The 70,779-nt window shown below is 49.7% G+C and overlaps 4 protein-coding genes across 4 annotated transcripts; 2 read left to right on the forward strand and 2 right to left on the reverse strand.

Moving 5' to 3' along the window:
- Positions 1-4,347: 4,347 nt before the first annotated feature.
- Positions 4,348-12,864, forward strand: LOC311216293 (olfactory receptor 14C36-like; the record flags this gene model as incomplete). The annotated part of the gene is made up of 3 exons (XM_084297839.1): positions 4,348-5,157; positions 6,084-6,167; positions 12,736-12,864. The coding sequence occupies 3 exons, from the start codon at positions 4,348-4,350 to the stop codon at positions 12,862-12,864; spliced, it is 1,023 nt and encodes a 340-aa protein (XP_084153965.1).
- Positions 12,865-16,807: 3,943 nt separating this feature from the next.
- On the reverse strand, positions 16,808-17,743 carry LOC311216294 (olfactory receptor 14A16-like; the record flags this gene model as incomplete). Its single annotated transcript, XM_084297840.1, has 1 exon — positions 16,808-17,743. The coding sequence occupies one exon, from the start codon at positions 17,741-17,743 to the stop codon at positions 16,808-16,810; it is 936 nt and encodes a 311-aa protein (XP_084153966.1).
- A 2,194-nt stretch (positions 17,744-19,937) lies between these two features.
- Positions 19,938-47,259, reverse strand: LOC311216295 (uncharacterized protein; the record flags this gene model as incomplete). The annotated part of the gene is given in 4 exon segments (XM_084297841.1): positions 19,938-19,988; positions 30,056-30,630; positions 30,633-30,948; positions 46,342-47,259. Coding segments are annotated over 4 exon segments (1,860 nt in total).
- Positions 47,260-58,226: 10,967 nt separating this feature from the next.
- On the forward strand, positions 58,227-68,217 carry LOC311216296 (olfactory receptor 14J1-like; the record flags this gene model as incomplete). Its single annotated transcript, XM_084297842.1, has 2 exons — positions 58,227-59,120; positions 68,191-68,217. The coding sequence occupies 2 exons, from the start codon at positions 58,227-58,229 to the stop codon at positions 68,215-68,217; spliced, it is 921 nt and encodes a 306-aa protein (XP_084153968.1).
- Positions 68,218-70,779: the final 2,562 nt, after the last annotated feature.

Below are 70,779 nucleotides of genomic sequence, written 5' to 3' on the forward strand. Positions count from 1 at the left end.
CCTACAAGACCATTTAGTCCAACCTTCCTATCACGAATACTACCCACTAAGCTACTAAGCCATATCTCCTAGCACCTTGTCCTGGTGCTCCTTGGACACTGTGATGGTCAGTGAGTCCACCACGTCCCTGAGCAGACCATTCTAGTTCCCGACTACTCTTTGAGAGAAAAAGTTTTTTGTGATATCTAATCTAAACATCCCCAGGCACAACTTGTGGCCATTTCCTCGAGTCCTATCATTAGTTATCTGAGAGAAGAGGCTGACCCCCACATCATCACAACCTCTCTTCAGGAAATTGTAGAGTGCAATGAGGTCTCCCCTGAGCCTCCTCTTCGCTAAAGTAAATAGTCTCAGTTCCCTTAGCCTCTTCTCATAAGACCTGTGCTCTAGCCCCCTCAACAGTTTGGTTTCCCTTCTCTGGATATGTTCCAGGACCTCGATGTCCTTCTTGTAATGAGTGGCCCAAAACTGAACACAGTGCTCGAGGTGTAGCCTCACCAGAGCCGAGTACAGGATGATGATCACCTCCCTGCTCCTGCTGGCTGCACTATTTCTAATACAGGCCAGAATACCCTTGGTCTTCTTGGCCACCTAGGCACACGGCTGGCTCATGTTCAGCTGAGCATCCTTCAACATTCCCAGGTCCTTTTCCTCTTCACATTTTTCTAGCCACTCTGCCCCAAGCCTATAGCGTTGCATGGAGTTATTGTGGCCAAAGTGCAGGACCCTGCACTTGGCCTTGTTGAACCTCATCCCATTCACCTCAACCCAGCAATCCAGCCTATCCAGGTCCCTCTGAAGGGCCACCTACAGATCCTCAGACAGATCAACACTACCTCCCAACTGAGTGTCATCTGCAGACTTACTGAGGGTACACTCAATCCCCTCATCTAGGTCATCAATAATGATATTAAACAAGACAGGTCGCAGTACCAACCCCTGGGAGACACCACTTGTAAGAGGATGCCAGCTGGACTAACCAAAAATCTTGGTTAAAATCTCTGAGGAGAGACATTATGGGCTTCACAAGGACAATGGTAGCAGTGTCACAGGTAATCATAGAAACATGGGATCATAGAGTCATAGAATGGTTTGGGTTGGAAGGGACCTTAAAGATCCTCTTATTCCAACCATCCTCCTACTAGACCTGGTTGCTCAAAACTCATTTCAATCTGTTCTTGAACACTTCCAGGGATGGGACATTCACAGCTTTTCCAGGAAACCTGTTCCAATGCCTCACCATCCTCAGAGGAAAGAATTTCTTCCATATATCTAATTTAAACCTGCCCTCTTTTAGTTTAAAGTCATTACTCCTTGTCCCATCACTACACCCCCAGACAAAGACTGTCTCCCCAGCTTTCCTGTAGGTCCTCTCTAAGCACGGGTAGGTTACTCTAAGGTTTCTCGGGTGCTGAGTAGTACCAGTTCTCTCAGCACGCCTTCATAGCAGAAGTGCTCTAGCCCCTTGATCACCTTTGTGACCCTCCTCTGGACCTCTTCAAATAATTCCATGTACTCGAACTGCCGCGTTAAACCACAGAAGTCTTTTTGGCACACGGTGTGGGGCACAAAGGGTTGAGTTAAGTACAGATCTTACCACAAAGTGCTAAAGTTAAATTGTTATAAGCATTAGACTATTTTAATAGTTGCTGATCACAAGGTCGACATTTTGGATCTCAGGTCTGTTGGGCTTTCATTCAGAAATGCGTTGTATAGCACATTACTTACTGCACGTGTTCCCATTGTGCTGTTTATCATTTTTGGGGCTGGTTTAAAGATATTTTGCTATGTTGTGTAACACTACCTTATGAGTCTATAAAATTATTGGTCATGTGACAAATCTGTTCTTTGTACTGAGCATTGCCATCACCTCCATACCTCAGGAACCATCACTCAGAAACTATTAAGAATTACACTCTTGACCATTTTGCTTCAGGGAGCCAATCTAGGGGAGGAAAAGGGATGTACACTTCTCCACTTCTACACCTCCCCCTTCTCCTCTAGGGTAATTACACTACCTCTACAAAGCTTTGGATATCCATGGGATGGTCCTACTGTGATGTCTCCTGAATGTGTTTCAACTTTTGTTTAAGGATAAACAACTCTTGAAGAATGCCCTCCAGAGACCTGCCCCAAGGCAGGAGACTTAGGATTGGCAGGGAGCATGGGAGGATCTGGGCAGGCACCTAGAGCAGTGGGCACCTCCAGTGCTTTGGAACTTCCCCCCTGAGCACGTGCAGAATCCTTAAAAACTGCAGAAGTACTTGAAAAGGAGGGGTTATCACCTTGGCAATTCCAAAGGGAATTCCAAAGGGAGCCTCAGTCAGTGTCACTCCAACCCCTGGTACAGGCCCTGCAGCTATTCCAACACCTCTGACATGTCCCACAGCCACTCCAGCCACTGTGACAGGCCCCAGACTAGACCAGACCCCTCAGGTCTGCTCTTGCTAGGCCAGAGCACCAACCTGTGCCAGGATCTCTTGCCTCTACATGCAGGAGAAAACAGAGGGTGTGAAAATCAGGCTCCTGAGAATGGAAGAGAACTACTGCCCGGAAAAGAAAGGAGGGAGAGGAATGTTGATCTATGAAACCTTGACATAGACTTCCCCACGAGAAGGTACTTCCAAGATCCAAAAGGGTACAGCTGGAGTTTCGGGATAGCTGCCTTCAAGAGAGAGGATGTTAAAGAGCTGTCTACCTTGCCCAGTCCCTGGGAGGACACTTCCATTTGTGGACTTGTTGAAGGTCAAAGAAGGTGTAGATGGTTACCAGAATGTTCTACCAGCTGGGGACAGGCTGGACATCAGTCAGTAATGATCAATTGCACTGTGCATAGCTTGCTGTGTACATAACAATAATAGTACTAAAAATAATTGCTATTATAATTCTTTCTCTACCATTTCAGTCCTTTCAACTGCCCTGACCTCAACCGATAAGCATGTGGGGGGGGTTGGTGTGAGCTAACAGCTGTGTGGTGCTGAGCTGCCCGCCAGGTTAAAGCACATCATGTTTGACAACCACAGTCCAACAGTGCAAATCACACTTCTAAAAATCTTGTGTTCAGAGAGGAGCAGTAGATGATCAGTTCAGTCTGCCTCAATGAGCAAACCCCAGCAGAGACCCTGCTGCCTTGGGGAGGTGTCAGCCCTGAGGGACAGCTCGAGGGAGCCCAAGGGCACAGAGCAAGCGATGCCATGGTCGGGTGCTGTGCTGCTGAGCTGGGCTGGGCTCCTGGGCACAAGCGGAGATCCTGGCAAGTGCTGCAGAGAGACAGCTGTGCCCAGGAGCAGCTCCTCTGCACAGCACAGCAGGGCTGGGGGCTCTGACCGCAGCTGGCACGGGAGAGGAGAGAAGGAGAGGGCTTGGAAGCACTGAGGAGTGCAACAACAGAGGGCAGCGTGTGGCAGGACACATCTGCAGGCTCTTGACACCGTGAGGCTCTGGCAGCAGGGCCATGCAGGTGGGGTTGCCAGAGGGGTCTTCTAGAACTGGCACATCTGATGGCTGATAGCATCTGTGAGGATGGCTTTTACTCTACATTTAATGTGGAATAGAATGTGCTATACACAATGGCATTTAAAAAAGGGCATTTCCAGAGGAAATCTGAGGCTTGGTTAATCTGAAGAGGAAGGCTTTTATAGTTTCTGTGCTTTCCGAATCTTGCAGTGCAGTGGAAGCATGGATGGGGTCTGTGAGCATGGACAGGGAGGAGATGTGGGGACATAGAACCATCTCCCAGCAGGGAGGCAGCAGGGACTTGGGCAGGCGGTGAGAGGGAGCTGCTGCCACAAATGCTGTGCGAGGGAGGGCTCAGGCACCTCCCCACAACCCCCTGCACAGCAGGCGCCTTCCCTGGGACACCCCCTGTTCTACTCTCCTACCAGCACAGCCTCTGCCCTCAAGCCCCCGCTGTCCCCAGCAGGAGCTGCCTTATCTGCAGGCAGAGCTGCAGCACAGGAGGGTCTGCTGAGTGTCCATCTGTCCCTCCCTGGCCTTGCCTACCCTGGCAGCAGCACGCTGGCATTCAATGTGCTTGGGGAAAGGGGGGTATGGGGCCAGGGTGAGGGGTGTGCAGATGGGCACTTTGAGCCTGGATTCCTCTGCTCTCAGCAGTGTCCAGGTTCTTCTCAGGAGAACCTCCTTAGTGCAATTACCCTGCAGCTCAAGGACACACCAGCAGAGAACAACTGAAACCAATGAAGGAAAAGGATCTGCCAACTGTCTACATGCAGTTTGGCAAATGCTTTGAGAGGTATAATTATAAAATGGAAATGTTTTTTCTCAGATAATCCTGATATATTATCACTCTATTTCTGTTCCTTTAGCAGGACAACATATACAAAACAAATGCCCAACAGCAGCTCTGTGAGTGAGTTCCTCCTGCTGGCATTCGCAGACACGCGTGAGCTGCAGCTCCTGCACTTCGCGCTCTTCCTGAGCATCTACCTGGCTGCCCTCCTGGGCAACGGCCTCATCCTCAGTGCCGTAGCCTGCCACCACCGCCTCCACACCCCCATGTACTTCTTCCTCCTCAACCTCGCCCTCCTCGACTTGGGCTGCATCTCCACCACTCTGCCCAAAGCCATGGCCAATGCCCTCTGGGACAACAGGGCCATCTCCTATCAAGGCTGTGCTGCACAGGTCTTTTTCTTTCTGTTCTTTATATCAGCAGAATATTTTCTTCTCACTGCCATGGCCTACGACCGCTACATTGCCATCTGCAAGCCCCTGCACTACGGGAGCCTCGTGGGCAGCAGAGCTTGTGCCCAGATGGCAGCAGCTGCCTGGGGCAGTGGCTTTCTGTATAGTATCCTGCACACGGCCACTACATTTTCCCTGCCCCTCTGTCTAGGCAATGCTGTGGACCAGTTCTTCTGTGAGATTCCCCAGATCCTCAAGCTCTCCTGCTCAGATGCCTACCTCAGGGAAGTTGGGGCACTTTTGTTTAGTTTTTCTTTAGTATTTGGTTGTTTTGTTTTCATTGTTTTCTCCTATGTGGAGATCTTCAGGGCAGTGCTGAGGATGCCCTCTGAGCAGGGCCGGCACAAAGCCTTTTCCACGTGCCTCCCTCACCTTGCCGTGGTCTCCCTGTTTGTCAGTACTGGCATATTTGCCTACCTGAAGCCCCCCTCCATCTCTTCCCCATCCCTGGACCTGGTGATGGCTGTTCTATACTCACTGTTGCCTCCAGCAGTGAATCCCCTCATTTACAGCATGAGGAACCAGGAGCTCAAACATGCAGTGAGGAAACTATTTTATACCTCTTCCTTCAGTATTAATAATGTGCATAAAATACTAATAGGATTTCTGCAAACAAACACTCTTAATGCAAATTCTTGAAAGTAATTTTCTTTATTATTATTTCCTATAATTTGTGGCTTTGATTTATTGTTATTCTAAGCCTCCTAATTATTATTTTATTATTATTATTATGAAGTCAATAATTTCAAATACCTTTACAGTCAATATTCTTGTTTAAATAAATCAATAATGAAACGGGGACAATTTCATTAGTCTCTACTGCAGTCTGTTCCCATCGCCAGTGCCTCCAGCAGTGAACCCACTCATCTAAAACGTGAGGAACCTGGAACTAACGGTTGCAGTGAGGACACTGATTGAATACATATTCTTCAGCTTCTTTAAGATACTTTTTTTTCTTTTTATTTGTCTGTGTTGTTATTTCCATTAGCTATTGTTTCAGATATAAATAATATTAATCTTAACCTCCTACTTCTTAAAGATTTACCTATAGAACCAGGCTTCCTGTGTAGATAAACACAATAAGAACCCAGAAGAAATTCATTGGTCTGAGCTGCCATCTCTTCCTATCACCTCTGGAGCTGGGGGAGCACTTGTTGGGGCACTTGTGTTTTAGTGTTTCTTTAGCCTTTAGTTCTTTTGTTTTCATTGTGCTGTCCTATGTGCAAATCTTCAGGGCAGTGCTAAGGATACCCTCTGAACAGGGCTGGCACAAAGCCTTTTCCACATGCCTCCCACACCTGGCCATGGTCTTCCTCTTTCTCAGCACTTCCATGTTTGCCTACCTAAAGCCTGCTTCCATCTCTTCCCCATCTCTGGACTTGGTGGTGGCACTTTTGTACTCAGTGGTACCTCCAGCAGTAAACCCCCTCATCTACAGCATGAGGAACCAGGAGCTCAAGGTTGCAGTGAGGAAACTGTTTCTATACGTGCTTCTTAAGCATCAGTGTTGTTAACATTATTGTGATTTGTATCATATCATTTTTTGTACTTAGTATTATTATCATATTGTACTACTAATAATAATCCTCTAAATGCTACCATTCTACTTGAGAAACTGACATGAGACATTTTCATTTCATTTTTCATTTTTATTGTTTTCATAACTTTTGATATTGGCTTAATTTTTTAAGTAATTTATTTACTTTGACTACGTCTTCTAATCCACCTATTGAACTAGCCACTATCCATCATTTATCAGCAGTCTTGGTGACTGGGGGAGGTCCCAGTTGACTGGCAGCTAGCAAACGTGACGCCCATCTACAAGAAGGGCCAGAGGGCAGACCCGGGAAACTACAGGCCTGTCAGTTTGACCTCAGTGCCAGGGAAGCTCATGGAGCAGATCCTCCTGAGAGTCATCACGCAGCACTTGCAGGGCAAGCAGGCGATCAGGCCCAGTCAGCATGGGTTTATGAAAGGCAGATCCTGTTTGACGAACTTGATCTCCTTCTATGACAAAGTGACGCGCTGGGTGGGTGAGGGAAAGGCTGTGGATGTGGTCTACCTTGACTTCAGCAAGGCTTTTGACACCGTCTCCCACAGCATTCTCCTCAAGAAACTGGCTGCTCTTGGCTTGGACTGGCGCACGCTTCGTTGGGTTAGAAACTGGCTGGATAGCCGGGCCCAAAGAGTCGTGGTGAATGGAGTCAAGTCCAGTTGGAGGCCAGTCACTAGTGGCGTCCCCCAGGGCTCGGTGCTGGGGCCGGTCCTCTTTAATATCTTCATTGATGATCTGGACGAGGGCATCGAGTGCACCCTCAGTAAGTTCGCAGATGACACCAAGTTAGGTGCATGTGTCGATCTGCTTGAGGGTAGGAAAGCTCTGCAGGAGGATCTGGATAGGCTGCACCGATGGGCTGAGGTCAACTGCATGAAGTTCAAGGCCAAGTGCCGGGTCCTCCACCTGGGGCTCAATAACCCCAAGCAGAGCTACAGGCTGGGAGAGGAATGGTTGGAGAGCTGCCAGGCAGAGAAGGACCTGGGAGTGATGGTGGATAGTTGGCTGAATATGAGCCAGCAGAGTGCTCAGGTGGCCAAGAAGGCCAATGGCATCCTGGCTTGTATCAGAAACAGTGTGACCAGCAGGGCTAGGGAGGTGATCGTCCCCCTGTACTCAGCTCTGGTGAGGCCGCACCTCGAGTACTGTGTTCAGTTTTGGGCCCCTCGCTACAAGAAGGACATCGAGGTGCTTGAGCGAGTCCAGAGAAGGGCAACAAAGCTGGTGAGGGGCCTGGAGAACAAGTCCTACGAGGAGCGGCTGAGGGAGCTGGGCTTGTTCAGCCTGGAGAAGAGGAGGCTCAGGGGCGACCTTATCGCTCTTTTTAGGTACCTCAAGGGAGGCTGTAGCGAGGTGGGGGTTGGCCTGTTCTCCCACGTGCCTGGTGACAGGACGAGGGGGAATGGGCTTAAGTTGAGCCAGGGGAGTTTTAGGTTAGATGTTAGGAAGAACTTCTTTACCGAAAGGGTTGTGAGGCATTGGAACAGGCTGCCCAGGGAAGTGGTGGAGTCACCATCCCTGGAAGTCTTCAAAAGACGTTTAGATGTAGAGCTTAGGGATATGGTTTAGTGGGGACTGTTAGTGTTCGGTCAGAGTTTGGACTCGATGATCTTGAGGTCTCTTCCAACCTAGAAATAGAAATAGAAATTCTGTAATTAAACTAGACTTCCTCTGTAAGTATAGACAATAAAGAAGACAGCATAAATCCATTGGACTCAGTATCCCTCTCTTCCCATCTCCTCTGATTCTGAGGGAGCAGCCCCAGCACGCAGGAGAGGCTCAGGGCAAAGAGACTCACTGCCTGCTGGACTCTGCCTCTCTGCTGCCTTCGGGTTGGGGCTGCTGCTTCCCTGGAGCCATGGCCATGGCCAGTAGCAGGACTTGGCCTTGTCACTGCTGCTCCCTTTGGCTTCCTCATTGTTCTCTTGTGCTTTCACATTCAACTAAGTCTTGAGATCTCATGTATCTTGCTGACAATCTTGTTGTCTGTTCAGTGGTATCTCTTTCATTGCACAGCTCTTCCAAAGCTGGTGGAAGGAATATACCCAAGGAACTACTGCATGAACAGGCCTCTTGCTTTTCGGGGCTTCACTGTAGATCAGAATCTCAGAGTGCTCAGTGTAGTGCTGGACTGGGAGCTCCCTTCTTGGCTGCACATGGCTCAGCAAACAATAACTGCCTTTGACTGGCCTGGAACTATCCCGGTTGTGCTTAGTCTGATGGCAAATGGCATCCTGGAGAGGAATGTGGAGCTGCTCTGTGGCTGGGCCAGGCCTCTTGTGCTAGCCGGGGGAGCGGGGCTGGCCCTGCGGGGCACAGGCACTGTGTGCTGGGGATCTGCCAGGCAAGAGAGCAGGGCTCCTGCAGCTTCACGGACCTCCATCTCCTGAGCCGTGCCTGGCCCCAGTGCAGGGGCTGCTGGGGAGGCCCAGAGCCGCCTTTGTGCCAGCAGCTGCGGTGCCTTTGAGGGGCTGCGGCTGTGGTGGCCATGCCCAGAGCCCTGCAGCAGCCTGCAGTGGGCGCTGCCCTGGGGCCAGCTCAGCCTGGGCTGCTGTGCTGGTGTGGGGTTTAGCTGCTCAGCACGGTAAAACCACCACAGCTGGGGAGAGGGCAGGGAGGTGGGGAGAGGTGGGCAGGGGCTGGGCTGGGCTGGGCAGTGCCCGACAGAGGGCAACAGCAGCGTCAGGGAGCAGTGGCAGCATGCCGGGGAGGGCTCCCAGCAGGGCTTGGTGCTGCAGAGCCAGGGCTGCGTGAAGGGAGCCCAGAGCTGCAGGGGCAGGGGAGAGGAGGCCGCTCTGGGCCCTTGCTGGCCTGGGCAGAGCAGGAAGGGGGCCCAGGGCATTCGTCCCTTCCACGCAGCCTGCCAGGACCTACAAGGTGCTCATGGAGAATCCAGGGACAGGATCTGCCCCTTGGTGAGCAGGGAGAGGGCAAAGCTTCTCTGAAAAAGAGGCTGAAACTGAAAAATGTCCCTCCCCTGTCCCATGGTGTGACAGAGCCAGTGTGGAACAGGTTTCCTTTATTTGATATAGTTCTTGTATAACTTGCATTGATGGTGGCACAGAAAGAGCGTTCTTTCACCAGTGATGCACATCCTTCCTCATGTTAGGACAAAACTCAACATCCTTCACTCTGCTTATTCTTGTGAGGAATGTTTTAACAATTCGTGTCCATAAAGAACAATTCTGTTTGAATCCTGTCTGCCTCTGGGCCCTGCACTGGCAATTTAATTCTTGAACCACAGATGCAGTGTGTCCCAATCTCCCCCTCATTCTAGTCAATTTATCAAATCTTCAGAAAATACTCCTTAAATTTATGAACCTGTTTGCTTTTGTTATTCCGGACTTCTATTTCTAACAGTTACAGCCTTTTTTCCTGTCTTCTTCGAGATTAACTTAACACTGCTATAGATGTGTCTGTGAATGGCTGGGGAAGAATGTTTTAATTACTCGTGAAGTGTCAATAAGAAAGCTGTTTGTGTTTGATGTCTGGGGGTTTCAGAACAACTGATAACAACTAGTGACTGTTATGGGATACTATGCAGACCTTTGGTATCTGGTTAGGGGGGCCGAGAGATTAAGAGGAAGGAAAAAGAAGCTGAAGGACGGCTGGGAGACAAGACCTGCAGGGAATGTTCTATAAACTTGGTATGGTGCCAAGTGAGTACAAAGGGGAGAGGAAGACTACGAGCCTTCAGCATGAAAGACCCCTAGAGACCCCCAGAGGAGACCCCCAGAGGAGACTGCGCATGCTCCAGTAGGAGGGACTGCACCCCGGAAGCTAATTATAATAATCTATTTTTTTAGAAGTAGTAATGAATATGTATTAGTCTAGGAGCATAAAAATCAGCTGCTTGATGTAACTGGTGTGCGTCCTGGTGGAGCGGAGACTCCCGGTGCACCCAGCGCTGTTTGCTTACCTCTATTCCTTTATATTCTTTCAATAAATCCTATTTTTTTAATCCTAATTTGAATCCTGAGCCATTTATAACAGTTTCATGATTATCTATTTGCTTGTCCAGTGAATCCGTCAATCTGTCTATAAACTGCATATAAGGTTCATTGACTCCTTGTCGTATGCTAGTAAAAGAAGGCTGGCTCCTTCCTGTTTCTGGCAGTTTCAGCAGGGCTTGTAATGCTAGTTGGGCTGACTGTCGCAAGATGGCATTGTTGAGCCAAGTTGTAATCGTGGGTCCATTAACGGCTCAGTTCCCATAAGCTGAGGAAGCCCCGCACCCATAAGAGGGTCGCCTAATGTTCTTTCTAAATTCTGCAGTGCCACTATCTCACACAGTTCTCTCCATTTCTGTTCCCATAACAATTTTTGAGTCGGGGTGAGGATCATAGCAGCTATTTGGCGACAATCATACGGAACCAGCAACTGACCTGTCATCACATTTTCTAATAATGATTGTGTAAAAGGTGCATGCAATGCGTAGGTCGTGACTGTTTTTCTCAGTTCCTTTATCAAGTCCCGCTGAAAAACATTATACTCATTTGGCCCATTATTCCGTACTGTTACTGGAAAAGCCATGCCTATCAGGTCTCCATCTCTCAATGCCTCTCGGAGTATACCGTCCCAACGCTTGCAAGGGTCAAAATCTTTACTTGATCGAGGGGCCTCGCTTTGGGAAGAGATGGGGGCCATAGAAACATCCCTTGTCAGGGGCACCGATGGTGACAAAGGTGGAGGAAATGGGCTAGGGTTTGTTTCAGCCTCCTTTTCAAAATCAATCAGGTTGATCTTTTCTGTCAGTGCACAAGCACCTTCTTGTGCTTCGCTTGCTTGTGACACTGCAGTTTGTACCTTTTTTTTTTTCTGCCCACCAAGCTCTTAACATTTCAGTTACTAAACGCCAAGTTGTCATTACATACACTACTATGGTATTTCCCCGAGAAGCAGCATCCCAAATAGTCCCTGCATGTTCCCAAGTAGCTAAATCAAACATCGCTGATACAGTTGACGGGGCAAGTTTTTTTGCAAAAACTTTTAACAGTAGTTTCAGTTTATATGGATCAACTTTATCCCTCTTTTCTCTAAGAGTTTGCTCAACAATTTCACTATTGTCTCCTCCTTGGCCGATAGGTTCACCCCCATACTTCTGCCCGCTGCTCACCTGGGGTTAGGTGTGGTCCCGGGGTGGAAGCTGCAGTCCTGCTGTCAGCTCAATTCATTCAGCGGGGTTCCCTTTGGTCCCAATGCCTACGTTGCTCGTCCCAAATCTCCCATCACATTGAGGTCATTTGCAGGGAATTGATCACACAACTCAAGGCTGGTGTGCAACTGAAGCATTTATCGTTCACGCGACTACCACGCTCTTACTCTGCTCGTTGATTTGTTGCCATGCTGATCGCTCGTGCTGGTTGTTTTCTCAACTCCTCAATTGTTACTTCTTCTTCGACTTTATGCAACTTGTCTTGTACCTTATCTTGCATTTTTTTTACTAGCTACTTTGTTTCTGTGTCTAGCAGATTCCACAGGCTTCCAAACTGAGCTCCCATAGGGGGTATCCAGTACCTGAGGGAATTATTTGGAGGTGATTAGTTGCCTAGAAACTTAGGCAACTAACAGCTTTCTGAAGATCCAGGTGAAGTCAAGTGCACGTGACCCATGGGGCAGAGCTTTGTACGGAGTGCACCGTCATTATATGCCAAATCATTGAAAGTAATGACCAGGAAAGACTAAGAGGAACTCATGGTGGATGAATTGGCTAGCCAGCTATGGAATTACAAAGAAACTCTCTATTCTTCCCTACGAACCTGTGTCTTGTCTATGGAGAAACTGTCCGAGTAGGTCCAACAGCTACAAGAGAATACATTTTCCTCCCCACCTCCACGAACCAATACCTCAGCTGTCAGGCGTAAGTGTCCCTCTACTCAAGAAAGGTGATATAGTGGGTACATACCACATGCAGCTCTGTGGTTTTAACTGTGTGACAACAGAGAAGCCATGAGAAAATGGGATGGAAAATCTACCTCCATCCTAGAGGCATGGATACATGAAGCACAAGGAAAAGCATTCACAAAAAGTGGTTCTTCTGAGAAAATTGCTGCTCCTGTTTCTAGTGGGCAGTCCTCCAAACAGAGTAATGAATACTATGAGCGGGACTAGAGAGGTTCTACCTCCAACCGGGGGGAGGAATGGGGCAACTGGGTGTATTGGACTTTGAGGATTACTTGCTTAACACAGACCCACAGGAGGTGTTAGGTTTTAAAGGACACCAATGCACAGTGTACTGTAATGCCATCAAGCTAAAAGGGCCAGAACCCAATTGTATTTCTGGAATGATGGGAGAATCCCAGTAGTCAACTGTATTGGAGGCTGATGTGAGTCTAATGGGAAAGAGTGGCAAAAGCAACCCCTTGAGACTGGCCCAGAAGCTCTGTGAACCCTTAGTATAGACTCCTTCAGGAAAGGGTAGTTCAAAGATCCAAAGGCTTATCTTTAAACAGTTGTCTACCTTGCCCGCTCTCTCACAGGGCCCTTCTGCTCTGGAGGTGCTGATGGCCAATGAGCAGCAGGTGCCAATCGCTACCACAACAGTGCACCTGAGGCAGTATTGCACTGACAGAGACTCCCTGACTCCCCTGCATGAGCTGGTTCATTGACTGGAGAGCCAAGGAGTGATCAGCAAGGCTCTCTCACCCTTTAATAGTCCCATATGGACAGTGCAAAATTCTACGGGGGAGTGGAAGATAATGGTGGATGTCTGTGGCCTGAATGAAGTCCCACCACTGCTGATTTTGACATAAAACAAAGGAAGGTCAAAGGACCTACACAGGAGATCCTGAGGCAGGCTGGCCAGGTTCAGGGGGACCCCTGCTTGAGGACGGGCTGGGTATCGGTCAGTGTGTGGTGAGCAATTGCACTGTGCATCGCTTGATTTACTAAACTACATTATCATCATCAGCAGCAGCAGCAGCAGCAACATCTCTTCCTTTCCTTTGCTATCAAACCATCTTTATCTCAACACATGAGCATTTCAGGGATGAGGATGAGCTACATGGTGCTGAGTTGTCTGCCAGGATAAAGCACAACATGCTTGACAACCAGAGTCCAAAGCACAAATCACACTTTAAAAAATCAGTCTCTGACATCTACAGAGAGAAGCCTTCCTCTGAGACCAGTGCTGGTTCTGCAGGAGCAGTGCCCATGTGCAGGAGTGTAGAGGAAAAGAGTCCCATCCCAGCAGCACGGCCAGGGAACACCAGCGTTTGGGGCATGCAGAGCTGCTCTCTTGCCACTGCTGCCCTCTCCTGCTGAGCCCTGATGGTGGGGTCAGGCTCAGCTGCTCCTATCACTTGGTGCCAGTGCTGCTGTGGGGCTGTGCTGGGACTGCAGGCAGGGACAGGCAGTGGGCACGACAGTGGCACAGCTGGCCTCCACTGCAGCACTTCCCTCCTAAGGGGGGATCTCCTCCAAGGTGGACTGAGCAGACCTCAAATGCTCAATCTGGTGTGAGCAAGCAGAGGAGGGCTCAGCAGCCCCAGGGCACACAGCAGCCCCAGCAAAGGAGCCTGGCCAGTGATTCCTTGCAGCCCTGGGGCAATGGCAGTGACCCCATGAGCTGGGTCTGCCTCCCAGCCTGCCCAGCACAGCCCTGCAGAGTGCCCCCATGCTCTGGGCACCACAGCCCCCTCGCTCTGCAGAGCAGCACCACCGGCTGGGGCTGGGGCTGCAAGGATGCTTCCCCTGAGTGTCTTGTAGGCTGGCTTCAGGCACACAACTTCTGGATGTGAGCATGATCTTCACTGTGCACTAAGAGCTGAGAGACCGCCAACAGGCACGGGGCTGGAACATTGCCTGCAAGGTCCCTCCTGCCCTAGCACCTCACAGGACTGGCACAGAACTGGATCCTGAGTGTCAGAGAGGCTGGGAGCCCAGCAGGTGTGCCATGGGCTTGGAGGACCACAATGAGATCACTTCTACCTGGGCAGCTCCTGGCCCAAAAAGGGGGTGTTTTCTAGGTGTGGTATTATAAGCTCAGTGGTGCGTCAGAAACACTAAGTCCAGCAGGAAGCAAATGGCTGTTAAATGGCCTGTGAGTTGAGCTCTTTTTGAAGTAGCTGACAGGTCACCCTTGACTCCTGGCTGGGATCTGTGCCTTTAGGCTCACATCTGCCAGTGTCCATGGTAGGGCAGCAGAAGGCACTTGCTGTGCATGTAGTTTCTGAGATCGGCTCCTTCTAAGTACCTGGTAGGCCCCATAGTGGAAGAGGTCTGGAGTAGGGGTTGTCATGTCAGAGGTGTCAGCTTTTGCCTGAAGTCATCCTTTAGGACTGCTTTCAGTTTTCGACACAGAGGGGGCCACTGCCTCCAAGACGCTTGGGGCAAACTGAACCATGCATGAGGGTTTGGAAAAAGATAGCCTGGGAGCACAGAAGCCATTCCGTATCCAGAAGTTGGAGGCAGGAAACAAAATTTTGAGGTGGTACAAGAGCTGCTGGGCACATTGTGCAGGGTTCACCTACAGCCTGTGTGTTCTTTTCCATCCTGACTTAGGTGCCACGTCAATCTCAAGAAAGGAGTAGCCAACAGAAATGAGACAGGTACTCTGAGATCATGAAAGCCATCAGAAAGCAGCCCCTGAGAAAATGACTGATATGGGGAAGTCAGGAGAAGCCTGGTCAGGAGAGATGTGAGATTTGGGGGAGGAAAGAGGAGTTTGGCTAGCAGAAATTAATGATTTCTGTGAGGTTCGAACATTCAGGCAATGTTGATTCTGCTGTAACACTGACTTCAAACAGTCATGTAAAGCCTTTCCCTTATTTTAATGAGTGATATTAATCCCCAAACCTAAATACTACTCTACACCCTGACAGGAATCCACTATTCTTATGCCTGACTTCAAAGTATCCCTTGAAGCCAAAACTCAGCCCATAGCCCCTTTCCCTTACCTTTACTCTCTTGCTTACCCTGATCTGATCAGCTTGTGGGCCAAAAGAAGGAGAAGGGTGGGAATGCTCTGAGGAGCTCAGGTCTGCCTCAGCATCTCCTGCCCCAGGAGGAGGATCATAACTGTGGCAGGGACTGTGAGGTCACTTCTGTCTCTGTACTTGATAGGGCAGCAGCAGGAACGTGTCACAGAAAGGGACTGTGAGGTCACTTGTGTCTGGAGGTGGCAGGTCAGCCTTGCCTTCTCCCTGGGATCTGCACTTTTGAGCTGACATCTGGCAGTCGCCCTGCTAGGCCAGCAGAAGGCACCTGCTTGGCATGCTGACTGTTGGCATTGCTTCCTTGCAACACTGTGCAGGGCTGCGGAGGTGTCAAAATGAAGTTCTTCTAGTAGCATCACAGTACCCACCACATCCCACAGACCCCAAGACTAGCCCTGAGCCAGACATGGGTGTGCAGGGTCTCCTCTCCCAGTGGCTGTGGTCAGGCCTTGGCCCTTCAGCTTCATTAAAACCAACCAAGATTTTTCTCAGCACAGTGCTTTGCCTGTCTGTAACCATGGCCTCCAATTTTCTGCCCTAACAAGGCCCTGGGGAGGCTTTGTTAGTAACAGCCCTCAGTGGGGCCCATTAATACTCCAAGTCACTTCAAGTTTTCTTTCTGACTTTAGCTTCTCAAGTGGTTACATCACTCTCCTCTCAGTACCTGAGCTGAGTACAGGGGGACAATCACTTTCTTAGCCCTGCTGGTCACACTGCTTCTTATACAAGCCAGGATGCTGTTGGCCTTCTTGGCCACCTGAGCACACGGCTGGCCCATATTCAGTCAACTATCAACCATCACTCCCAAGTCCTTCTCTGCCAGGCAGCTCTCCAACCACTCATCTCCCAGCCTGTAGCTCTGCTTGAGGTTGTTGAGCCCCAGGTGAAGAACCCGGCACTAGAACCCCAGAAAACCGAAGAGCAGGGAGCAACCTCTTGGCTATGTTCCTGGCAGCAGCTTTGGAGAGGCGTCCAGGCTTCTGGGTTTGCCCAGAGCAAGACCCTCCTGTTACTGTTGTGCTTTCAGAGAGGCAGCTGTGACCCAGGGTTGCACAGTGCCTGCTGCTGCCTGCAGTCACAGGGATGCCACTGCAGAGAGAACAGGACTGTCACCAAGGCATATGAGATATGATGGTTTATCCGAATAAAAGAGCACAAGAGAACACACTGAAAGCCAAAAGAGAGAAGCAGTGAAAAGGCCACGTCCTGCTGCTGGCCATGGCCATGGCTCCAGAGAAGCAGCAGCCCCTACCCAAAATCCATGTAGCAGCTGGGCTCTTGGCCCAGAGACCCTCCTGTGTGCTGGGGCTGATCCCCCAGCTCCAGAGGGGATGGGAAGAGATTGCAGCAGATAACAATGTAGTTCTGTTTTTGTTTTGTTTTTGTTTTGTTTTTGTTTTTTTATTTATTATGTTTCTCTACATAACCTGCTTCTTTCAATAATTAGATGACTGGGTCACTATAAATGAAAAAATAGAAATAAGAAAATCAGGTAGCAGGTTAAGGATAACATAATTTAAATCAAAAGAAAAAAATTGTAGAAAATATTTATAGAGAAATATAGTAACAAAAATTTTCCTCACAGTTCCTGAAATAATCAGGGAACTCACAAACATTATTGATTGCAAAGAAGCATGTATCCAAAGAGTTTCCTTACTGCATCCTTGAACTCCTGGTTCCTCATGCTGTAGATGAGAGGGTTCACTGATGAAGGAACAACTGAGTAGAGAACTGACACAATAAGATCCATGGATGGGGAAGAGATGGAGGGGGGTTTCAGGTAGGCAAACATGCCAGTACTGATAAAGAGGGAGACGACGGCCAGGTGAGGGAGGCACATGGAAAAGGCTTTGTGTCGGCCCTGCTCGGAGGGAATCCTCAGCACTACCCTGAAGATCTGCACGTAGGATAACATGATGAAAACAAAGCAAAGAAAGGCTAAAGAAACACTAAACACAAGTGCCCAAACTTCCCTGAGAGAGGCATCTGAACAGGAGAGCTTGAGGATCTGTGGGATTTCACAGAAGAACTGGTCCACAGCATTGCCTTGGCAGAGGGGCAGGGAAAATGTGTTGGCCGTGTGCAGGACAGCATTGAGAAAGCCACTGCCCCAGGCAGCTGCTGCCATCTGGGCACAAGCTCTGCTGCCCAGGAGGCTCCCGTAGTGCAGGGGCTTGCAGATGGCAACATAGCGGTCGTAGGCCATGACGGTGAGAAGGTAATATTCTGCTACAACCAAGAAAGCAAAGAGAAAGAGTTGGGCAGCACAGCCTTGGTAAGAGATGGCCCTGGTGTCCCAGAGGGCATTGGCCATGGCTTTGGGCAGAGTGGTGGAGATGCAGCCCAGGTCGAGGAGGGCGAGGTTGAGGAGGAAGAAGTACATGGGGGTGTGGAGGCGGTGGTCGCAGGCTACGGCGCTGAGGATGAGGCCGTTGCCCAGGAGGGCAGCCAGGTAGATGCCCAGGAAGAGTGTGAAGTGCAGGAGCTGCAGCTCGCGCGTGTCTGCAAATGCCAGCAGGAGGAACTCACTCACTGAGCTGACGTTGGGCATTTTCTGACATTGAAGAATTGTCTGTAGAGAAGGAGAAGGCAGAAAAAGTTTAGAAGACAATTCTCTGAGGAAAACCTACTACAAGCCTTAGAGCACTCTCATCTGAAGCCTCTCTTTGCAAAAGGAGCTTTCTGCAGCTCCATCGCTTGAGTCCCAGCTGATGCTGGGTGAGACTGGCACTGCAAGCATGGATTGCTGGGGCCTTTAGAGGTGTCCTTCCTTCTGTGAAGCAGTCAGAAAGCAGGAACAAGGGGGAAACTCAAGTTCAGTCCACTTATGGGATCCATGAACTTTGCAGGGTTGTTGCAAAAAACACCTCCAACCACACTGTAGAGCGAGTCAGATTTTATTATGCTTAGTAGAACAATCACACTCTTGCGTTTCCAAAGAAGTGGAGACAGCTTAAAGCAAAGAAGCTCCAACCCCAGTGCAGATGGACAGAATCCTCACCTTATCCCCAAGTGCATGAGCAGGATCTCAGCTTTTCCCTCTTCGCAAAGGCTGCAGAGGCCTCACTCCAGCTGCCCACAGACAGCCATCCAGCAGCACAGACATGTTAGTACGGAGGTGTCTTTTCTTTGAAGTATCTGGATAACACAAGGATGCCAGGAGAGAGCTGCATCCTGCGGGAGAGAAGAGTGTAGCCCAGGATGATGCCCCACGGACAGAGCTGGATACTCGCAATCTGGGGTGTCCCAATACCCAATCTGCATCCCCTGCAGTGTCTGGAGGAGACTTGGACACCCAACTCTTGGCTAAAAAGAGCAGCTGGGTTATGACACTCCAAGGGGCTTCTGCCAGACTTTCTCACCTTGCACTGCAGCCCAGCAGGACTCTCAAAGCCTACTGCATTGCCCACTGCCCTCCCAGAAACAAGACCCAGCACGAGACCCTTCCAGGACCTGCAGCTGCATGGCCCTGCAGCCAGACACTTACCTTGTCAAGGGCTGTGCAGGTTTCTCCTGCAGGCAGCTCTCAGCATCCTCCCACTGCCAACTGCCTCCAAGCCCTCTCTCCTCTCCTCTCTGTGTGCCAGCTGCGGACAGAGCCCCCAGCCCTACTGCACTGTGCAGAGGAGCTGCTCCTAGGCACAGCTGTCTCTCTGCAACAGGATCACTTTTGAAATGAGTTTTCTCTATCCCACGAGCCCGGCCCAGCTCAGCAGCACAGCACCAGCCCAAGGCACTGCAATCACCCCTCTGGGGGCTTTGCTGATGAGCCCACACACGAACCTCAGGCACTTAGAGACAATTGAAGACATCTCTCCAGAAGTCCAAGTCAGAGGCAAGTTTCCTGCAGTGTCCCCCTGAGGGCCAGCACTGACACAGCCTCCCTTGGAGCTCGTTAGAGCAGAACCCTGGAGGCAGTGAGGACAAGGAGACAAAGGCAATGTGAAGGTGACACTGATGTGTAGGAAACCTGGATGTGTGTCACCAAGCACAAGGGCTGGGCCTTGACCCCAAGTGCTTGGGAAGTGAGATCCTTTCCCTTCACACCTTTCACAGGGCTCTTCATGGAGCAGTAGGAGATGGGGATGTGCATGGCCAAGTGCAGGAGAATGGTACGACCCCTGCTTTGTTCATTGTTGGGGTTGAGGAGGCAATGAGGCCCTGGTGCTTTAACGATCACCTGTCTCCTCATAGGCCTCAATGACAGTGACAACAGCCATAGTCATGGACACAAAGACCTGGGTCCTGCTGGGACTTTGAGCCTTGCCATAGCCCTTTATCCTCTCCATACCAGCCTGTCCTAGGGTCCCCTAGACCTGTACCTCTTTTCCTGAGGGCTGCAAACACTCTTCCCTGTGGTGCCACACTGGATCTGAGCTGATTCGGATAACTCAGACTTTCTTGGTGGCCATGCTCCTCGTAAGGCAACTCTGTAGAAAGCTGGCCTGGTTCCTCGTGAGCAGGCACCACTGCTCCTATGGCATCCCTCGTGGTGCCCAGGCCCTCCTCCTCCTGGGCGCTGCTCACTCAGCAGGGTCCCAGTCTGCCCTGATGTGTGGGGTTCCTATTGTTATGGCGAAGGACGAGGCTCGTCTCCTTGTAAATGACAAGAGATTTCTATAGGCAAAATCCTGCATTTTCTCAGGGTTCCTCGACACTGATGCTCCATTCTGTCAGCCATTCATGGCTGCAGGCAGACAGTTCAACCTTCATGTGATTGTGCTATCTCTGACAGGATAGTAGCATCAGGACTTCAGGAAAGTTTGGATAATACAGGAGTAATCACTTGAATGGAACTGCAACACAGAGTCACAGAAAAACAGTGGGTGGAAGGCTGCCAGATTCTACTTTTTCTGTTCTTCCTTCTCATGCATGCTGTCAGTTTGTCTGGAGCTGGGTCCTGAATGTTATGGGGCTGTGCAGGTCAAAGTTCAAAGGGCCAAAGCCCAGCTGGAGCTCCATCTGTCTATTACTGTCAAAGACAATAAACACTGCTTATAGAAATACTTTAAGTAGAGGAGGATTGAGGAGAATCATCATCCTTCATTGGACATGGGGGAAATCTGTTAATGATCTAGAGATAAGGTAAAGGCTGAGACACTTAACGCCTTCTTTGCCTTAGACTCTAGCAGCAAGACCAGTTGTTCCCCTGGATATTTCTACTTCCTTGTAGCCAGTGCCAACCTTCCATGGTGCACTTTGTGGCAGTTTTTCCTCTCCTGCTGTTTCCTACTACCACAAAAAGCTCCATCAGGGTGGAAACCACTCCTGAAGTAGGCAGCCCAACCCAGCAGGCTCCTTGCGGCCTCTCAGCCAACCAGACACAAATCATCTCAGCAGCATCTTCCAAGCCAGGGGCCTGCTGCTGGCCTTGCAGCTTCTTGGCTACACACAGCCAAGCCTCGTGCCTGCTACTGCCCACTCATGGACTCAAGCAGAAGGGACAGGACAACCCATCTGGGGGCCTTCTTTCTGTCTGGGTCCTCCTGGCTCTGGAGGCAGAGGGGATCCCCCAGTCAGCATGCCAAGCAGGTGCCTTCTGCTGGCCTAGCAGGGCCACTGGCAGCTGTCAGCCCAAAAGTGCAGATCCCAGGGAGAAGTCAAGGCTGACCTGCCACCTCCAGACACAAGTGACCTCACAGTCCCTTTCTGTGACACCTTCCTGCAGCTGCCCTATCAAATGCACAGGCAGAAGTAGCCTCACAGTCCCTGCCACTGGGTCATAGTTTAACCAGGCCGGCAGCTAAACACCACACAGCCATTCGCTCAACCTCCCCACTCCCTCTCTGGGACGGGAGAGAGAAATGGAAAGTGAAGCCCGTGAGTTGAGATGAAGACAGTTTAATAAGACAGGAGAATAATAATAACAATAATAATAATAACAATTATAATAATAATACAATGATTATAATAGTACTACTAATAATAATATGTACAAACAAGTGATGCACAATGCAATTGCTCACCACCCGCGAACCGATGCCTAGCCTAACCCCAAGCAGTCCGGCCCCCCTCCCCTGGCTAGCCACCCCTATGTATTGTCTAGCATGACGTCAGATGGTATGGAATACCCCTTTGGCTAGTTTGGGTCACCTGTCCTGGGTCTGTCCCCTCCCAGCTCTTACTGCACCCCCAGCCTGCCTGTTGGCAGGACAGAGCAAAAGGCTGAGATGTCCTTGGCTTGGTATAAGCACTGCTCTGCAACAATTAAAACATCGGGGTGTTATCAGCACTCTTCTCATTCTAAGCCAAAACACAGCATTCTACCAGCTACTAGGAAGAAAATTAACTCTGTTCTAACTGAAACCAGGACATCTATCCACCCCTTATTCCATACCATTTATGTCATACTCAGGTTACACTCTTTTCCATACATTCTAATTAGTCACCATTTTCCTGTAGGGTATATAGTAGTCATAGTAGTGGTAACATACAGTATTATATAGTAATTAACATGGTACAATTCAGTTCATGGGCTATTCTCACCCAGTATTAAATCCCCTTGAGGTACACACCGGACCTCTCCGTTCTTTTGCATCACCCACCAAGTGTATCCAGGTCCCTGAGCGAAAACAATTCCACCAATAGGTTTGCCTTTTCCTGAGGCAGGAGTAGCCCAGACTGTTTTACCCAGCATATTTCTTACATGCACTACAGGAACTTTATCCCCATCTACAGTACGTAACAGGTTTGATTGGTCAGGTCCAGCTTGGTTGGCAGATCCCCTAGTATTGACTAACCAGGTGGCCTTTGCCAAATGCGTGTCCCAATTCTTGAATGTCCCAGCGCCCATTGCTTTCAATGTAGTCTTTAACAGTCCATTGTATCGTTCAACTTTCCCGGGGGCTGGTGCATGATAGGGGATGTGATACACCCACTCAATACCATGCTCTTTGGCCCAAGTGTCTATAAGGTTGTTTCGGAAATGAGTCCCATTATCTGACTATTCTTTCTGGGGTGCCATGTCGCCATAGGACTTGCTTTTCAAGGCCCAGGATAGTGTTCCGGGCGGTGGCATGAGGCACAGGATATGTTTCCAGCCATCCGGTGGTTGCTTCCACCATTGTAAGTACGTGGCGCGTGCCATTGCGAGTTTGAGGGAGTGTGATGTAATCAATCTGCCAGGCCTCTCCATATTTATATTTCAGCCATCGTCCTCCATACCAAAGAGGCTTTGACCGTTTGGCTTGCTTGATTGCAGCACATGTTTCACAGTCATGAATAACCTGTGCTATAGCATCCATGGTCAGGTCCACCCCTCGATCACGAGCCCATCTGTATGTTGCATCTCTACCTTGATGGCCTGAGGTGTCATGCGCCCATCGGGCTGTAAATAATTCACCTTTATGCTGCCAATCCAGGTCCACCTGAGCTACTTCAATCTTAGCAGCCTGATCCACCTGCTGGTTGTTTTGATGTTCTTCAGTAGCCCGATTCTTGGGCACATGAGCATCTACATGGCGTACCTTTACAGCCAGGTTCTCTACCCGAGCAGCAATATCTTGCACAATGCAGCAGCCCAGATGGGTTTGCCCCTGTGAGGAATGTTTTAACAATTCGTGTCCATAAAGAACAATTCTGTTTGAATCCTGTCTGCCTCTGGGCCCTGCACTGGCAATTTAATTCTTGAACCACAGATGCAGTGTGTCCCAGTCTCCCCCTCATTCTAGTCAATTTATCACTTCTTAAATTTATGAACCTGTTTGCTTTTGTTATTCCGGACTTCTATTTCTAACACGGCTATAGATGTGTCTGTGAATGGCTGGGGAAGAATGTTTTAATTACTCGTGTGTCTGGAAGTTTCAGAACAACTGATAACAACTAGTGACTGTTATGGGATACTATGCGGATCTTTGGTATCTGGTTAGGGGGGGCCGAGAGATAAAGAGGAAGGAGAAAGAAGCTGAAGGACAGCTGGGAGACAAGACTTGAAGAGAATGTTCTATAAACTTGGTATGGTGCCAAGTAAGTACAAAGGGGGAGAGGAAGACTACGAGCCTTCAGCATGAAAGACCCCCAGAGACCCCCAGAGGAGACCCCCAGAGGAGACTGCACATGCTCCAGTAGGAGGGACTGCACCCCGGAAGCTAATTTTAATAATCTATTTTTTTAGAAGTAGTAATGAATATGTATTAGTCTAGGAGCATAAAAATCAGCTGCTTGATGTAACTGGTGTGTGTCCTGGTGGAGCGGAGACTCCCGGTGCACCCAGCGCTGTTTGCTTACCTCTATTCCTTTATATTCTTTCAATAAATCCTATTTTTTTATTTAATCCTAACTTGAATCCTGAGCCATTTATAACAGTTTGGGGGCTCGTCCGGGATGGCTATAGTTCCTGAATTCTGACTTAATCTAGGAGAGGCGCCCCACCATTTGGTGGCTCCTGTTTGAGTCAGATCAGGACTAATGCCATCCTGAACCTGAATAGAGGTAAGCAAAGAATTTGATTTTTTTTGAGCTCCCTTGCCGGCTGTTTTTTTGCCCGTAATTCTGTGCGCGAAGATCTGGATGAAGACGACAGGGTCGTTTGGATACTGTTCAGTTGGATTCCGGTGTCCGGGATCGAACCGGATGAAGACGACAGTCGTTTGTGGATACCGTCTGGTTCGATCCCAGACGAAGACAGCAGAGATGCTTGTGGATACCGTCCAGTTGGATTCTGGATGAAGATGACTGATTCGTAAGATACCGTCCGGTTGGGTAAAGGTGCGTTTGCTAGTGTTTGTGTGTGAGAGTGTAACTGAGTCTTCTAAAGTCAGCGTGGAGGTCTTTTTGTTTTCTCACCAGTTCTAATCTCCTGTCGGAGGGGGCTGGGCTGGTGAATGGAGTGATACGTGGGTGGGTGATAGGTCCTAAACCCCCTGCAAGACACTCTCACTGGGGGCAACCAAGGGCTGTGGGAATTGCCACTAGTAAAATTCCCGGATGGGTCAGATAAAATCGAAGACCAAAGACCAGAAAGGGAGCAAATTACCAGATATATGACCAAAAAGTCCATTATGAATAATGATTAGAAATTGGAACAATAGGGGCCCCAGAAAATTAAAGAGTAAATTGAAAATGATCCAGTATTATATGATAGAATGACCAAAAGAACCCTTAAGACCCCATGTATTTTGATCCACGGAGGACGGGGTCTGTCAGGCTTTAAACATTAATAGTAGAATACCTGTGGATCCGGAAAAGAGCAAGCTGAAACAATGGAATTAGAAATTAGAGAGCAATTGATTAAGAATGAATATGTGCTGCATTTGTGCCTGCACTTATACCACCAGATAACAGGAGCCTCTCGGACCCCGAGAACCAGATCAAAAACAACCTCATGGTTCAGATTTTAATCAAGGGGTCTGAGATAAGGAGGACTGTTCACAAAGGGACAGGTTAGGAATATGTATATGTATAGGAATGTTTATGTATATGTAACTCTTTACTAAAGCAATTTGCCATGTTAGGCGTGTACGACTTTGGTGGGACTACCCGCCCCGTGCTGCATGGAACTGAGTAAACATACCTACTTTACAATCTTACGGATTGTGGAGTCAGCTTTCTGTGAGTCATTTTGGTGAGCCAGGCAGGAGACACTCTGCTCGGCTGTGGGATCGGCTGCAGCGTGGACACCCCTAGGTGCACCCTGAGCGTTTTGCTCGGAGGGGACTCCACTCTCAGCTGCTCACCGCAGGAGCAAAGATCTCCCGAAACTGCAGACAAACGGTATGTTTTCAGCTGCTGGAGGGATACTAACTGGAGTGTTAATAATTGTATGTGTTTTTATGTATGTATTTTGTGTTGAAAGTATTTGTGTAAGTGTAAGGGTTTGAAACAAAGTGTTACAAGTCACTTCACGAAGAACACAGTCAGAGACAATACTTGTTTGGTTGGTTTGGTTGGTTATCATTCTAAATTATATTCCTGTAGTATGAATGAGATGTGCTGGAGGCCTCCGTGTGCGATTGTGCTGTGTGAGTGAGACGCAGCGTTGCTGCAAAGCGAGTGCAGAGTTCCGATCCGTGGTTCTGTACTCTCCGCAAGGGGAGTGGGCAGAGATGAACAAAGTGCTTGACAGACTGAAAAGAAGTGCTGTTTTATCCAAGTTTGAGTGGTGGTGCCTAATATATGGGCCCGGTGTATCTTGTGTATCTCGTGTATCCTATTTTTGCTCTTAAATGTTTTGACTGTGACAAGAACAAGGCAGGAGCATGATCTGACTCTACTGGTGCTTTCGGCTGTGCTTCCTGCAACATATGAGGCCCGCACAGGCCGAGACCTGGACTCGCTGAGACCTGAACAGGCCGAGAGACTGGAGCGGCGCCGAGAGACTGGAGCGGCGCTGGGAGACCAGAGAAACTACGGAGGGACTACCGCTGGACGGAGAGAGCCCTGGGACGCTGCAGAGCCACGGACGGCTCTGAGAGACAAAGAATAGACCTGACAGAAGCTGCAAAACGCGGGGAAATTGAAGTAATTGCAGAACATCCGAGATCGAGTTGCTACGGGAGATCAGAGGCGTCAGTGGACACCGGCAGTCGACTCTCACCGTGAGGCGAGTCAGCGCAGAGCAGAGGGGCGGACATTAGGACCCTGCAGCCTGTCTGACGTAACCATGGAGGCAGATTAATTTGAATCCTGAGCCATTTATAACAGGCACCAATTGCCACGTCTCCCACAACACCCTCCCTGTTCTCCAGCAACAGACCAAGGAGAACACCTTTCCTAGTTGGCTCCCTTAGCACCTGCACCAAGAAGAGATCATCTAGGTGCTTTATGAACTTTCTGGACTTGCTCGTGACAGCTGTGTGGTGATCCCAGTTGACGTCGGGCAAGTTGAAATCTCCCATAAGGACAAGAGGAGTTGATCTCGAGGCATCTCTTAGTTCTGCAAAGAATAATTCATTGGCATTGTCGTCCTGGCCGGGTGGTCTGTAATAGATTCCCACAACGGCATCCCATTTATCTGTTCGTCCCTTAAAGTTGATAAGGCAGCACCAGGAATGTGTCACAGAAAGGGACTGTGAGGTCACTTCTGCTTGAAGTAGGTGGCAGGTAACCCTTGAGTTCTCCCTGGGAACTGCACTTTTGGGCTGACATCTGGCAGTGGCCCTGCTAGGCCAGCAGAAGGCACCTGCTTGGCGTGCTGACTGGGGGAGCCCCTCTGCCTCCAGAGCCAGGAGGACCCAGACAGAAAGAGGTCAGAGGTTGGACTCGATGATCTAGAGGTCTCTTCCAACCTAGAAATTGTGTGTGTGTGTGTGTGTCTGTGTGTGAAGGCCCCCATATGGGTTGTCCTGTCCCTTCTGCTTGAGTCCATGGCTAGGCAGCAGCAGGCACAAGGCTTGGCTGTGTGTAGCCAAGAAGCTGCAAGGCCAGCAGCAGGCCCCTGGCTTGGAAGCTGCTGCTGAGGTGACTTGTGTCTGCTTGGCTGAGAGGCCGCAAGGAGCCTGCTGGGTTGGGATGCCTACTTCAGGAGTGGTTTCCAACATGATGGAGTTTTCTTTGGTCGTAGAAAAGAGCAGGAGAGAAAAAAATGCAACAAAGTGCTGTGGAAGGTTGGCACTGGCCACAAGAAGGAAGAAATGTGTCTCTCAAAGGGTCGTGCTGTCTTGCCAGAGGTCACTCTCTGATCAGACCCTTGCTTTGTTTTTCAAAGAAAAGCTGGTGAGGGCTGACGAGAAATGGGTGAAAGCAAACTGTGAGAGCAAGTTGGTGAACTGAGATGGGTGTCTGCAGACTTCAAGGAAATAGGTCAGACTGTGGCCCAGCATAGGAAAGCCTGCAGAGGAGAAGGCAGAGCGTGCTAGTAGAAATGGCAGGCCCAACAGCCTTGAAATTTCTGTCCCCTCGGCTAGAGCTTATGAGGAGATACATGTATGTTATATTTATTGTGATGAGGCCTCATTGATTCCTTGCAACCCCATGCAGCACCACGGAGGTGTCACACCAGTGTTGTTCTCATGGCATCACACTGCCCACCACAGCCCACAGACCCCAGGAACAGCCTTGAGCCAGATGTGGGGGTGCAGGATCTCCTTTCCCAGTTCCAGGGGTCAGGCCTTGGCTCTTCTGCTTCACTAAAACCAACCAAGACTTTTCTCAGCATAGTGCTTTGCCTGTCTGTAACCATGGCCTCCAATTATCTGCCCTAACAAGGCCCTGGAGAGGCTTTGTTAGTAACAGCTCTCAGTGGTGCTCATTAATACTCCAAGTCACTTCAGCTTTTCCTTCTGACTTGAGCAAGTAAAGTGGTTACATCACTCTCCTCTCAGTACCTGAGCTTCATAGACTGAGCACCAAAATACACCATGGAACTTATTAAAATGCAGAAACTGCTAACATCTTTTCCACAGTTGTCTTCAAGCCTTCATGCCTTGTGCAGCTAATTGCAGAGCCTGCAAGACGTAGTTAAGGAAGATTTCAAAAAACACCTAGTGAAAATGTGTTTTGTTTTTAAAGGCTGAATTTTGCTGCATTTCAGTTTTGAGCATCATTCTCCTATTGCTATTGATCCAGGGGGATTTCTTTGGAGACCTTTATCAGGAGGAAAAGCAGAATCTGGAGGTCTGACACCTCTGCTGCCAGCAGTGGTCTTTGTCCCCATAACTGCAGCCCAACCCAGCACGTGAAACCCTTTCTCACACAAGTCAGGGGTTCTTTGGGAAAAAAAATAAAAAAATAAAAATAAAATAAAATAAAATAAAATATCAAAACGACCATTGGAACCTGAGAAATTCAGCCTGAATCTTACTAGAAAACTGGACATCCATGGTCTCTCTTGGGTTTTCTGTGGAAAACTCAGAATGAAAACTAAAGAAAATATTTCTTCAAGTGGCTGTAGTTGTACCCATGATCTTGGGGAAATTGTCCCCTTCCAGCCACGGAAAATTAAACTGAGTAATGTGAAAAGAGCTGCCCAGTCAACAGAGTAGCTATTGACTGGGCAGCTCTTTTCACAAGGCAGATATCCCAAAACCCCACTGGTGGTGCCCTCTTGGAACTTTGCAGTACCCTCTCCCGAAGCAGTCTATGCTGAGGATACACAAGATGATATCTCTGGGCCAGTCCCATTAGGGTGCTTGTGCCATTCCTGCCCAGTTAGACTCACTTCAGCCTCCAGTACAGTTAACTGCTGGGATTCCCCTGTCACTTGAAAAATATAGGTGGGTTCTACCTCTTTCTAGCTTGATGGCATTAGGGCACCCAGTGTACCTGTGTCCAGTAGAGCCTGATACATTGGTGGGACTGATGTGCCAGGCCATCTAATATACCCAGTCCAGTAAACCCGACTGTCCTTTTCCTCCCTGCTTCCCCCTGTCTGGAAGGAAGACCCCTCTAGTCCTGCTCATAGTATTCATTACGGTGTCTGGTAGATGGCCCACTGGAAAGCATGTCCCACCATGGCAGAGGAGAGGGCACTGACAGCCGAGGGACATATTTGGGTGGGGAAGACGGGGCCCAGCAGAGACAAGGAGTCAAGGCACTTGGGTGGGGGAGGCCAGCAGAAGCAGCCCAAGGGGTGGTGCTGCTGTTGAGGACACGTTTGTGGCAGCAGCCTGAGTGGGCAGCAGCTGTGCACAGGCGAGGGGAGGCCAGGAAGCGCATGGCAAGAGCGCTCCTGCCAGCGGAGCCAAGGCCGGGGCCAAGCCCATGGGCAGAGGCAGGCCCAGGGCAGGGGGCTGCAAGGGCCATGCTGAGCTCCCTGCCCCTGCAGCACCGCCCTGGCCCTCGACCTCCTCTCCCCTGCCCCTGCAGCTCTGGGCTCCCTTCTTGCATCCCTGGCTCTGCAGCACCAAGCCCTGCTGGGAGCCCTCCCCTGCATGCTGCCACCGCTCCCTGACGCTGCTGTTGCCCTCTGCCGGGCACTGCCCAGCCCAGCTCAGCTCCTGCCCACCTCTCCCCACCTCCCTGCCACAGCTCCACATTCCTCTCCAGCATGCCATTTGCCATCAGACTAAGCACCATGGGGACAGTCCCAGGCCAGTCAAGGCCAGTTATTGTTTGCTGAGCCATGGCCAGCCAAGAAGGGAGCTCCCAGTCCAGCACTACACTGAACACTCTGAGATTCTGATCCACGGTGAAGCCCCAAAAAGCAAGAGGCCCATTCATGCAGCAGTTCCTTGGGTATATTCCTTCCACCAGATTTGGAAGAGCTGTGCAATGAAAGAGATGCCACTGTATAGACAACAAGATTGTCAGCAAGATACATGAGATCTCAAGACTTAGTTGAATGTGAAAGCACAAGAGAACAATGAGGAAGCCAAAGGGACCAGCAGTGACAAGGCCACGTCCTGCTGCTGGTCATGGCCATGGCTCCAGGGAAGCAGCAGCCCCAACCCGAAGGCAGCAGAGAGGCAGAGCCCAGCGGGCAGGAAGGGGCAGCCCCGAGGGCCACCATGGGCTGCTCCTGCATGTGTCAGCTGGGCTCTTGGCCCTGAGCCCCTCCTGCATGCTGGGGCTGCTCCCCCAGCTCCAGAGAAGATGGCAAGAGAGGGATACTGAGACCAATGAATTTCTGCTGACTTCTTTATTGTCTTTATCTACCTAGGAAGCCTGGATCTGTGTGTACATTAGATACGGTAAAAACTAACACAAAATGTAACATTCAGAATGCTGATAAATATGTTATAAAAAAAAAAACAAAATATTGTTAAAATATTAACAGAGAAAAGTAATTTTTAAAATGTTCTATCATTTTCCCAAATATCCTTTGATTTCTGTTAGGATTATTATTAATGACAATGTTATGATAACACTTGTAATGATAAAAATGATACAATATAATGTGAATAAAAATATTTGCATATTATTAAGAATACATCTTCTGAACACATCGTGGATGCTTAAGAAGAACATATGGAAACAGTTTCCTCACTGCATTCTTCAGCTCCTGGTTCCTCATGCTGTAGATGAGGGGGTTCAGAGCTGGAGGCACCACCGAGTAGAGAAGTGTAACCACCAAGTCCAGGGATGGCGAGGAAATGAAGGGGGGCTTCAGGTAGGCAAATATGGCAGTACTGACAAACAGGGAGACCACGGCCAGGTGAGGGAGGCACGTGGAAAAGGCTTTGTGCCAGCCCTGCTCAGAGGGAATCCTCAGCACTGCCCTGAAGATCTGAACATAGGACACCACAATGAAAACAAAACAACGAAAGCCTAAAAAAACACTAAACACAAGAGACAAAACTTCCCTGAGGTAGGTACCTGAGCAGGAGAGCTTGAGGATGTGGGGGATTTCACAGAAGAACTGGTCCACAGCATTGCTGTGGCAGAAGAGCAGGGAAAATGTGTTGGCCGTGTGCAGGACAGCAATAAGAAAGCCACTGTCCCAGGCAGCTGCTGCCATCTGGGCACAAGCTCTGCTGCCCACGAGGCTCCCGTAGTGCAGGGGCTTGCAGATGGCAACGTAGCGGTCATAGGCCATGACGGTGAGAAGGGAAAACTCTGCATAAAAAAGAAGACTAAAAAAAGTACTTGTGCAGCACATCCTTGATAGGAGATGGCCCTGTTGTCCCAGAGGGCATTGGCCATGGCTTTGGGCAGAGTGGTGGAGATGCAGCCCACATCGAGGAGGGCGAGGTTGAGGAGGAAGAAGTACATGGGGGTGTGGAGGCGGTGGTGGCAGGCTACGGCGCTGAGGATGAGGCCGTTGCCCAGGAGGGCAGCCAGGTAGATGCCCAGGAAGAGTGCGAAGTGCAGGAGCTGCAGCTCACACATGTCTTCGAATGCAAACAGGCGGAATTCAGTGATGGAGCTGCTGATGAACATCTGCATTTTGGGGGATGCGTTCCTGCACATAGACATATATTACATAGAACAGTAATAATGTGCAACAGACTTATCAGAGAAAAACTCATCCCATTTCCCATCTAAAGTTGTCAGAAAATTGTCCACTTCCAGGAAGACATTTGGCAGGTCCCTTTCATGAGTTCTTCCTGATGCCTGAGGGTATCCCTGGGAGCAGGTATCCTCTGTGAGCAATGGAAAAGTCAGTTATGTCCAATAGCCAGGGGAAAGGTGGAACATGGGGTAATCTCAGACTCACTTCACTGCTGGTATCAAAGAACCTTGCCCCAGTGTTGCTCCCAGGTCACCCAACTTCAGAGCAGATATATATATATGGATTTTTTTAATTTTTAATTCATAGGGTCAGATTTTTGTTGTTGCTACCCTACCACACCAGCTGAGCTTTTCTAAAACAGAATTCCTGGGCTTTTCTCCTGCACTTAATGGGAAACTTTGTGCATCCTAAGAGAAAAAGGGATTGTCCCTATAGCGTAGCGTGTCCTTTAGTGAGGACAGAGAATCCGTCCATCAGTGCTGGTCTCAGCCACCTCGTGTGAGCTGCAGGAAAGTTCTACTCAGAGGTTGACCTGAGAAGAACCTGGACATTGCTGAGAGCAGAGGAATCCAGGCTCAAAGTGCACATCTCCAGACCCCTAAACCAGTCCCTGTACTCCCCTTCCTCCAAGCACACGGAGTGCTCACTCCATGGGCATGTGAAACCCCCATCCCCAGCCAGCCTGGGAACAAGACCAGCAGCAGCACGGCCAGCTGGAGAAGCCAGCAGGAATGCCAGTGTGCTACTGCCAGGGGAGGCAAGGCCAGGGAGGGACAGACGGACACTCAGCAGACCCTCCCGTGCTGCAGCTCTGCCTGCAGATGAGGCAGATCATGCTCATTGCAGGTGATCTGTGCTCACCTCAAGTCAGCAGAGACCTCCAAAAGACAGGGCACTGGTCACTGGAGAATTTGCAGCTCCAAAAGATCAGCTAGGATAAAACCTGAGAGGACCACAATGATGATGTTGGTGTAGTTTCTGGGCTGAAGTGTCGGAAGGGACTTTATGAAGTTCATTGATTAAATATTGATCTCTCACTGCAATGTTCTAGGAGTCTCAGTCTGCAGTACAAACCTGACCACCTATTACCATGAAACCGGCCTCCACTCTACCACAGGTATCTGCAAGCACAGGCTACAGAAAAAGTCTTGCCATTCAGGTAGCCCCTGCCTTGGTCTTCCTTTTCAAAAATCCAATCATAAATGCCATTCTCTAAAGCATTTTCTACTCCTTTCTGGAGAAACAGAGAGACCCACCCTGCCAGATGCTATCAGCCATCGGATGTGCCAGCTGTACAAGACCCCTCTGGCAACCCCACCTGCAGTGCCCTGCTGCCAGAGCCTCACGGTGTCAAGAGCCTGCAGATGTGTCCTGCCACACGCTGCCCTCTGTTGTTGTGCTCCTCAGTGCCTCCAAGCCCTCTCTCCTTCTCTCCTCTCTGTGTGCCAGCTGCGGTCAGAGCCCCCAGCCCTGCTGCGCTGTGCAGAGGAGCTGCTCCTGAGCATGTCTCTCTGCAGCGCTTGCCAGGAGCTCCCCTTGGGACCAGGAGCCCGGCCCAGCTCAGCAGCACAGCACCCGACCATGGCATCACTTGCTCTGTGCCCTTGGGCTCCCTTGAGGTGTCCCCAAGGCCTCAGGGCTGACAGCTCCCCAAGGCAGCAGGGTCTCTGCTGGGGTGTGGTGGTTAAAGCAGACTGAAGTCATCACTGTCTGCTCCTAGATGAATTTCGGAGAGACTGATTTTATGCTCTTAAAGTTTGATTGTCAAACATGAGAACAAATATTTCCCGCCCTTAACTCTTATTGTGTTCCCACTGCATGGCAGGACACCTCAGCCACGACTGACAGGGATCATTTCACCCCTCTGAATGTGTCCTAACAAGAGAGGGGGGAACTGAATGCTCTAAAAGGTTTCCCAAGAAGGGAATTGGACACTAAGACAGCATTTGTTGAGTTTTCCCAGTAACACACATGGAAGATCCTCTACCCATACACAAATCTCTTCTTCCTCTCTCACATGACCAGCATGGAGACTGGGATGTGGAACACCCTCAACACTGTGCTTGTGCCTGACACAAACACCTGCAGATGCCGTGCTTCCTTCTGGAGACCATGCCCTACGGTCAGCCCTGGGCTGTATGCCATCCCTGTTCTCTGCAAGGCTCGAGAAGTGGAAGGTCTGACTCCAGAAGGCAGCTGTACATGAACCAGGGGATTTCTGTCATGTACAGGAATTATTTCTTCTCCTCCCAGCTATTCTTCTGTGGCCCCAGTGTCATAGATATCTTCTGTGGTTTTGCCCCACTGCTGGTGCTGTTCTGCAGTGCAAAGGTGATACTCACGGTCTTTGCTTTCATAATCTACATTTTGGATCCAATCTTCCTCTTCCCTCTCATGCAGTTTTCAGGTGTGTGTGTGTCCTGTATTGGCAGGCCAAGGCCTTATCCACCTGCTCTTCTGTCCTCACGAGTGTCACTGTTTTCTAAGATACTGCCATCACTGTCTGTGAGAAGCCCAAATACAGCCCTCCTCGGAGATCTTCATGAAGCCCTTTCCTAAACCACCATCCTCCCAGTCAGTCCTCAGGTTGCCTAGAGGTGGTATGGGAAGGGTGAGAGAAGTTCAAGTGGATCTGCAGATGTCATCATAAGACCTATCTCAAAGACCTTGGAAAGGACAGATGGATCAAAGACATTCCTCAGAACTTGGAAATGACAGATGTCAAACTCATCTGCTAATAGGAGGGCAAGCAGAAGAATGATAAAGCCTAATCAAGGAATAAAATGCCAGCCTCAGCCTTAGCCCCCAAACCAGACCTAAACTGAAGTCCTCAAAGCTTGCCCTTATCCTAAACCTTGAGCAGGATCCTTGAGCAAAACACCAATCCCTCCCTCGATGCTTTGCCATTCCCTTGACCCTGGAGGGTGACCTCTAATCCCTAAACATTAACCTGATCATCTAACCCCCAAAGCCCTCCAGCATGCACACAGCACATCTCAGCTTCAACCTCACTCCTATCCCTAACTTCAGCTGTTTGTCTCCTTGGGGCAGGGCAGGGACTGTGAGGTCCTGCAGCAGTCCCATGGCATTGGAAGAGGCATGTGAGGTGACAGGTATGTGATCAGATCAGAGGCCACAAGGAGGAGCTGGCTGGGAAAGCTGGGATGAGGTCAGGTGTGCCTCAGGATCTGGTGGGCCTGCAGGAGGCACATGGCGGTGAAGGAGGCTGGGAGGTCACTTCTGTCCGTGGAGCTAATGGACAAGCAGGAGGAATGTGGCACAGATAGGGATTGTAAACGGCAGAAGCATGCACTTGGAATTGAAGATGATGGTGAGGCACCTTCTGTTCTGGTCAGGTGAGAGACCACAGGAAGGCTGATGGGATGGGAGTCATGCTTGAAGTAGAGCTCGTGAGACCATAGAATGAGAGAATGGCTCCTGTTGGAAGGGACCTTAAAGGTCACCTAGTTCCAGCCCCCTGGCAATAAGCAGGGATGTCCCCCATGAGATCAGGTTGCCCAGGGCATCATCTAACCTGCTCTTGATCAGCTCCAGGGATCGGGCATCCCTAAGGTCTCTCAGCAACCTGTTTCAGTGCCTCACCTCCCTCTGAGTGAAGAGTTTCCTCCTAACCTCTAATCTAAATCTCCCCCCTTTTAGCTTAAAACCATTCACCCTTGTCCTATCATTATCTAATTGAGCAAAGAGTCACTCTCCATCTTTTTATAAGCTCCCTTTAAGTACTGAAAGGCCACAAAGAAGTCACCCCTGAGCCTTCTTTTCTCCAGGCTGAGCAGCCCCAGCTCTCTCAGTCTTTCTTCATAGGAGACATGCTCCAACCCCTTGATCATCTTTGTGGCCCTCCTCTGGACTTGTTCTAACAGACCCACACCCTTCTAGTGCTGGGAGCCCCAGTTATGGATGCAGGACTCCAAGTGGGGCCTCACAAGGGCAGAGTACAAGGAGTAGAAGTAGAAGTGACCTCCCTCCACCTGCTGGCCACTCCTCTGCTTATGGAGCCCAGGATGCTGTTGGCCTTCTGGGCTACAAGCGTAGAAATATCAATGTCGATCTCACTGTCTACGTCATATTAAACAGTACAAGTCCCAGGACAGACCCCTGAGGTACAAGACTCATCACCAGCCTCCACTTGGACATAGAGCCATTGAGCACCACTCTCTGGGTGTGACCTTCAAGCTAACTCCTTATCCACTGAATGGTGCACCTAAGAAATGCATATCTCTCTAATTTGGAGATCAGGATGTCATGTGGGACAGTGTCAATGGTCTTACAAAAGTCCAAGTAGATGACATTGGTTTGTCTTCTGTTGTTGTCTGATGTGGTCACTCTATTGTAGAAAGCCATCACATTGGTCAGGCACAATTTGGACTTTGGTGAAGCCATGCTGGTTGTCTGAGATCACCTCTTTGTCTTGCATGTGCCTTGACATTGATTCCAGGAGGATCATTTCCATGATCTTGCCAGATCATGGCAAAGGGCACAAAGACCTTTGTGTCCTTTACTCTCCTGAGTACAATACGACTTCCTTCTCAGGAATGGAGTAGCCAACACAGGTGAGACAGATACTATGTGATCACGGATGTCATCAGAAAGCTGATCCCAATAAGATATGGAGAGGTCAGAAGCAGCCTGGACAAGAGACATATGAGATTTTGGTGTGGGAAGACGAGCATGGCCAGCAGAAATTAATGGTTTCATAGAGGTAAAAACATTCCTGCAATGCCAATACTGCAGTAACAATGAATTAAAAAAGCCACATATGGCCCTTAATTATTTGAACCAGTAATTTTAATCCCTAAACCTAAATGCTACTACAACACTCTAAAAGGAATCAATTTTCTCTCTTGATAACCGTAATCCCTTCCCTTAAAACTAACATTAAAATGCTCTATTTAACCCTAGACTCCCTGGCAGATGTAAAACACCTGTAAACCACAGAGCTTATCCATACCTTAACCACAGACCTGACAGCACAAGCAGAACATGAAACAATCCCAATAAAACTTTGCTTAATCTCTAACACAGAATTGAAAAAGAGGTACCAAGGGGGCTAGAGAAAACTCAGCTTTACCTCAGGATCTCCTGCCCCAGCAGGAGCAATGTGACTGTGGCAGGGACTGTGAGGTCACTTCTGTCTCTGCACTTGATAGGCCAGCAGCAGGAACCTGTCACGGAAAGGGACTGTGAGGTCACTTGTGTCTGTAGGGGACAGGTCAGCCTTGCCTTCTCCCTGGGAGCTGCACTTTTGGGCGGACATCTGGCAGTGGCCCTGCTAGGCCAGCAGAAGGCACCTGCTTGGCATGCTGACTGGGGGATCCCCTCTGCCTCCAGAGCCAAGAGGACCCAGGCAGAAAGAAGGCCCCCAGATGGGTTGTCCTGTCCCTTCTGCTTGAGTCCATGAGTGGACAGCAGCAGGCACAAGGCTTGGCTGTGTCTCCACAAGAAGCTGCAAGGCCAGCAGCAGGGCCCTGGCTTGGAAGCTGCTGCTGAGGTGACTTGTGTCTGGTTGGCTGAGAGGCCGCAAGGAGCCTGCTGGGTTGGGATGCCTACTTCAGGAGTGGTTTCCACCATGATGGAGCTATCTGTGGTAGTAGGAAAGAGCAGAAGAAAAAACTTCCACACAGTGCACCTTGGAAGTTAAGCATTGTCTACAAGGAGGAAGAAATGTCCCTCAAAGGGTCGTGCTGTGGTGCCAGAGGTCACCCTCTGATCAGACCCTGGCTTTGTGTTTCAAGGAACAGGTGGTGAGGGCTGACAAGACATGGGTGAAAGCAAGGAATGAGAGCAAGATGGTGAACAGAGATGGATGTCTCCAGACTTCATGGAAATAGGTCAGACTGTGGCACATGATAGGAAAGCCTGTAGAGGGGATGGCAGAGGGTGCTGGTAGAAATGGCAGGCCCAACAGCCCTGAAATTTCTGTCCCCTCGGCTAGACCTTATGAGGAGATACATGTATGTTATAGTCATTGTGATGAGGCCTCATTGATTCCTTGCAGTCCTGTGCAGCACCTCGGAGGTGTCACACCAGTGTTGTTCTCATGGCATCACACTGCCCACCACATCCCATAGACCCCAGGAAAAGTCTTGAGCCAGATGTGGGGGTGCGGGGTGTCCTCTCACAGTTCCAGGGGTCAGGCCTTGGTCCTTCTGCTTCGATAAAACCAACCAAGACTTTTCTCAGCACAGTGTTTTGTCTGTCTGCAATCATGGCCTCCAATTATCTGCCCTAACAAGGCCCTGGGGAGGCTTTGTTAGTAACAGCCCTCAGTGGGCCCATTAATACTCCAAGTCACTTCAGCTTTTCCTTCTGACTTTACTTGCTCAAGCGGTTACATCACTCTCCTCTCAGTACCTGAGCTTCATAGACTGAGCACCAAAATACACCATGGAACTCATTAAAATGCAGAAACTCCTAACATATCTTCAATAGTTTCTTCAATGCCTTGTATAGCTAATTACAGAGCTTGCATGGCGTACTTAAGGAAGAAAATTTCAAAAAGCAGCTAATAAAAAATATTTTCCATTTTTAACGACTGAATTTTGCTGCATTTCAGTTTTGACCTCTGACCGCAGCTGGCACGGGGAGAGGAGAGAAGGAGAGAGGGCTTGGAGGCACTGAGGAGCGCAACAACAGAGGGCAGCGTGTGGCAGGACACATCTGCAGGCTCTTGACACCGTGAGGCTCTGGCAGCAGGGCACTGCAGGTGGGGTTGCCAAAGGGGTCTTGTACAGCTGGCACATCCGATGGCTGATAGCATCTGGCAGGGTGGGTCTCTCTGTTTCTCCAGAAAGGAGTAGAAAATGCTTTAGAGAATGGCATTTATGATTGGATTTTTCAACAGGAAGACCAAGGCAGGGGCTACCTGAAAGGCAAGACATTTTCTGTAGCCTGTGCTTGCAGATACCTGCGGTAGAGCAGAGGCTGGTTTCATGGTAATAGGTGGTCAGGTTTGTACTGCAGACTGAGACTCCTAGAACATTGCAGTGAGAGATCAATATTTAATCAATGAACTTCATAAAGTCCCTTCCCACACTTCAGCCCATAGACTCCACCAACATCATCTTTGTGGTCCTCTCAGGTTTTATCCTAGCTGATCTTTTGGTGCCGCAAATCCTCCAGTGACCAGTGCCCTGTCTTTTGGAGGTCTCTGCTGACTTGAGGTGAGCACAGATCATTTGCAATGAGCATGAGCTGCCTCCTCTGCAGGCAGAGCTGCAGCACAGGAGGGTCTGCTGAGTGTCCGTCTGTCCCTCCCTGGCCTTGCCTCCCCTGGCAGCAGCACGCTGGCATTCCTGCTGGCTTCTCCAGCTGGCCGTGCTGCTGCTGGTCTTGTTCCCAGGCTGGCTGGGGATGGGGGTTTCAGAGGCAGTGGTGTGCCCTCGGAGTGTTTGGGGAAAGGTGAGTACGGGGACAAGGTGAGGGGTGTGGAGATGGGCATTTTGAGCCTGGATTTCTCTGCCCTCAGCAGTGTTCAGGTTCTTTTCAGATGAACAACTGAGTACAACTTTCCTGCAGCTCTCACAGGGCAGCTGAGACCAGCACTGATGGAGAGGCTGGCTGTCGTCTCTGAGAGACACTGCACTAGAGGCACAGTCTCTTTGTCTCTGAGGATCCACAAGGTTTTACTTTGAGTGCAGCAGAATGCCCAGGATTTATGCCTTAGAAACAGTTCTCCGGTGTGGTGGGGCAGCTAGAACAAAAACCACAAAACAAATAATTACATATCTAAATCTCCAAACGTCTGCTCTGCAGTAGGGTGAACTAGGAGCAAAACTGGGAAATCTCTTTGGTATCAGCAGTAAAGTTAATCTGACACTACCCCATGATCCTACCATGTTCCTACCATATTGCTACCATGCTACTCCCTCTGGCTGTAGTGCAGGACTGATTCTTCCATTGCCCACAGAGGAGTCCCCTGCTCCCAGAGACACTCTCAGGCAGAATCAATGAAAGAGAGCTTCAAAATACCTGCCTGGAAATGGGCAATCTTTTGGTGATTTTAAATGAGAAAATGGAAAGGGTTTTACTCAGATATGTCTGTGGTACATTATCACTGCCTTTGTCTTCCTTGTACAGGACCTCATGACCAGAAACAACAGATATCCAATGTCATCTCCATCACGGAGTTCCTGCTGCTGCCATTCGCAGACACGCACGAGCTGCAGCTCCTGCACTTCCCCTCTGTCACAGCAATGCTGTGGACCAGTTCTTCTGTGAAATCCCCCAGATCTTCAAGCTCTCCTGCTCAGATGCTTAACTCATGGAAGTCAGCATTCTTCTGGTTAGTGGTTGCTTAGGTGTTGGTCGTTTTGTTTTCATTGTGCTGTCCTATGTGCAGATCTTCAGGGCAGTGCTGAGGATACCATCTGAGCAGGGTTGGCACAAAGCCTTTTCCACATGCCTCTCTCACCTGGCCGTGGTCTCATTGTATTTCAGTACTGCCATGATTGCCTATGTGAAGCCCCCCTACATCTCTTTCCCATCCCTGGATGTGGTGGTGTCATTTCTGTACTCAGTGCTGCCTCCAGCATTGAACCCCCTCATCTACAGCATGAGGAAGAAAGAGCTCAAGGAGGCACTGAGGATGTTATTGCAATATTCAGTATTTCAAAAAGGAACTGGTCTTCTGCATCTGATTCCCTGAAGTATACCTGGACAAGGCAGAAACAGCTTTGTTCATCTATTTCAAAAAATGTTCATCCTTTTCAATTTCATACCAATATTTTAAATAATTTTATAATTTCATTTTATAAATTTAAGATATTTTTTTTCCTCTATCTCCTTCTACCTTTTCTTCTTATCCAAAGACCTCATGTAGAGGTGCTGTTAAGCTCTTTGTAGCTAACTAAATAAAGGAACCAGCAGGTAGGCAGTTTCTGTGGATCTCATTTCTCATAAACTCTTCTCAGGTACAGCAGTGGTTGTGGGATGAAGATCCCTGCTGCAACGTGGTGGAAAGCCCTGGTGTCCTCCTTTGGGGCTGCCCTTTCCGCCCTGGAAGGCACTCCCTCCCTGCAGCCTTTGGAGGGGACTTCCAAAGCCCATCTAGCCACCCCCACTAGCCACGCATGGACACCTACACCAGGCAGCACAGGCCCATTTCCAGTTGGGTTTGGGGTATCTCCAGTTGAGGAGGACTCCCCCACTTTGGGGGAAACCTGATCGAGTGCTTGGTATTGGAAACATGATCCAGGTCTTGATCTTGCTCACAGTAAAAGTGGTTTCCTGTGTGCAATTCCCATGTCTTGTCCAATCACCGGGCATTGCTGAGACTGTCAGAGGAAAAGATCTGAGAGCAAATCCATGTCTCACAGACAGCTCATAGCAGCAGACAGAGATGAAGTAGACATGTTTTCTTGGTATTAGTCAGAACCAAAATGGTCACCGAGGCCTCTGTATTCAGTAAAAAGAGATCAAGGATGAGAAGAGAACAGGAAGTTCATAAAAAGCCACCAGGACAAGGGCCATTTTCTGCCCCTGCAGGAGACTGACCCTGGGCAAGGCCCAGCTTGGGAAGCAGCTGTGTTGGACGTTCATGGTGGGCAGTGAGCTGGGCAGGAGGCAGCCATGTGCCCTGGGAGCACAGGAGGGAAGGCTCAGGGGCACCTCACCGCAGCCTGCCAGGAGCTGCAGGGATGTCAGGAAGAGCCCCTGCGAGGCCAGACTATGCCCTGTGATGTGCAGGGAGCCCTCCTCTTGCCATGCTGCGTGTGCTGGCTGCAGCAGCAGGAACCCCCAGCCAGCCCCTGCATGGGGCATGGGGCTCTGCCACCCGCCTGGCCCCGGGTTTGGCTCCTTGTCTCTGCTGGGCCCCACCTTCCACACTCAGATATGTCCCTTGGCTGTCGGCTCCCTTTCCCCTGCCCTGTGGGAATACCAAGCCGGGGCGGACAGGTTACCATTAGGTGCAGTGGTGCTTGTGTAATTCACATGGGTGATGGCATAAATGCTGGTTCCTTCACCAGTGATTCACAACCTTCTTCATGTCAGGCCAAACTCAACGTCCTTCTCTCTGCTTTTCCTCATGGATGAACTGGATTAGGTCTCCTTGATTATTCTGAGGCACAATGCAATGCTTTTTGCCTTCTACTACTCCAGCACAATATGTGTAACTTTCGCTTACTCTGCACATTGACCTGCAGGGTCATTCCACATTTTTTGCTTTCAAAACTTTAGTTGGACGGGGGTCATTTCCAAAGTGGGGCAAGTGGATGTGTTCTGCCTCAGCCATTTCAAGCATGCTATATTTATACTTACCAGCCTGAGTTTGCTAAAGATGACCCAGGAAGGTAAACGGATGTTCACATGGCTAGAAGGAATAAGGGAGAGTATCTCAGGTTTCCAATGGCCATTTCAAATCTAGGTCAATCCAAGGAACCCACTGAAGAAGAGGTTTGTCTTTGAAGGGGTGTTGCTGTGCTGGACTGGGCTGCAGTTACAGGGACAAAGACCACTGCTGGCAGTGGAGGTGCCTTGGGAACTCCACCTGGCTCCACCTGATTTTCCCAAAGGGCTCTGGCATCCTGCAGGTCTTTTCTGACATCTGCTGCTCCGGGGAAGTGCCTCAAACACAACGGGGCCACTGGAGGTTTTCCCTGGTTGCTTATGGTCAGACAGCAAAGCTCTGCCAGAATACCCAGTCTTTTTTTCAGTACTTGAATAATAAAGCAACAACTCATCAGCTCAAAAGACTCAATCCTTTCTGTAAAATGTCTCATGTGAAGTGTAATTTCTATCATGAAGAAATGTGATTTTTCAGGATGCATATTCATCCCAGGAGAAGAAATACTGGTGTTCACCTGTAGTTGCATTGTCATTGCTTTTCTATCATGGTGTGCTCCCTCCCTCATCTTCCAGGCACAAAACTCATCTTGATTACATAGACCCTGCTGAATGTCCCCTTTCCAGCTGCCTGTCTGGACCTATGCACTTCCCATCATTCTCCTGGTTTGCCCCCCTCTTACCCTTTAATCATTCAGACCACTCTCAGTGACCCAGTTGCTGCTTGGAATTTCAGTGAGTTCAAGGTCGCCCATCTCTCAGCAGTCTGTCTAATGGTTTCCTTAGTAAGACCCTCCTCGTTTATCATTGAATTAGTATGAAATGGATTAATATTAACACAATTACTTAAAATTTCCTATTAATCACTGTAAAATACATCATGTACAGTCATCCTTTTGGGAAGGTAAACATCACAGGAGGCAACAAAATAAGGAACTTGAACTTTTTTTTTTTTTTTGAAAATTGCAGCATGATTTCCTGTTGTTTGTTTTGAAATAGGAAAACCCCTGTTCTTCCCACCTAAGCAGGGCTTCAAAGGAGAAACCCTAGACCAATATAACCAGGAGAATGATGCTCTAAACTGAAACACAACAAAATTCAGCCTTTAAAATGAAGAAAGATTTTTATTAGATACTCCTTGAAATCTTCCCCCTTAACTACAACATGAAAGCTCTCCAATTAGCTGATCAAGTCTTGAAGACTTGAAGAAAATGTTGGGAGAGACATGGCTCCTTAGGACTTTCTGTGTTTTAATGAGTTCCATTGTATGTTTTGGTGCTGAGTCAATGAAAGTTGGGTACTGAGAGGAGAATGATGCAACTGAGTTAAAAAGCAAATTCAAAAGGAAAAGCTGAAGTGACTTGGAGTATCAATGGGCCCCACTGAGGGCTGTTACTAACAAAGCCTCCCCAGGGACTGCTTAGGGCAGATAATTGGAGGCTATGATTAGACAGGCAAAGCACTGTGATGAGAAAAGTCTTGTTTGGTTTTGGTGAAGCAAAAGGTCCAAAGCCTGACCCCAGCCACTGTGAGGTGAGATCCTGCACCCCCCTGTCTGGCTCAGGACTTTTCTTGGGGGTCTGAGGAATGTGGTGGGCAGTGTGATGCCATGAGAGGAAAACTTGTATGACACCACCCTGCCTCTGCACAGGGTTGCAAGGAAGCAAAGAGGCTGCACTGCAATAACTATATCTCGTTTTCTCAAAAGCTCTAGGCAAAGCGTCAGGACTGTTGGGGCCTTCCCTTTTTACCAGCAACCTCTGTCTTTTCCTCTACACGCTTTCCTATGCTGTCCCACACTTTGTCCTATTTCCTGGAAGTCTGCAGACACCCAACTCTGTTCACCACCCTGCTCTCATCCCAGAATTTCCATCACTTTACCAATGTCTCATGAACCCTCACCAGATGTTCCTTGAAACACAAAGCTAGGGTCTGATTATAGATACTCACCAGCATCTTCCAAGCCATGGGCCTGCTGCTGGCCTTGCAGCTTCTTGTGGAGACACAGCCAAGCCTTGTGCCTGCTGCTGCCCACTCATGGACTCAAGCAGAAGGGACAGGACAACCCATCTGGGGGCCTTCTTTCTGCCTGGGTCCTCTTGGCTCTGGAGGCAGAGGGGATCCCCCAGTCAGCATGCCAAGCAGGTGCCTTCTGCTGGCCTAGCAGGGCCACTGCCAGATGTCAGCCCAAAAGTGCAGATCCCCGCGAGAAGTCAAGGCTGACCTGCCACCTCCAGACACAAGTGACCTCCCAGTCCCTTTCTGTGACACATTCCTGCTGCTGCCCTATCAAGTGCAGAGACAGAAGTGACCTCACAGTCCCTGCCACAGTCACATTCCTCCTGCTGGGCCATGAGATCCCGAGACAGAGCTGAGCTCACTCTCGTCTCCTCGGTACCTCTTTTTCACTTTCTGGGTTAGAGATTAAGCAAAGTTTTAGTGGGAGTGTTTGGTGTTCTGCTTGTGGTGACAGGTCTGTGGTTAAGGTACAGACAAGCTCTGTGGTTTAGGGATGTTTTAGGTCTGCCAAGAAGTCTAGGGTTAAATAGAGCGTTTTAATGTTAGTGTTGACAGAAGGGATTAGGGTAATCAAGAGAGAAAACTGCTTCATTTCAGAGTATTATATTAGTATTTAGGTTGGGGAATAAAATTACTGTTTCAAGTAAGTTAAGGGCCATATGTGACTGTTTTAAGTCAGTCTTACTGCACTACTGGCATTGCATGAATGCTCTTACCTCTATGAAATCATTAATTTCTGCTGTCATGCTCCTCTTCCCACCCCATAATCTCACTGCTGCTCCTGACATCCCCATATCTTACTGGGATCAGCTTTCTGATGACATTTACCATCTCAGTGTATCTGTCTCACCTCTGTTAGCTCCTCCATTCCTGAGAAGGAAGTGGCATTGTAGTCAGGAGGGAAAAGGACACAAAGGTCTTTAGGCGCATCCTGCACAATGTGCCCATCAGCTCTGCACCTCCACAAAATCACACTTCCTACCTACAAGTTTTGTTTTCCAAATGGCTTCTGTGGATCCAGGGTTACTTTTCCCAGGCCCTCTCACATGTTTCAGTTTTGGATGTACAGGGATGGGATAAGGAAAGCCAAGGCATGGATGGAACTCAGCTTATCTGGGGATGAAAAGCATAACAGGAAGAGATCCTATAGGTACTTTGCTCATAAAAGAAAGGCCAAGGAGATTGTACCCCATCTGATGGATGAGAAGGGTGAACTGGTAATGACAGACATGGAGAAGCCTGAGGGACTCAACAACGTCTTTGCCTCAGTCTTCCCTGCCAGTCAGGCTTCCCAAGTCTTTCATTCCCTGAACCCATAGTTGGTGGCTGGGGGTGCAAATTCCCACCTGTTGTAAGTGAAGAGAAGATTTGAGGCCACCTGAAGAAGCTCAAGAAGTACAAGTCTATGGGGCTTGATGACTTGCATTCCAGGGAGTGGAATGCTGTGGCTGAGACTGTGGATGTTCCATCCTTGGGGGTGTTCAAGGCCATGTTAGATGAGGCCCTGAGGAACCTGATCTAGGGGGTGGTGTCCCTGCCTATGGCAGGGGGGCTGGAACTAGATGATCGTCAAGGTGCTTTCCAACTCAACCATTGTATGATTCTGTGATTGTGCTTCAGAGGGAAAGTAATAATAATAATAATAATAATAATAATAATAATAATAACAACAACAACAACATGGTATTGAGTTTCAGAATACTCAGTGATCCTTTGTTTCAACTCACGTTGGAAAGATCAAGACTGGGAAAAGTGCTCCATGCCAACATAAAGGGAGATAAAAAAGGGTCAACAGTGTTGGCCCAAGTGCCCATGACTGAAGGGCGCTGCTGGTAACTGGCTGGCAGGAGCACTTTGTACTACTAATGTCCAGCCAACTTCTCCACCCCCCAACTTCATCCCCTTCTTCAGTGTGAATATCAGCAATGTGGCTAAAGGGAGACTCCAGGAGACTATGGAAAAGGCCTTGCCAAATCCAGATTCACCACATTCCCTTCTCTCCCCTCCCCTACTGCTTCACCTGTGGCAGGACTTTCTCCATCACGTTCCCATGGGCAGAGGTGACAACTGCAAATCTCCCAGTCCTTTTTCTTGTGCTTCCTGAAGACAAGTTTGCTGTCTGCTTTTTCCAAGTCCCCAGAAATCTCTCTGATCCAAACGCTTGATGGCCTGGTCCAGAAAGGCAGGGTAGTGTGACATAGCAGAGAGGGGTATCTGTAATGAGCCTGTGAGAGGGAGGTTACAGAAATCTCACAGAGACACTGGGGGTTGGTTCTGGAGTCACACAGGGCAACGACAGCGCTCTGTGAGGTGTCCACATCTGAGCTGGCCTTCCACGCTCCTCATACACACAGGACTGTTGCGAGACACGAGTCTCTGCCTTGCACACCACGCACAGTGCACTGCAGTGCCTGCAGTGTCCCTCTGGCTCCTGCAGCCACTGCCAGAGGCTGGGAGGCACCTCAGCCCTGCAGTGCTTTGCCCTGCTCTGCCCTTCTCTGAGATGCCCCAAGGCATGAGGAGTGGTCACAGGGACCTTGCTTCAAGGAAGCACATCTCAGAGCTGGATTCAGGTGCCTTCCCAAGGAATGTTACTTAACCTTGTGACACTGTCTGCCCCACCGGCCTTCATGAGACTTGTACGAATGGCTGATGGCTTTTGTGCTCACTCCTGTTCATCTCTCTCTGTGTGTATGATATGCCTGCTGGCACCAGCAGCAATGGGATTCCTTTTATACATCTCCCATGAACCCTCAGGGGGCCCTGCTCTTCTCCTGGACATCCTACCTCCCAGGGAGCCTGTATGAGATGAGCAATGAGCAGTGGACTGGCCAGCCATTGGTGAACCTCCTTCGATGCACTGTATATCTCTGAGCTGGTGGTGATGCTCTCCAGAGTAAGAAAAATGACAACAAGATAACAGAACAAACCTTGAGCCTGCAATGTATTGTGGGTCATATGCAGAAAAAAATGGGCTATGTTTTTGATTGTGAAACATCTCCAGTCATCAGTCTCTTCAAGCCATCCTTGAGCTCCTGGTTCCTCATGCTATAGATGAGGGGATTCACTGTTGGAGGCACCACCGAGTACAGAAATGATACCACCATGTCTAAGGATGCAGGGGAAATGGAGGAGGGCTTCAGGTAGGCAAACATGACAGTGCTGACAAAAAGGGATACCACGGTCAGGTGAGGGAGGCACGTGGAAAAGGCTTTGTGCTTGCCCTGCTCAGAGGGCATCCTCAGCACCACAATAAAGACCTGCACATAGGACACCACAATGAAAATAAAGCAACCAAGGACTAAAGAAACGCTAAACACAAGTGCCCAGACTTCCCTGAGGTAGGCATCTGAGCAGGAGAGCTTGAGGATCTGGGGGATTTCACAGAAGAACTGGTCTACAGCATTGCCTTGGCAGAGGGGCAGGGAAAATGTAGTGGCCGTGTGCAGGACAGCATTGAGAAAGCCACTGCCCCAGGCAGCTGCTGCCATCTGGGCACAAGCTCTGCTGCCCAGGAGCCTCCCGTAGTGCAGGGGCTTGCAGATGGCAACGTAGCGGTCATAGGCCATGATAGTGAGAAGGGAAAACTCTGAACCAAAGAAGAAGACGAAAAAGAAGACTTGTGCAGCACATCCTTGGTAGGAGATGGCCCTGGTGTCCCAGAGGGCATTGGCCGTGGCTTTAGGAATAGTGGTAGAGATGGATCCCAGGTCGAGGAGGGCAAGGTTGAGGAGGAAGAAGTACATGGGGGTGTGGAGGCGGTGGTGGCAGGCTACGGCGCTGAGGATGAGGCCGTTGCCCAGGAGGGCAGCCAGGTAGATGCCCAGGAAGAGCGTGAAGTGCAGGAGCTGCAGCTCACGCGTGTCTGCGAATGCCAGCAGGAGGAACTCGGAGATGGTGCTTCTGTTGGACATCTGCTTTTTTGGGGATGTGATCCTGAACAAAGAAGAGAAAGAATAGTAACAATGTACAACAGATTCATCAGAGAAAAACTCATCCCATTTCTCATTTAGAATTGCCAGAAAATTGTCCATTTCCAGGAAGACATTTGGTAGGTATCTTTCCTGAGTTCTTCCTGATGCCTGAGGGTATCCCCGGGAGCAGGGGACTCCTCTGTATTCAATGCAAGAGTCAGTTATGCCCAATAGCCAGAGGTAAGGTGGAACATGGGGCAATCTCAGACTCACTTCACTCCTGATAATAAAGAACCTTGCCCCAGTGTTGCTCCCTGGTTACCCAACTTCACAGCAGATATATATATATGATTTTTTTAAATTTTCATTTTATAGGGTCAGATTTTTTGTTGTTACTGACCTACCACACCTGCTGAGTTTTTCTAAAACAGAAATCCCGGGCATTTCTCCAGCACATAAGTGGAAATGTCGTGCATCCTAAGGGAAAAAGGGACTGGCCCTATAGTGCAGTGTCCTTTAGTGAGGACAGATAATCTGTCCATCAATACTGGTCTCAGCCACCATGTGAGTGTTGCAGGAAAGTTGTACTCAGAGGTTGACCTGAGAAGAACCTGAATACTGCTGAGAGTAGAGGAATCCAGGCACAAAGTGCCCATCTCCACACCCCTCATCCTGTCCCCATACTCCTCTTCCAGCCAAACACTCCTAGGGCTCATGGAATGGGCATGTGAAACCCCCATCCCCAGCCAGCCTGGGAACAAGACCAGCAGCAGCACAGCCAGCTGGAGAAGCCAGGAGGAATGCCAGCGTGCTGCTGCCAGGGGAGGCAAAGCCAGGGAGGGACAGACGGACACTCAGCAGACCCTCCTGTGCTGCAGCTCTGCCTGCAGATGAGGCAGCTCCTGCTGGGGACACCGGGGGATTGAGGGCAGAGGCTGTGCTGGAGGGAGAGGAGAGCACGGTGTGTCCCAGGGAATGCTCCTGCCGTGCAGGGGGTTGCAGGTAGGTGCCTGAGCCCTCCCTCGCACAGCATTTGTGGCAGCAGCTCCCTCTCACCACCTGCCCAAGTCCCTGCTGCCTTCCTATTTCTCTGCTTGGAGATGGTTCTATGTCCCCACATCTCCCTGTCCATGCTCACAGACCCCATCCATGCTTCCACTGCACTGCAAGATTCGGAAAGCACAGAAACTAAAAAAGCCTTCCTCTTCAGATTAACCAAGCCTCAGTTTTCCTCTGGAAATGCCCTTTTATAAATGCCATTGTGTATAGCACATTCTATTCCACATTAAATGTAGAGTAAAAGTCATCCTGACAGATGCTATCAGCCATCAGATGTGCCAGCTGCAGAAGACCACTCTGGCAACCCGATCTGCATTGCCCTGCCAGAGCCTCACGGTGTCAAGAGCCTGCAAATGTGTCCTGCCACACGCTGCCCTCTGTTGTTGCGCTCCTCAGTGCCTCCAAGCCCTCTCTCCTTCTCTCCTCTCACCTGTGGTCAAAGCCTCCAGCCCTGCTGTGCTGTGCAGAGGAGCTGCTCCTGGGCACAGCTGTCTCTCTGCAGCGATGCCTCTTGCCAGGAGCTGCCCTTGGGCTCAGGAGCCCGGCCCAGCTCAGCAGCACAGCACCCGACCATGGCATCGCTTGCTCTGTGCCCTTGGGCTCCCTTGAGGTGTCCCCAAGGCCTCAGGGCTGACAGCTCCCAAAAGCAGCAGGGTCTCTGCTGGGGTGTGGTGTCTGAAGCAGACTGAATTCATCACCGACTGGCCTTCTCTGAACACAGGAGAGATGACTTTTAGAAATGTTATTTCTACTGTTAGAGTATGGTTGTCAAACATGATGTGCTTTAACCTGGTGTGCAGCTCAGCACCACACAGCTGTTAGCTCACACCAACACCTCCCAGCCCCAAATGCTTATGTGTTGTAGTAAGGGCAGTTTGAAGTACTGAAGGGGAAGAGGAATAATAATAGCACTTATTTTTATTACTATTATCGTTATGTACAAAGCAAGCTATACACAGTGCAATTGCTCATTCCTGACTGATCTCCAGCCTGTCCCCAACTGGTAGAACATTGCATTAACCATCTGCACCTGCTCTTCTTTGACCTTCAACCACTGCATAAATGGAAGGGTCCTCCCAGGGACTGGGTGAGGGAGACAACTCTTTAACATCCTCTGTCTCCAAGGCAGCTATCCCAAAACTCCACCTGTACCCTTTTGGATCTTGGAAGTACCCTCTCATGGGGAAGTTTATGTTAAGGTTTCATAGATCAACATTCTTCTCCCTCCTTTCTTTTCTGGGCAGTAGTTCTTTTCCATTCTTATGAGCCTGATTTTCACACCCATTGTTTTCTCCTGCATGTAGAGGCAATGGATCCTGGCAAAGGTTGGTGTTCTGGCCTAGCAAGAGCAGACCTGGGGGGTCTGGTCTAGGCCCCAGACTAGACCTGGGGCCTGTCACAGTGGCTGGAGTGGCTGCGGGACATGTCAGAGGTGTTGGAGTAGCTGCAGGGCCTGTACCAGGCTTGGAGCAGCACTGACTGAGGCTCCCTTTGGAATTCCCTTTGGAATTGCCGAGGTGATAACCTCTCCTTTTCAAGCACTTCTGCAATTTTTAAGGATTCTGCACGTGCTCAGGGGGGAAGTTCCAAAGCACTGGAGGTGCCCACTGCTCTAGGTTTCTGCCCAGATCCTCCCATGCTCCCTGCCAATCCTAAGTCTCCTGCCTTGCGGCAGGTCTCAGGAAGGCATTCTTCAAGAGTTGTTTATCCATAAACAATAGCTGAAAGATATTCTGGAGACATCACAGTAGGACCATCCCATGGGTATCCAAAGCTTTGTAGAGCTAGTGTAATTAGCCTGGAGGAGAAGGGGGAGGTGAAGGAGAAAGAGAGAGTGCATAAGTGGAGAAGTGTCTCTCCCGTTTCTCCTCATGGATTGGCTCCCTAAAGCAAAAAGATCAAGAGTGTAATTCTTAATAGTTTCTGAGTGATGGTTCCTGAGGTATGGAGGTGATGGCAATGCTCAGTACAAAGAACAGATTTGTCACATGACCAGTAATTTTCCTGACTCATAAGCCAGTGCTACACAACATAGCAAAATAACTTTATACCAGACCCAGAAATGATAAACAGCGCAATGGGAACACATGCAGCAAGTAATGTGCTATACAACACATTTCTGAAAACAAGCCCAACAGACCTGAGATCCAAAATGTCGACCTTGTGATCAGCAACTATTAAACTGGTCTAATGCTTATAACAATTTATCTTTAGCACTCTGTGGTAAGATCTGTCCTTATCTCAACCCTTCCTGCCCCACACCGGGTGCCAAAAAGACTGCTGTGGTTTAACGCGACAGTTTGAGTACATGGAATTATTTGAACAAGTCCAGATCAAGGGGCTAGAGCAAGTCTTCTATGAAGGCACACTGAGAGAACTGGTACTGTTCTGCCTGGAGAAGACAAGGCACCGGGGAAACCGTAGAGCAACCTACCAGTGCTTTGAGAGGACCTACAGGAAAGCTGGGGAGACAGTCTTTGTCTGGGATTGTAGTGATAGGACAAGGAGTAATGACTTTAAAATAGAAGATGGCAGGTTTAAATTAGATACATGGAAGAAATTCTTTCCTCTGAGGATGGTGAGGCACTGGAACAGGTTGCCTGGAAAAGCTGTGAATGTCCCATCCCTGGAAGTGTTCAAGGACAGGTTGGAATGTATTTTGAGCAACCCGGTCTAGTGCAAAGTGTCCCTGCCCACTGCAGGGGAGTTGGAATAGGACGATCTCTAGGTCCTTCCAACCCAAACCACAAACCCATGTTTCTATGATTATCTACGACACTGCCATCATTGACCATGTGAAGCTCATAAAGGCTCTCCTCAGAGATTTTAACCAAGCCCTTTCCCAAAATTTCATCATCCCCCTGGCCAGTCGTCAGGTTGCTTAGAGTTGGTTTTGGAAGAAGGAGAGAGGTGCTGGTACAGCTGCTGACATCATCATAAGACATATCTCAAAGACCTTGGAAAGGACAAATTGATTAAAGTCATTCCTCAAGACTTAGAAAAGGCAGATGTCAAACCCATCTTCTACTAGAAGGCTGAGCAAAAGGATGATTAAGCCTAACCAAGGATTATAACGCCAGCCTTCACCCTAGCCCCCAGTCAAGAACTAAACAAATCTCCAATCTCCAAAGCTTGATCTTCCCCTATAAATTGAGCAGGCATCTTGAGAAGAACACCGATCCTTCCCTTAAAGCCCTACCATTCCCATAACCCTAGAAGGTGAACTCTAATCCCTAAATGTTAATCTGAACACCTAATTCCCAAAACTCTCCACCATGCACACAACACATCTCAGCTTCAACCCCACTCCTACCCCTTACTTCAGCTGTTTGTCCCCTTGGGGCAGGGCAGGGACTGCGAGGTCCTGCAGCAGTCCCATGGCATTGGAAGAGGCATGTGAGGTGACAGGTATGTGATCAGATCAGAGGCCACAAGGAGGAGCTGGCTGGGAATGCTGGGATGGGATCAGGTGTGCCTCAGGATGTGCTGGGCCTGCAGGAGGCACATGGCGGTGAAGGAGGTTGGGAGGTCACTTCTGTCTCTGGATCTGACAGACCAGCAGGAGGAATGGGGCACAGATAGGAACCCTAAAGGGCAGAAGCATGCACATGGCATTGAAGATGATGGTGAGGCACCTTCTGTTCTGGTCAGGTGAGAGACCACAGGAAGGCTGATGGGATGGGAGTCGTGCTTGAGGTATAGCTCATGAGACCATAGAATCAGAGAATGGCAAGGGACTTTAAAGATCACCTATTGCCAGCCCTCTGGCCATAAGCAGGGATGCCCCCCAGGAGAACAGGTTGCCCAGAGCCCTTTGGACAGGAATCTCTTCCTCTGTTGCATCAACTACACCTCTCAGCTTGGTGTCATCTGCACACTTGCTGAGGGTGCACTCGACCCCACTGTCTATGTCATTAATAAAAATATTAAATAATATGGGCCCGAGGACAGACCCCTGAGGTACAATACTTGTCACCAGCCTCCACTTGGACATAGAGTCGTTGACCACCACACTCTGGGTGTGATCTTTAGGCCAACTCCTTATCCACTGAATGGTTCACCCATCAAATGCGTATCTCTCTAATTTGGAGACCAGGATGTCATATGGGACAGTGTCAATGGTCTTACAGAATTACAAGTAGATGACTTAGGTCTGTCTTCTCTTGTTGCCTGATGCGGTCACTCCACTGTAGAAAGCCATCACATTGGTCAGGCACGATTTGGCCTTTGGTGAAGCCATGCTGGCTGTCTGAGATCACCTCTTTGTTTTGCATGTGCCTTGACATTGATTCCAGGAGGATCTTTTCCATGATCTTGCCAGACACAGAGGTGAGGCTCAGCATTCAATAGTTCCATGGCTTCTCATTTCTACCCTTTTTAAAAATGGGAGTGATGTTTTCCTTTTTCAGGTCACCAGGGACTTCACCCGACCGCCAGGACTCTTCAAATATGATGGGGAGATGCTTGGCAACTACATCAGCCAGTTCCCTCAGGACTCTGGGATGCATGTCATCAGGCCCCATAGACTTGTACTTGTTGAGTTCCAGCACGTGGTCTCAAACATGTTCTTCACTTAGAGTGGTTGGGACTTTGCACCCCCAGCCTCCATCCATGGGTTCAGGGAAATGAAAAACTTGGGAAGCCTCACTGGCAGGGAAGACTGAGGCAACGATGTTGTTGAGTCCCTCAGCCTTCTCCATGTCTGTCATTATGAGTTCACCCTTCTCATTCATCACAGGGTTACAATGTCCTTGGCCTTCCTTTTCTGAGCAAGGTACCTTTAGAATCCCTTCCTATTACTCCTTGCATCCCATGAGAATAATAGTTCCATCTGTGCCTTGGCTTTTCTTATCCCATCCCTGCACACCCAAAACTGAAACATGTGAGAGGGCCTGGGAAAAGGAACCCTGGCTCCATAGAAGCCACTTGGGAAACAAAACTTGTAGGTAGGAAGCATGATTTTGTGGAGGTGCAGAGCTGATGGGCACATTGTGCAGGATGCTCCTAAAGACCCATATGTCCTTTTCCCTCCTGACTACAATGCTACTTCCTTCTCAGGAATGGGGTAGCCAACAGAGGTGAAATAGATACACTGAGATGTTAAATGTCATCAGAAAGCTGATCCCAATAAAATATGGCACAGTCTGGAGCAGCTTGGACAAGAGACTGTAGATGCTAGATGCTACACTAACACTGATTTAAAACAGTCATGTATTGCCGTCACCTTATTTGAACCAGTAATTTTAATCCTTAAAACTAAATGCTACTAAATACTAAACACTACTCGACCTCTCTGAGAGGAATCCACTACTCAAAGTATGCACTGAAGCAAAACACAGCCCATAGTCCCTTTCCCTTACCTTTCCCTTACCTTTACACTCCTGCTTACCCCAATCCCTACCCTAAACACTAACATTAAAATGCACTATTTAGCCCTAGAGAAGTTGTTGGCAGGCTTTAAAATTCCCTAAACCACAGGGTTTGCCCATACGCTTATGACAGACCTGATATGCACAGAAGAACACCAAAGATTCCCATTAAACCTGTGTTTATCCTCTAACCTAGAATGGTGAGCCCTAGTCCCTAAAGGACTACAGAAAGGTCAGCCCTACCTCAGGCTGTCCTTACCCAGCAGGAGGAATGTGACTCTGAAGTCACTTCTGCATCTGCACGTGATAGGGCAGCAGCAGGAACGTGTCATAGAAAGGGACTGTGAGGTCACTTGTGTCTGGAGGTGGCAGGTCAGCCTTGACTTCTCCCTGGGATCTGCACTTTTGGGCTGACAGCTGGCAGTGGCCCTGCTAGGCCAGCACAAGGCACCTGCTTGGCATGCTGACTGGGGGATCCCCTCTGCCTACACACCCAGGAGGACCCAGGCAGAAAGAAGGCCCCAACATGGGTTGTCCTGTCCCTTCTGCTTGAGTCCATGACTGCACAGCAGCAGGCACAAGGCTTGGCTGTGTCTAGCCAAGAAGCTGCAAGGCCAGCAGCAGGCCCATGGATTGGAAGCTGCTGCTGAGGTGACTTGTGTCTGGTTGGCTGACAGGCTGCAAGGAGCCTGCTGTGTTGGGATGCCTACTTCAGGAGTAGTTTCCACCCTGATGGAGCTTCCTTTGGTAGTAGGAAAGAGCAGGAGAGAAAAAACTTCTTTGGAGTATACCTTGGAAGTTATGCATTAGCACGATAGAATAAGAAATGTCCCTCAAAGTGTCGCACTGTGGTGCCAGAAGTCACCCTCTGATCAGACCCTGACTTTGTGTTTCAAGGAACAGCTGGTGAGGGTTGACGAGACATGGGTGAAACAAAGGATGAGAGGAAGGTTGTGGACAGAGATGGGTTTCTGCAGACTTCAAGGACATAAGTCAGAATGTGATAGAGTCTGCAGAGGAGAAAGCAGAGGGTGCTGGTAAAAATGGCAGGCCCAACAGCCCTGAGTTTTCTGTCCTCTTGGCTAGAGCTTAGGAGGAGATATGTTATATTCATTCTGATGAGGCCCCATAGATTCCTTGCAACATTGTGAAGCTCCTCGAAGATGTCATACCAGTGTTCTTCTCATGGCATCACACTGCCCACCACATCCCACAGACAACAGGAACAGCCTTGAGCCAGACGTGCGGGTGCAGGATCTCCTCTCACAGTTCCAGGGGTCAGGCCTTGGCTCTTCTTCTTCACTAAAACCAACCAAGACTTTTCTCAGCACAGTGCTTTGCCTGTCTGTAACCATGGCCTCCAATTATCTGCCCTAACAAGGCCCTGAGGAGGCTTTGTTAGTAACAGCCCTCAGTGGGGCCCATTATTACTCCAAGTCACTTCAACTTTTCCTTCTGACTTTACTTTCTCTAGCAGTTGCATCATTCTCCTCTCAGTACCTGAGCTTCATAGACTCAGCACCAAAATACACCATGGAACTCATTAAAATGAAGAAATTCCTAACATCTCCTCCATAGTTTTCTTCAAGGTTTCACACCTTGTGCAGCAAATTGCAGAGTTTACCTGACGTAGTTAAGGGAAAAGATTTCACAAAGCACATAATAAAAATACTTTCTTATTTCAAAGGCTGAATGTTGTTGCATTTCAGTTTGGAGCATCATTCTCCTATTGTTCTTCATCCACGGTGACTTTTTTGGAGACCTGCATCAGGAGGAAAAGCAGAATCTGGAGGTCTGACACCTCCACTGCCAGCAGTGGTCTTTGTCCCTGTAACTGCAGCCCAGCCCAGCACATGAAACCCTTTCTAAGACATGTCAGGGGTTCCTTGGGAGAAAATAAAATATAAAATAAATAAAATAAAATAAAATAAAATAAAATAAAATAAAATAAAATAAAATAAAATAAAATAAAATAAAATAAAATAAAATAAAAGTTGAAATGACCATTTGGAATCTGAGAAATTCAGCTTGAATTGCAGTAGACACCTGGACAGCCATGGTTCTCTTGGGTCTTCTGTGGCAAACTCAGGATGAAAACTAAAGAAAATATATCTTTATTGGCTGTAGCTGTACCCATGAGCTTGGCCTCTTTTGGGAAATTGCCCCTTCCAGCCACACAAACCTAAATTGAGTAAAGTGAAAAGAGCTGCCCAGTCAATGGAGTAGGGCAAAGTCCTACGTCCTGTGCTATAGGTGCAGAAGGCAAAAAGAATTGCATTGTGCCTGACACTACTCTGGGACGTGTCACCCAGGTCAGGCAACTTTACCTTAGTGCTGACAAGTCCATCACTAAACCACGGTACCAAGCTCTACATCGACATCATGTCAGATGTTCACGTGTGCAGGCAGACAGTTCAGCCTTTGCGTGATTGTGCGCTCTCTGACAAGACAGCAGGATCAGGAGCTGCAGGAAAGTTTGGATAATACAGGAGTAACCAGCTGCATTGAATTGCAGCACAGAGTCACAGAATGGTAGGCGATGGAAGGCTGCCAGGTTGCACCTTTTCTGTGCTTCCTTCTCATGCATGCTCTCAGTTTCTCTGGAGCTGTGTCCTGAATGTTATGGGGTTGTGCAGGTCTAAATTAGAAGGGCCAGAGGAAGGTGATTAAAGGATTGGAGCATCTCAATCCCATCCAATTGGTTCCTAGCCTGAATCAAGAGGAGTGTGGACAACAGGTTGAGAGAGGTGATCCTCCCCCTTTACGCAGATCTGGTGAGGCCACACCTGGAATAGTGTGGGCAGTTTGGGGCTCCCCAGTACAGGAGGGGCATAGAATGTCTAGAGAGGGTCCAGCACAGAGCCAGGAAGGTGATTGAGGGATTTGAGCATCTGTCCTCTGAGGAAAGACTAAACACGCTGGGCCTGTTTAGCCCAGAGAAGAGGAGATTGAGAAGGGATCTTATCAACCTCTACAAATACCTGAGGGGACAATGTAAAGAGAATGGTGCCAAAATCTTCTTAGTGGTGGCCAGTGATAGGACCTGGCAGCCTTCCATCCCCTACCCTTCTGTGACTCTGTGCTGCAATTCCATTCAGCTGGTTACTTCTGTATTATCCAAACTTTCTTACAGCTCCCGATGCTGCGATCTTGTCAGAGACAGGACAATCACATGAAGGTGGAACTGTTTGCCTGCAGACAATAGCTGTTAACAGAATGGAGCATCAATGTAGGTGAACAAGGAGAAAATACAGGATTTTGCCTACATACACCTCTTGGCATTTACAAGGAGAAGAGCCCAGTCCTGCACCGGAGAAAGAGTAACCCCACACATCAGGGCAGGCTGGGACCCTACTGAGTGAGTAGTGGCCAGGAGGGGAGGAGCATGGCCACCAAGAAGATCTGAGTTATCAGACTCAGCTGAGATCTATAAGAGACCACCAACAGAAGGGACTGCAGCCAGCAGGGAAAGAGGTGCAGCTATGAGAGTCCTTAGGAAAGGCTGCTGTGGAAAGGATTAAGGGCTGTGACAAGACAGAGTCTCAGCAGGACCCAGGTCTTTGTGCCCATGGCTATGGCTGTTGTCTCTGCCACTGAGGCCTATGGAGAGACAGCTGATCGTTAAAGCACCAGGGCCTCATTGCCTCCTCGCCCCCACCAATGAACCAGGCAGGCGTCATACCATTCTCCTGCACTTGGCTGTGCACATCCCCATTTCCTACTGCTTCACAAAGAGCCCTGAGCAATTTGGGAAGAGAAAGGATCTCCTTCCTAGGGAACATGGGTCAAGGCCTGGCCCTTGTGCTTGGTGACACACATCCAGTTTTCCTACACCTCAGTGTCATCTTCACATTGCCTTTGTCTCCTTGTCCTCACTGCCTCCAGGGTTCTGCTCTAACGAGCTCCAAGGGAGGCTGTGTCAGTGCTGGCCCTCAGGGGGACACTGCAGGAAACTTGCCTCTGACTTGGACTTCTGGAGAGATGTCTTCAATTGTCTCTGAGTGCCTTAGGTTAGTGGGCTCAACAGCAAAGCCCCCAGAGGGGTGATTGCAGTGCCTTGGGCTGGTGCTGTGCTGCTGAGCTGGGCCGGGATCATGGGACAGAGAGAGCTCGTGGCAAGAGGGCCCTGGTGCAGAGAGACAGCTGTGCCCAGGAGCAGCTCCTCTGCACAGCACAGCAGGAAAGAGACACAGAGGCAGACACGGAGAGGAGAAAAGGAGAGAGGGGCTGAAGGCACTTGGCAGTGAGAGGATTCTGAGAGCTGCCTGCAGGAGAGTCCTGCACAGCCCTTGACAAGGTAAGTGCCTGGCTGCAGGGCCATGCAGCTGCAGGTCCTGGAAGGGTCTCCTGCTGGGTCTTGTTTCTGTGAGGGCAGTGGGAAATGCAGTAGGCTTTGAGAGTCTTTGAGGTTCTGCTGCAAAAAGAGGGGCTTAGGCTGGGGGTGTTCTTAGGCTTGTAATAGGTTTTAGTTTAAGTAGTCTGTTCTAACTTTGCTCTGCCTTCTCCTCTTCAACATACAGCCATTTTCTAGGTTAGAGAATGATGAACAGCAGCTCTGTGAGTGAGTTCCTCGTGCTGGCATTCACAGACACGCGCGAGCTACAGCTCCTGCACTTTGCGCTCTTCCTGGGCATCTACCTGGCTGCCCTCCTGGGCAACGGCCTCATCCTCAGCGCCGTAGCCTGCCACCACCGCCTCCACACCCCCATGTACTTCTTCCTCCTCAACCTTGCCCTCCTCGACCTGGGCTGCATCTCCACCACTCTGCCCAAAGCCATGGCCAATGCCCTCTGGGACACCAGAGACATCTCCTATCAAGGATGTGCTGCTCAAGTTCTCTTTTTTGTCTTCTTCTTTGGCTCAGAATTTTCCCTTCTCACTGTGATGGCCTACGACCGCTACGTTGCCATCTGCAAGCCCCTGCACTACGGGAGCCTCCTGGGCAGCAGAGCTTGTGCCCAGATGGCAGCAGCTGCCTGGGGCAGTGGCTTTCTCAATGCTGTCCTGCACACAGCCACTACATTTTCCCTGCCCCTCTGCCATGGAAATGCTGTGGACCAGTTCTTCTGTGAGATTCCCCAGATCCTCAAGCTCTCCTGCTCAGATGCCTACCTCAGGGAAGTTTGGGCACTTGTGTTTAGTTTTTCTTTAGCCTTTGGTTCTTTTGTTTTCATTGTGTTGTCTTATGTGGAGATCTTCAGGACAGTGCTGAGGATACCCTCTGAGCAGGGCAGGCACAAAGCCTTTTCCACGTGCCTCCCACACCTGGCCATGGTCTTCCTCTTTCTCAGCACTTCCATGTTTGCCTACCTGAAGCCTGCTTCCATCTCTTCCTCATCTCTGGACTTGGTGGTGTCACTTTTGTACTCAGTGGTACCTCCAGCAGTGAACACCCTCATCTACAGCATGAGGAATCAGGAGCTCCAGGTTGCAGTGAGGAAATTGTTTCTCTATGTGCTTCTTAAGCATCAGTGTTGTTAACATTACTGTGATTTGTATCATACCATTTTTATACTTAGTATTATTATCATATTGTAATAATAATAATAATCCTCTAAACGCTACAATTCTATTTGAGAAACTGACATAAGAGATTTTCATATCATTTTTTTATTATTATTTATTATTTTCATAACTTTTGATATTGCTTTAATTTATTTAGTAATTTTTTTACTTTGACTACATCTTCCATTCCACCTATTGAACTAGGCTTCCTCTGTAGGTATAGACAATAAAGAAGACAGAATAAATTCAATGGTCTCAGTATCCCTCTCTTCCCATCTTCTCTGGAGCTGGGGGAGCAGCCCCAGCATGCAGGAGGGGCTCAGGGCCAAGAGCCCAGCTGCCACATGCAGGAGCAGCCCATGGTGGCCCTCGGGGCTGCCCCTCACTGCCCGCTGGGCTCTGCCTCTCTGCAGTCTTTGGGTTGGGGCTGCTACTTCTCTGGAGCCATGGCCATGGCCAGCAGCATGATGTGGCCTTTTCCCTGCTGCTCTCTTTAGGTCTCCACATTTTTATCCTGTGCTCTTTTTTATGGATAAGCCATCAGATCTCATGTACTTTGGTGACAGTCTTGTTGTCCCTGCAGTGGCATCCCTGTGGCTGCAGGCAGCAGCAGGCACTGTGCAGCCCCGAGTCACATCTGTCTCCCTGCTAGCACCACAGTAATAAAAGGGTCTTGCTCAGGGCAAACCCAGAAGTCTGGACACCTCTTTCAAATGTGCTATTGGAAATAGAGCTAAGAGGTTGCTCCCTGCTCTTCTGTTTTCTGGGGATCTTCATGGAATGCAGGACTCAGGATGAAAGTCCCAGGGTGGTTTGTGGGGAAACAAGGGCAGCACTAAGAGCTCCCTTTATGGGGGCACTTGCCCAAGCAGATGACAACTGGTGTTGGACTCATCAGCATGAGACTGCACCCCCTGCAGTGGGGCTGATGGCCGAAGCCAGCCTGGAGAGCTTCCAGGAGATGTCAGAGGATCTCCAGGGACAGGGTGCTCAGTGGGTAGTGATTAGAACCTCATAAAATGACTGTGCAAGGTCGTTTCAGGTAACAAACAAGGTGAATCTGAGGAGTGCATGGGCAGCTCAGACTGCTCAGGCTGGGCCAGCTGTCACTGCAGGTTCCCCTCCCAGCCTCTTGCCCACCTGCAGCCAACTAACTCCTGGGGTAGAGTGAGAAGCAGAGAAGGCCTTGACGCTGTGCCAGCACTGCTCAGGGACAGAGACTACAGCCATGGGTGACCAACACTGCTCTGGTCACGTATCAGAAACACAGCACCACAGGGGGTGGTCTGCAGACAGTAACTTTGTCCAAGCCAGAACCAGTGCAGTGCCCCTGATGGACAAGAAGGCTCCCTCTAAGCTTGGGAAGGAGCCAGGAAGGTGATAATAAGCACCAGGACAATTGAGGAAGCCCAAAGGCCCTTCTGAAGGGTCACCGAGTGCCACCTGAGAGGCAGTGCTGGGCAGTGGGGAGGGTCAGGAGAAAGGCTTGGGTGAAGGATGTGAGAAACAAGGAAATGTCACTGCCATTGCCCCAGGGCTGCAACAGATCTCTCGCAAGGCTCATTGATGGGGATTTGTGAGCCCAGGGGCCAGAAATGAATGTAGCCTGCAGAGCATGAGCCTGTCCGAGGTGGACTGAGCAGAGCTGAAGTGCTCAATCTGGTGTGAGCAGGCAGGGGAGAACTCTGCAGCCCCACAGCACACAAAAGCCCCATCAAAGGAGCCTGGCGAGTGATTCCTTGCAGCCCTGGGGCAATGGCAGTGACCCCCTGAGCTGGGTCTGCCTCCCAGCCTGCCCAGCACAGCCCTGCAGAGTGCCCCTGTGCCCCGGGCACCACAGCCCCCTCGCTCTGCAGAGGAGCACCACCAGCTGGGGCTGGGGCTGGGGCTGGGGCTAGGGTTGGTGCTGGGCGGGTGCTTCCCCTGAGTGTCTTCTAGGCCAGCTTCAGGCTCATGGCTTCTGGATACAAACAAGTTCTTCACTGTGCCCAAGGAGCTGAGAGACCACCAACAGGCATGGGGCTGGAACATTGCCTGCAAGGTCCCTCCTGCCCTAGCACCTCACAGGACTGGCACAGGACTGGCTTCTGAGTGTCAGAGAGGCTGGGAGCCCAGCAGGCTTGAAGGATGAAAACCAGCTCACTTCTACCTGGGCAGGCCCTGGCCCAAAAAGGGGGTGTTTTGTAGGTCTGGTATTATGATGGCAGAGGTGCATCAGAAGCTGTCAGCCTAGTAGGAAGCTAATGGCTGTTAAGTGGCTGGGAGTTGACTTCTTTCTGAAGTAGCCGACAGCTCAACCCTTGACTCCTGGCTGGGATCTGTGCCTTTAGGCTCACATCTGCCGGTCTTCATGACAGGCCGGCAGATGCACCAGCTCTGCACACAGATTGTGAAATCCCCTCTTTCTAAGTACCTGGTAGGCCCCATAGAGGAATAGGTCTTGAATAGGTGTTGTCTTGTCAGAGGTATCTGTTTTTGCCTAAACTCATCCTTCAGGCCTGCTTCTGTGGTGTTGCAGAACTGCTGGGCACATTGTGCAGAGTGCTCCTACAGATGTTTCTCTCCTTCTCCATGCTGGTTCTCCAAACTTCCCCTAAGAAGATGACTGATATGGGGAAGTCAGGAGAAGCCTGGCCAACAGAGATGTGAGATTTGTGGGAGGGCAAAGGAGCGTGGACAGCAGAAGCTAATGATTTTGCAGAGGTAAGAATGTTCAGGTAATGTTGATCCTACCATAAAGCAGACTTAAAGCAGTCATGTGAGGCCCTTGCCCTATTTTAACCTGTAACGTTAATCCACAGAGCTAAATGCTACTCCACACCCTGACAGGAATCCACTGCTCTAATATTTGACCACAAGATCCTTTGAAACCAAAACTACTCCACAGCCCCATTACATCACCCTTACTCTCTTCTTCACCCTGATCCCTGCCCTTAATGCTATGATTAACACACTCTATTTAGCCCTAGATTTTTTGCAGACCTAAACAAAATCCTAAACCAAAGAATTTGTACGTACCTTAAGCACAAACCTGACACCACAAGCCGAACACCAAACCCTTCCACTACGCATTTGATTCATCTCTGTCAGGGGAAGGTGAGCCCTAGTCCCTAATCTCATACATGAAAGCCTAACACCCAAAGTCACGGTTCCTTTGCATTAACTTCTTCACATCCAACCCTTTTCCTGACCCTACTCTTAAACACTTAAGGTGCTTGGCACTTATCCCAAGCACTTTAGGTGCTAGGCCCATGGGGCAGGATAGGAACCATGAGGTTGTTCTGCAGTCACATGGCATTCAAAGCTGAATGTGAGGGGCCATGGATCTGACCAGGTTGTGGGTCACAAGGAGGAGATAGATGGGAATGCTCTGAGAAGCTCAGCTCTGCCTCAGCATCTCCTGCCCCAGCACGAGGAATGTGACTGTGGCAGGGACTGTGAGGTCACTTCTGTCTCTGCACTTGATAGGGCAGCAGCAGGAGCGTGTCACAGAAAGGGACTGTGAGGTCATTTGTGTCTGTAGTTGGCAGGTTACCCTTGACATAGACCTGGGATCTGCACTTTTGGGCTGACGTCTGGCAGTGGCCCTGCTAGGCCAGCAGAAGGCACCTGCTTGGCATGCTGACTGGGGGATCCCCTCTGCCTCCAGAGCCAGGACGACCCAGGCAGAAAGAAGGCCCCAACATGGGTTGTCCTGTCCCTTCTGCTTGAGTCCATGACTGCACAGCAGCAGGCACAAGGCTTGGCTGTGTCTCCACAAGAAGCTGCAAGGCCAGCAGCAGGCCCCTGGCTTGGAAGCTGCTGCTGAGGTGACTTGTGTCTGGTTGGCTGAGAGGCCGCAAGGAGCCTGCTGGGTTGGGATGCCTACTTCAGGAGTGGTTTCTACCCTGATGGAGCCTGCTTTGGCAGTAGGAAAGAGCAGGAGAGAAAAACTTGCCACAAAGTGTGCCCTGGAAGGTTGGAACTGGCCACGAGGAGGAAGAAATGTCCCTCAAAGGGTCATGCTGTTGTCCCACAGATCACCCTCTGATCAGACCATGGCTTTCTGTTTCAAGGAACAGCTGGTGAGGATTGACGAGACATGGGTTAAAGGAAGCGATGAGAGCAAAGCGTTGAACAGAGATGTTTGTCTGCAGACTTCAAGGAAATAGGGCAATGTGTGGGACAGCATTGGAAAGCCTGCAGAGGAGAAGGCAGAGAGTGCTGGTAAAAGGGGAAGGTGCTAAGAACCTTGAGATATTTGTCTCCTTGGCTACAGCTTATGAGGAGAGATGTTATACTCCTTGCAATGAGACCTCATTGATTGTTTGCAACCCTGTGCAGCAGCTCAGAGGTGACATACCACTGTTCTTCGCTTGGCATCACCCTGCCCACCACATCCTACAGACCCCAGCAAGAGCCTTGAGCCAGATGTGGGGGTGCAGGATCTCCTGTTCCAGTGGCTGGGGCCAATCCTTGGCCCTTCTGCATCACCAAAACCAACCAAGACTTTTCTCAGCACAGTGCTTCGCCTGTCTGCAATCATGGCCTCCAATTATCTGCCCCAACAAGGCCCTGGGGAGGCTTTGTTAGTAACAACCCTCAGTGGGGCCCATTAATACTCCAAGTCACTTCAACTTGTCCTTCTGACTTCACTTTCTCTAGCAGTTGCATCATTCTCCTCTCAGTACCTGAGCTTCATAGACTCAGCACCAAAATACACCATGGAACTCATTAAAATGCAGAAACTCCTAACATCTCTTCCATAGTTGTCTTCAATGCCTTGTGCAGCTAATTGCAGAGCTTGCAAGATATAGCTAAGGAAGAAGATTTCAAAGAGCAACCAATAAAAAGATTTTTTTTATTTCAAAGGCTGAATTTTGCTGCATTTCAGTTTTGAGAATCATTCTCCTATTGCTATTCATTCAGGGTGACTTCTTTGGAGACCTTCATCGAGAGGAAGAGCAGAGTGTGCTGGTCTGACACCTCCACTGCCGGCAGTGGTCTTTGTCCCTGTAAGTTCAGCCCAGCCCAGCACATGAAACCCTTATAAGATAAGTCAGGGGTGCCTTCAGAAAATAAATAATAAACTTAAAATAAATAAAATAAAATAAAATAAAATAAAATAAAATAAAATAAAATAAAATAAAATAAAATAAAATAAAATAAAATAAAATAAAATAAAATAAAATAAAGATTTAAATGACCATTGGATCCTGAGAAGTTCAGCCTGACTCTCAGTAGACACCTGGACATCCATGGACTATCTTGGGTCATCTGTGGAAAACTCAGGGTGAAAAATAAAGAAAGTATATCATTATTGGCTGTAACTGTACCCATGAGCTTGGCCTCATTGCGGAAATTGTCCCCTTCCAGACATGGAAACCTGAATAAAGTGAAAAGAGCTGTCCAGTCAATAGAGTAGGGCAAAGTCCTACTTCGTGTGCTGTAGATGCAGAAGGTAAAAAGAATTGCATTGTGCCTGACACTACTCTGGGACGTGTCACCCAGGTCAGGCAACTTTACCTTAGTGCTGACAAGGCCATCACTATACCATGCTACAAAGCTCCACATCTACACCTTGGCTCTCCAGTCAATGACCCAGCTCATGGATGGCAATCAGGGAGTCTCGGTTAGCGTGACGCTGCCTCAGGTGCGCCACCATGGTAGCCATTGGCACCTGCTGTTCTTCAACCCTCAGCAAACCCACAACAGAAGGATTCTGTGGAAGGCCAAGCAAGGTAGACAACTGTTTCATGTCCTTTGTCTCCAAGGCACCTCTGCCAAAGCCTCACCTGTGGTGCCCTCTTGGAACTCTGAATTCCCTCTCCTGAAGCAGTCTATGCCGAGGATGCACATAGCCTCTGGGCCAGTCCCAATCGGGTGCTTTTGCCATTCCTTCCCAGTTAGATTCACTTCAGCCTCCAGTACTGTTATTTCTTGGGATCCCCCTGTCACTCCAGAAATACAGGTGGGTTCTACCTCTTTCTAGCTTGATGGCATTAGGGTACTCTGTGCACCGCTGTGCAGTAGTGCCTGATACATTTGTGGGTCTGATGCACCAGGCCATTAAATATACCCAGTCCAGTAAACCCGATGGTCCCTTTCTTCCCCGACTCCCCCTGTCTGGAAGCAAGCCCCCTCTAGTCCTGCTCATACTATTCATTACGGTGTCTGGTAGACGAACCACTGGAAACATGTCCCACCACAGCACAGTCAGCCCACAGTACAGGGGCAGGGCAATGACAGCCAAGAGACGCATTTGGCTGCAGGTGTTGTGGTAAAACTCAGGCTGAAATACTCAAGAGCAAGACACCTCAAACGGCTGAGCCAGAACCCATCTGCATATCCCAGTTTGGGAATCATCTCCTTCCATCAGGGCTATGAAAGCAAAAAATGTGAAATGCCCCGTCAGGTCAATGCACACAGTAAGGTAAACTCACAGGTATTGTGCTGGAGTCTGAGAAAGCAAAAAGCATTGTGTTGTGCCTCAGACTAATCAAGGAGACCTAATGCAGTTCGTCTCTGAGATAAAGCAAACACTCTAAGAATTGTGAAGGAGATGGAATCGTGGCCTAACATGAAGAAGAATGTACATCACTGGTGAAGGAACTGTCTTTCTATTCCATCACCAAACTGGATTAGACAAGCACCTCAACACCTAAAGGTCATATCTCCCATGACTCTGTCAATCCACGGGGCAGGGGAAGGGAGATGACAGTGAAGGAAGGTATTTGGGTGGGGAAGGTGGGGCCCAGCAGAGACAAGGAGTCAAGGCAGTGGGATGGGGAGGCCAGCAGAAGCAGCCCAAGGGGTGGTGCTGCTGGTGAGGACACGTTTGTGGCAGCAGCCGGAGTGGGCAGCAGCTGTGCGCAGGCGAGGGGAGGCCAGGAAGCGCATGGCAAGAGCGCTCCTGCCAGCAGAGCCAAGGCCGGGGCCGAGCCCAAGGACAGGGGGCTGTAAGGGCGATACTGAGCTCCCTGCCCCTGCAGCAGCCGCTCTGGCCCTCAGCAGATGTGATGGCCGGCTGCACGGGGAGGTGCTGGCGTGCATCAGAGAGCAGCAAGGAGGGCACTGGAGAGGGCCAGGACCAGGCGGGTGGCAGAGCCCCATGCAGGGGCTGGCTGGGGGTCCCCTCTACTGCAGCCAGCGCACGCAGCGTGGCAGGAGGAGGACAGGCTGGGCTCGTGGCCACCTTGCTGGGGAAGAGCCCTGATCTGGAGGACAAAGCTTTTCCTGCTCAGAAGGACAAGGAGCTCTGGCTTTGCCCCATGCTTTGTGTCTTCACCCTCTCCCTGTGCACCACAGAGCAGAGGCAGGCCCTGGGCCCTTCCTGACATCCCTGCAGGCCCTGGTGATATCAGTTCAGAAGGACATTTGGTTCTCTCCCTTTTAGAATAATAAAACCAAATTTGAAATACGTTGCTATGTTTAATTAGATGGAAGACTAGAAACTTTTTATGTCTGATGCTACCTTAGTCACTAACACCTTATCTGTAAGGCCATACAAAATTGTAACCCAGATTGGAGGAGAGGGATAAGATAATCTAGGGCTGGAGTATGTGTTTTTAAAGAATAGCTGAGGAACTTGTGGTATACATGCAGTGCTATAGGCTGGGAGGTGAGTGGTTGGAAAGCTGCCTGGCAGAGAAGGGCCTGGGAGTATTGGTTGATAGTCGGCTGAATATGAGCCAGCAGTGTGCCCAGGTGGCCAAGAAGGCCAACAGCATCCTGGCTTGTATAAGAAGCAGTGTGGCCAGCAGGGCTAGGGAAGTGATTGTCCCCCTGTACTCAGCTCTGGTGTGGCCACACCTCAAGTACTGTGTTCAGTTTTGGGCCCCTCAATACAGGAAAGACATCGAAAGACATCTCTACAAGAAGGACATCGAGGTGCTTGAGCGAGTCCAGAGAAGGGCGACGAAGCTGGTGAGGGGTCTGGAGAACAAGTCCTACGAGGAGCAGCTGAGGGAGCTGGGCTTGTTCAGCCTGGAGAAAAGGAGGCTCAGGGGCGACCTTTTTGCTCTCTACAGCAACCTCAAAGGAGGCTGTAGCAAGGTGGGGGTTGGTCTCTTCTCCCACGTGCCCAATGACTGGATGAGGTGGGAATGGGCTAAAGTTGTGCCAGCGGAGGTTTAGTTTGGATGTTAGGAAGAACTTCTCTTCCGAAAGGGTTGTTAGGCATTGGAATGGGCTGCCCGGGGAAGTGGTGGAGTCACCATCCCTGGACGGCTGCAAGGAATTACTTGCCAGGCTCCTTTGCTGGGGCTGCTGTGTGCCCTGGGGCTGCAGAGCTCTCCTCTGCCTGCTCACACCAGACTGAGCACTTGAGCTCTTGTCAGTCCACCTCAGGCATAACATGGTGCTCAGCGGTAAATATTGGGGTCATCTTTCCAAGTTAAGGTTACAGTTTCTCAGAGACTGGCAGTACAGTGGTCTGCTTGTGGGAATTGAAAAGTTACTAAATATTCCTCATGTTTGGGGTTGGAATATCTTTTTCTTTCATTTTTCTTTTCCTTTCCCTTACTTATGTGTCTATCTCTCTGAGTTTTTATGGTTTTGTTTTGTTTTGTTTTGTTTTGTTTTCCCCTTCTCCCTCTAGATGTATTTCCTCCTCTCCCTCTAGAGGAGGAGGAAGCAGGCAGCTCATACATGTGTAGTGTCTGCTTGGGGTGAGCAAGGAGGAGTCTGGCTATGGTGCCAGGAGATGGAGGTCTGTGAAGCTGCAGGAGCCCTGATCTCCTGCCTGGGAGATCCCCAGCACACAGTGCCTGTGCCCCGCAGGGCCAGCCCCAGTCCCCAGGCCAGCACAAGAGGCCTGGCCCAGCCACAGAGCAGCCTGCCCCGAGCAGGGGCCTGCACAAAGAGCTTTCCCCTTCTCATTTCTGCTTTTATACAGGCCCAGCAATGCTGCCCTGCTCTTCCCCAGGGCCATCCCTGCTCCCAGAGAGCCTTGCCCAGGGCAGTGTGTCCGTGCTGGCCAGGTCAGCCATTGCTGCTTCCTGCCCTGTGCTCCCCACAGAGCCCCAAGCTGGCGGTGCTGCTGTGAGAGCCAGGGGCTGTGGTGCCCTGGGACCCCCGGGGGTCTCCCCCCTGCCCATGCTGCTCAGGGTGGGCTGGAGACCTATGTCCATGGGGATCTCTGCTGCTGAGCCCCTTTCCATCTGCCCTGATGGCTCAGCAGCACAGGGCAGTGCTGGGCAGGGCCATGGAGTGTCTCTAAGGGCACAAAGGGCAGGCGAGTGCTGCACCAGACCTGGTCCATGAGGCCTCAAGAAGGTTATCCTCAATTATTCTACACTCTTAGAGGTCTCTGTCCGCTGGCTCTTCAGCACCACTCCTGGCATGGCAGAGCTGTCCTTACCCCATGGACTCCTCATATTCCCTTTTTTCTTTACGAAACTCTTCTTTGGATGGCCATTAATTTTATGGGATTCTAATCCCTACCAACTCAGCGTTGCATGTTCTCCCTGCAGATCCCCTGACATCTCCTGGCAGCTCCAGATTCCTCTCCAGGCTGACAGTGGCCATGAGCCCCACTGCAGGGGGGCAGTGACATGCAGATGAGTCCAAGACCAGTTGTTGTCAGGTGCTGCCATAAAGCTCTTGGTCAGGCCCTTGGTCCCTCACAGACTGCCCTTGGACTTTAAGTCTATGTCCTTCACTCCACAAAGTCCCAAATAGAACCCCATTTGTTGCTGTGGTGCTAGCCGGGAGGCAGCTGTGACCCAGGGCTGCACAGTGCCTGCTGCTGCCTGCAGGGACAGGGATGCCACTGTAGAGACAACAGGACTGTCACCAAGGTACATGAGATATCAGGGCTTACCCAGAAAAACAAAAAAAGAAGCACAATGTGGAAGCAAAAAGAGAGCAGCAGTGAAAAGGCCAGGTCCTGCTGCTGGCCATGGCCATGGCTCCAGGGAAGCAGCAGCCCTGACCCGAAGGCAGCAGAGAGGCAGAGCCCAGCGGGCAGTGAGGGGCAGCCCCAAGAACCACCAGGGCTGCTCCTGCATGTGGCAGCTGGGCTGTTGGTCCTGAGCCCCTCCTGCGTGCTGGGGCTGCTCCCCCAGCTCCTGAGGAGATGGCAAGAGAGATGGCAGCTGAGACCAATCAGGTTCTAACAGCTTCTTAATTGTCTTTATCTAGAAGGCAGGCATGGTTCTACAGGTACATGAGATATTTTTGTGAAAAAAAAAATAAAAATAATTAAAAGATTTGAAAATAAAGATACCATTATAAAATGAAAATCTAATAATGCAGTATAATATATTACAAAAGAAGTATAGCAAAAGAATATTCTAACAATTTTTTAGAAAAACAGTGAGTCCTGGCTGGATTGGGGGCTTCAATATTACTGACGAAGGAACATGTATCCAAAGAGTTTCCACAAGGCATCCTTGAGCTGCTGGTTCCTCATGCTGTAGATGAGGGGGTTCAGTGCTGGAGGCAACACTGAGTACAATAATGACACCACCAGGTCCAAGGATGGCGAAGAGATGGAGAAGGGCTTCAAGTAGACAAATATGGCAGTACTGACAAAGAGGGAGACCACGGCCAGGTGAGGGAGGCACATGGAAAAGGCTTTGTGCCGGCCCTGCTCAGAGGGCATCCTCAGCACCACCCTGAAGATCTGCACATAGGACACCACAATGAAAACAAAACAACCAAATGTTAAAGAAAAACTAAAGAGAAGTACCCCGACTTCCCTGAGGTAGTAGTCTGAGCAGGAGAGCTTGAGGATGTGGGGGATTTCACAGAAGAACTGGTCCACAGCATTGCCTTGGCAGAGGGGCAGGGAAAATGTAGTGGCTGTGTGAAGGACAGCATTGAGAAAGCCACTGCCCCAGGCAGCTGCTGCCATCTGGGCACAAGCTCTGCTGCCCACGAGGCTCCCGTAGTGCAGGGGCTTGCAGATGGCAATGTAGCGGTCATAGGCCATGACGGTGAGAAGGTAATATTCTGCTCCAAACAATAAGACAAAAAAGAAGACCTGTGCAGCACATCCTTGATAGGAGATGGCCCTGGTGTCCCAGAAGGAATTGGCCATGGCTTTGGGCAGAGTGGTGGAGATGCAGCCCAGGTCGAGGAGGGTGAGGTTGAGGAGGAAGAAGTACATGGGGGTGTGGAGGCGGTGGTTGCAGGCTACGGCGCTGAGGATGAGGCCGTTGCCCAGGAGGGCAGCCAGGTAGATGCCCAGGAAGAGCGCGAAGTGCAGGAGCTGCAGCTCGTGCGTGTCTGCGAATGCCAGGAGAAGAAAATCTGTGATAGAGCTGATGTTGGGCATTTTCTGACATTGAAAACCGTTTTCTGTTAAAGAGGAAATTGCGGAAAAATGTTAAAACAAATTTCTCTGAGGAAAACCTATTGTATGTCATAGAGCACCCCCAAACAGAGCCTGTCTCTTTGCAGGAGAACCTTTCTGCATCTGTCTTGCTTGAGCCGTGGCTGGTGCTGGCTGAGAGGGGCACTGGGAACAGGGGCTGCTGTGGCTCCACAGGAGTTCTTCCTGCTGTGCAGCTGGAGGGAGGCAGAAACACGGCAGAAAATTACATTCCGTCCACTGTTCAGATCCATGAGATCTGCAGTGTTGTTGCAAAAAACTCATCTTAAT

This window comes from Netta rufina, assembly GCF_964035555.1.
Source record: "Netta rufina genome assembly, chromosome: 18".
Classification (NCBI taxonomy): domain Eukaryota; kingdom Metazoa; phylum Chordata; class Aves; order Anseriformes; family Anatidae; genus Netta; species Netta rufina.